Genomic DNA, 60948 nt, shown 5'->3' on the forward strand with positions numbered 1-60948 from the left:
GGTGGGGTCTCACAAGAGCAGAGTAGAGGGGAAGAATCACCTCCCTCGCCCTGCTGGCCGTGCTACTTTTGATGCAGCTCAGGATATGGTTGGCTTTCTGAGCTGCAAGTGCACATTGCCAGCTCATGTTGAGCTTCTCATCAACCAACACCCCCAGGTCCTTCTCCTCAGGGCTGCTCACAGTCCGTTCTCTGCCCAGCCTGTGTTTGGGCTTGGGATTGCCCTGGACAAGGTGCAGAACCTTGCACTTGGCCTTGTTGAACTTGATGGGGTTTGCACAGTCCCATCTCTCAAGCCTCCAAAGGTCCCTCTGGTTGGCATCTCTTCTCTCCAATGTGTAGACTGCACCACACAGCTTGGTGTCATCAGCAAACTTGCTGAGGATGTATTTAATCTCACTGTCCATGTCACTGACAAAGGTGTTAAACAGCGCCGGTCCCAATAATGACCCCTGAGGACCAACTGTCATTACTGATCTCCACTTGGACAATGAGCCATTTACCACCACTCTTTGAGTGCAACCATCCAGCCTATTCCTTACTCACAAGTGGTCCATCCATCAAATCCATGTCTCTCCAGTTTAGAGACAAGGATGTCATGCAGGACAGTGTTAAACACTTTGCACAAGTCCAGGTAGATGATGTCAGTTGCTCTTCCCTTACCCACCAATGCTGTAAAAGTTGCATCCCATTGTAGTAGTAGTAGTTCCCCATCACAGAAAGCCACCGGATTTGTCAAGCATGATCTGCCCTTAGTGAAACCATGTTGGCTGTCACCAGTCACCTCCTTATTTTCCATTCTTATTTTCCTTGGCATCGTTTCCAGGAGGAATCAATGATCTTGCCAGGCACAGTGGTGAGACTGACTGGCCTGTAGCTCCCTGGCTCTTCCTTTTTTCCCTTTTTAAAAAAGGGGGTTATGTTTCTTCTCCTCCACTCAGTGGGAACTTGACTGGGCTGCTGCGACTTCTGGCTTAGCAACTTCATCTGCCAGTTCCCTCAGGGTCTGAGGATGCATCTCATCAGGTCCCATGGACTTGTACACTGTCAGGTTCCTTAGCTGGTCTCAAATCTGATCTTCTCCTACAGTGGGCTGTTCTTCATTCTCTTGGTCCCTGCTTTTTCCTTCTGGAACTTGGGCAGTGTGGCTAGAGCACTTGTACTTGATGGTTAAAAGCGAGGCAAGAAAGTCGTTGAGTACCTCAGCCTTCTCCATATCCCGGTTAACCAGGTCACAATCCTTGCTAGTACCTCCAGGCAGAGAGGTTTTATATTTATTGGGAATTCTTCACATGACAAGTCAAAGATGTTTCCTACCACTTTATTTCTTTTGGGGAACACAAAAAAAAAAAGAGATATAACTGAGGAAAAAAAAAGTCTAGATTTTTGAATGACAATATGACGATGGAAATCCAGTTCTTGGTGTTTGCTAATACTGGATAGGTAGAATGATGCTAAGATCTGACACAGAAAATCATGCACCAAATAATCAATACAAATAAACTTGTCTCTATTGAAGTTTTCAGTGTCTCCTTATTTTATTTATTTATTTATTTTTCTTAGAATTAAAATGGCTTTTTTTTCCAGCTCAGGAGAAATGGTATAAGACTTTCAAATTTTCTACAGACTCAACATTCTTGCACCATCCTTTTCACTCAAATGTAGATATCAGCCCACTTCTGCTGAACATTTTTAAAAGATTTAAGTTTTTTTTTTTTTTTTTTTATGGGAAACTTTGAAAGTATCCTCCCTTTGTCTTCCTAATACGTTTTGTTTCCAGTAGACTTAATTATGCATTTAGCCAATTGTAATTTAATTTTCTGGAAAGGGTCTTCCTTTAAGCAGCAGCTTATCAGATGCAGTTTCTCTTATGTACTGGAGATTAATGTATTTTAATTTTAAGCAATTAACACCAGTAATGGTCTCTGGGTCCTGAAGGTTTGAAGTGGCTGCTCAGTTTCAGTCTTTCTCCTCTCCTATCTTCCCACACACCTCTGCCTTTCTCCCCCTAACCTGCAAGTTGTAATTTGTGGTCATTTTTAACTTTAAAATTGATCAGAATGGTGAAACCGAGGAACTTGACTGGTAATGGATGGACCAGGGAAAAGAGTATAGGGACAGCGCTGCAGGGGAAGCATTAGCAATACAAAATAAATATTGACTTTTAAATAGCTTTCCAATCAAATACACCAAATTTACACATATCTTGAGTGCTGTTGCTCTATAGCATTTTGGTTGAGAACAGTTTACGTTAATGTAAACTTTGTAGTAATGAAAGTACACATCAGATTCTATCAGCATGATGATATTCATGTGTATTGGGTTTAAGTGGCAAGGTTTTGGTAGTGGGGGCTGCAGGGGTGGCCTCTGTGAGAAGAGTCCAGCAGCTGCCCCATGTTAGATACTGTATGTAGTTAAAACTATTTAGGATTTTTTAAGTCTTTTGAGTTAAACTTGTCCAAGAAAACAAATCAGAAGCTTTGGAAAATATATACCTGTAGGCTTTCCAAATTATGCTTTCCTGCTTTCCACCATTTGCTCAGACTGGTAGCCGTGGTGCAGGCAATGACTATAAAATGATTTTTTGGGTGATGTACACCAAGATGTGGCCAAACTATTAATAATTTCCTGCAGAACGGTGTGCCCTAAAATATGTGTTATCTATTAAATAATAGCACCTGTCTTCATCACAAGATTTATAAGAGTGAGCTCTGTGCCTCGTTATAACTTACCAGAAGCAATGTGGAGTGCTGAGCTTTCAGAGGAAAATAGCCACAAGTTTCAGCAGATGCAAAGAAGCTCTTACGCTGTACTGCCACTGAGGCGGGCTCTGCACAGATCACCAGGAAAGTACCCATTTTCCTTCTGGTTCGATTACAGCTACAAAGCTAATTGTAGCTAATGTGTCTGTATCTAGCAGCATGTTTCACAAGTCTGGAAAAAGTTTTGCACTCTCTGTCTCTGGCAGTACAGTGGCAAGACATAGCTGCTGTCCTGAAGACCAGTCAATGGCTGTGTCTGTCCTGCAAAGGTGCAGTTATTTGGTGGTGACAACTAGCAAAGAATCATGGAAACGTGGAAAAATCTTTTGAAAGAGTATGGAAAGTTATATCAGGGTTTTACTTTTATAAAGTTACAAGTAATGTTTGCAAACAAATCCTGCCCCTTTAAAAAATTGATTCCATTCCCAAAATGACATTGACTTGACTTCCCACCTACCTGGTTTCTGTTAGTTATCCTTCAGGTCTTCGTAGATTCTGTTCCGCAATGCATTGTGTTTGAAAGGGGAGTTTGAAAGCTCATTGAGCATGGATGAAGCATCCCTGTTAGAGTGACATGACTATAATGAATATTCTTATTGCAAGGTAACCTTCTGGTAGGCAAGGCTGAAGTCTTAAGAAAAAATGTGGAATAGAGATTCTGAGTTGAACTATGTGACATTAATGGATGTTGGGCAAGATTGCCCAGTGGCATAAATCAGCCTATCAATACATCAAGTACTGAAAGTTAGTAGAGATACACTATTTCATATCAGGTGAGTATCAGGTCTTGAAATCTTTTACTTTCAGAAACAAAAATGCAGTCTTCTCACTGAATGACCTTTTTCTTTAGCTATGGACTTTCCATTTGTGAGTTCTTACATTTCACATTTCCTATTTGTGTTACTTTACAGTTCAAAGTGGTCATATTTTTCAGTACAAATGTATGGAACTATCATTTGAAAAAATTCTCCTAGATATTTTATGGTTGTATGTAGGTATGGCTGTATTTGTTTCTCTGATAAAGTAGAACAATTAATTAAAACACTTAAGTAGACTAAGTGATTTACAGAGAATTATGGTATAAGTTAGAGCAATGTGGTAGATCAAAATAGCTATTAATTGAAGAATGAAGCCAAGCACTATTCAGCCATGAAAAATTGCATATTGCCAATACAGTACAATAGCTATACTATCCTATTTCTAGTATTATTGGGCATGTCTACGTAGTTTCTCTGTCTTTATAAACAAGAATGATTCTTATAGGATACCATAATTTCATTCTGCTAATAATAAAGATCCTTTTCGTATAATGCAACCCCCTAAACAATAAATTTCTGTAGATGAATGAATCATACTTTATATGAAGGGTACATTTATAAATACTTCATGTGGAATTAATAGATGATCAATAAATGTTATAAGTTACATTATAGCTACATATAAAATAAGCTGAGGGTGACTGGAAGCGTGTAAGTGGATAATGCTAGAGATTTTTATATACCAAGGTCATAGGCAAGCTATAGACATATTGGCTGTTGCAGCAGTTTTGAAGATTGACCATGCTATAGTTTGATGTACATTGGTAGACCGACGAACCAGAAGAGTCTCCTCTGGTTGTCATTCTCCTGGGAACAAATGGAATGACCTGAAAGAGACCAAGGATGACTATGGCAAGGTGGGAGATGCTCAGGTAATGGATCTCTCTCCATTTAGCCTCTACTCATTTAGCCTCCATTTATCTTCTCCATTTACCCTTTATTCAACACAGATGAGGTCACATCTCAAGCACATAATAAAGGCTTGGATCTGCCCTGTATAAGAGAGATGTCAACAGACTGCTGAGGACTAGTAAAACATCTGGTGAGAGAGTTTGAGCATATGGTGTAGAAGGATAGATAAAGGGAACCGGACTTCTTTAGACTAGAGAAGAGAAGGCTCAGTTGGGATCTAAGATATTCCACTTTCTAAAACTGACTTCAGGAAAGACAGGGTCAGCACAGTGAAATGACAAGAGAAAGCTTTACCATGGATGTGGTTAAGCCCTTGAGCAGATTGTCCAAGTGATTGTGAATCAGTGCCCTTGGAGATTTTAAAAAATCAACTGGATGCATAGGAAATTAGATTGCAACGCTTTTAACAAATCCATCTAAAAGATCCTGTGGGTGTTAGGACCCTTAGTGCACCCATAAGCCTTAAGTGGCCTGACCAGCCTCATCTGGGACCCCTTGGGACACCACCTGGGGACCCACCTTGTGCTGCCTGAGCTGTGCTGTCAGTAAACCTTTGACCAGCCCTGTGCTGGTGTGCTCAGGAGGCTTCCTGAGTTGATCTTGTACCTCATCCATCACTTTGTGTTCACCTGATGGCCACACACAAGAAAGAAAAGAAATGAGAGCAACCAGCACAAACATGAAACTGGATGTTTCAGTAAAAACAGGAACATAGTGAATAGGATTAAATTTTGTAAAATATAAAATATGCAGAAATAAGTAACTGGAAATCATTTCTTCAGGAAAAAAAATATTAAAGGGAGTGTAGAATAGAAGAGATCACTAGATTTTAGAGACTATAATTGAATTAGAAGGGATGTTACAAAGAAGAAAAAAAAAAGTTATACTACCCTTGCTGACATGGTGGATAAAAAAAGAATGTTGCCTGAAGGGAGTGGTAGAAGTTTGACAGAGATCTCCTCTTAGGTTTCAGTTTAGACATAGATGCAATTCACTTAAGTATTAGTTTGTCATTCTGGTGTACATTGGAGAACAAATGGTAAAATTTAGATATTTCTGAGCCTGGTATCTGACAAGAACATGCACCAAGCAAAACCAATCACAAATGGCACTGTATTAGAGTTGTTTTGTTTTGTGATGTGACATTATTGAAAAAATAGTCATGGAAAATTACTTTCAAATGAATGATCAGAAACTAGTTCAGCTGTAATTAAGTTGCATTGTAAACAAAGGCAGCTTCTAGGGGCTCTGATGTGATGTAATCCATGTATTGTGTCCCTGAAAACAGCAAATGCAATCATTAACTCTATCCAAGTATTTCCAATGGACGCACTGACAGCATGTAAATGAAGTCTCATTAATGTCTGGAAAGCTGTGGCTAACATATATCTATATTAATAAATGGGCTCATGAGCTTCAATTGCATTCCTCCCGTCACATCATTCCCCAAAAAAGAAGCCCAGGTTTCATCTCAGAGCATCTGCTGGGAATTACCATGACTTGTGCTGTCCCCCAAACTGTGTTTTGTCTGGAGGAATGCTGGATGGCAAGGGCTAACGTTGTGCCAGGGAATAGGCTAGCGTTCTGATAGCGTGGATGATCCTGTACTTGTGCACAAGACCATGCCCTCATGCCCTGGTGCTACTTCTTTATTATTATTATTATTATTTTATTGGTATAAGCATCATCTTCTCAGTTTTCTATTCGTAGAGACACGGGCCTGAACTGCAGTACTGGAAGGTGGAAGTACTAAGACAGTCAGGAGAACAGGAAACATATTTATGAAACCTATTTATGTTTATTTTACTCTCTGTTTTTATATAAAGCTCAGGTCCTTTGGGAAGGGGATGTTAAAACAGGACTGGCAGATTGTTTCCTGTTCTACATTCCTAAAACCTATGATTTTATTTCCTAAACGTTTACGGATAAACTCTATTCAAGAAGAGCATTTCTATTTCAAATATAGATAGCTAAAATGCATTTAGGCTATGTTGTTATCTTTTCAGTACAAAAAATAATAATGCTATGGTAATTTGTCTTAGACCTTTTCTAAACTTTCATACTGTGGTGGGGATGATTACATTTGTTCCTAAATTACAGTGTGATGTGCCTACTGCTGTACTGCTTGCTCAATCACAGCTCCCCATAAGCTGTGAGAACCCAGTCAGCAAAGGAGCAAAGCAATCAAACTGAGATCAAAAGAAAGGAGGGGCTGGGTTGGAGTGGGAGTTAGGCAAGGCATACTGTAAGGCGAGTGATAAAAGAGGAAAATACAAACCATTAGCCTACCAGAGACCCGGGCTGCCAGGAAACACTAAAGTATTTAATGCCTCTAGCCACTGCCCAGAAAGATCAATGGAAACGGCCTTATTTACATCATTGGGATTTGAACTTTCCAGTGGAATTTATCTTAAGTTGTACAGAAGTCATATGTTTAGTCTAAGTTAGGTGACTAGGCCTTTTCACCTTGGGGAAGGTCAAAAAATAGGTAAGAATAATGAGGCGTTGGGATCATAGCCTGCCCCTAGTTATTAACAGGCTGCGAGCTGTGGCCAGTAGCGAAAGATTGCAGTGGAACCCATGATACAATTAGAAGGCAATATTTATAAAATTAGTAAAAGAAAGCAGGTAGCATCTGATGCAGGACTGCCCCACAGAATCACAGAATGGTTAAGGTAGGAAGGGACCTCTGGAGATCATCTAGTCCAGCCTGCTCAAGCAGGGTCACCTAGAGCAGGTTGTACAGGACCCACAGCACTCACGAACAGGCTCAGGTCAAGGGCTAAGTACGGTACATTAGAAACTTGATACTTATATAGATAATGTTCCCACACTCAGACAGAATTTTCTCCAGTGATACAAACCCTACAGGTCATTGTACAAAGTACAAAAACTGTGTTATGAAAATGAGGGGAAATTTTCTCCTATATGTAGATTATCTTGTCTCCAAATTGTTTATCCCATAATTGCTTACTGCTTGGCTTCCAGCATCTTCTATTTACATCTATTACTGGTCAGTGTTTTATTCTGTGATAAAACAGTAAGGCATTTTGATATAGAATATACATTGCTTTGTCTAATAGAAATAGCACCAATGTGAAAGCAGTAGGAGAAATTCAGGTATGTATGCTCAATGATAAAGGATGCAGTAAAATAAATTGGCATTGCTGTACTGCTTTCCCTTCTTTGTAGGTCTGCAAACTCATCCGTTACATTACTGAACATTTTTCAGGCTCACCTTCCATTGAGGTGATGCAAAAGATAAAGGAATTCTTGTCTCTGATAATATTGTAGGTATTTTAGAATCAGCTTAAATTTGCTGGAAGCCTTTTATGGGCACAGCAATATATAGAGAAAGCTACAAGTAGTATTTCAAATCTAAATACTGCAAGCCAAAGTTTCTTCTGACACTTAGGAAAGAAAAAGGGAAAAGAAAAATATAATTTTTACTTCTTATTTTTATTCTTCCCTTTGCTTAAAGTACCGTTCTTATTGCCACCAGAAATATTTTTATATACCTAAGGTTCAGATAAAGTAGGGTTAATCAGAGCTAAATGCATACGTGTGTGTATGCATGCGTATATGTATTTACATATCCCAATCTTTTGTGAACTTCTTGCCAAATGTCAGTTCAGTGGAAAGTCTTATGCGTGATACTGGGATAATTATGTTTAATAAGCAGGAAGCCACACTAGCAGCAGAACTAATTAATGTCATTTCCTATCAAATTGTGTTTGTATTACTACATATTCCCTCCACCCTCACCTGCAAGAGCACTGGCCTCTCTCACAGTCCCTATCATTTCATATTTCCTGGAAATATTCCCCCTCATGTCCCTTAAGCCTTTTTTGTCCTCAGCTTCCTCCCGTGGGCAAGGCAAGAGAAGGAATGCACTCTGGCTGGCCCTGAGCTGCTGGGATGCTAACTGGCTGAGCGTGCCTCTGCTGCCGGGCTGCCTGGCAGGCCAAATGAAATGGGTACTTGCCCTCTCCTATGGGTACACAATATTTACTTCTCCCTTCTTTTCATATTTGCTTCTTTTCTGAAAGCTTTTGGGAATTTCAGACTGCTGAGACTTCTGTCCCCTCGACTTTTCTTTTCTTTTTTCTTTTTTTTTTTTTTTTAAACTGGCCATCTGGTTCAAAAGTTATTAAGAAAGGATTGACAGATACCTTAATTGAATAAGCCTCATTTCCTTTCAAATTCAGGCTAACAGCTTGTTCTGCTGTGGGCAGCATTTCACAGAGAAAGCCAAAGACAGATCAGTAGGACCATGCTTGTGCTGTGCCAGGCTGTTAGTTCTGCTTCAAGCCAATGGCAACTAAAGCTCCTAATTCACCTAAACTGCTTAACATGGAGTAAATAACTATTTTTACCATACTGTGGCTCCCTCTATTCCAAGAAATAGATGAATTGCCTTTGGTTAAAATGTGGAAGCCATACTAGTTTATAATTACCTACCTACCTACCTACCTACACGTTCTAGTTTCATTCTGACAATTCCTCCTTATCTCTAACTCCAATATATAACAATCTCAACAACAAGAGATGTTTTTTCAGTCAGTAACTATATGTATTAGTGCGAACATTTAACAGTCTAACAGGGGCACAACAGTCCCAGTTTTTTCTTGCCTTTATCAGAATAGTGTTTTAAGGATGAAAGCCATATATGTATACGCACCCCCTCACATCCTATTCTGAGGTCTTTATGCATCCTCAAAATAAGGTTTTGCATAAATCTTATACAATCTTTCAGCACAACAGAGAAGTTTGCCTAGTCAGCACATTATTGTATACTTTTTATTAAAATGAAGTTTTTCTTGTGTAGAAACCAGCCAGTGCTCTTTGCCAGTAGCACGATAATGTTCCTTTCAGGATAAAATTCATGTCACTGAACCCGCCTAAGTTCTGATTCAAAATCTAAATATTCCCAGAGCTGTCATAACTAATAGGCAGAAAACGCTTAGCTCTGAGATTTCCAGTAAACTTCACGTATATAAGATCTTCACCTCCCAGCAGTTGAACATCACATGCTGTTATAAGTGTGGTTTTAATGTTCCTTCAAAACAAGTTTACCTTCGTATTGTTACCTTAGCACTGAAAAAAATCAGTGTAGGCAAGCATGTGAAAATCACTGGTGACTGGAAAATGTCCACAGTGACCCAGAGGAGAGCCTAGAAGTCAATCTATATCCAATGGCATGTAAACTTTGTAAGAATATTATTTAGAAGCATAGAAATCTCTGTTCTGTCTGAGAGAAAACTAGATTTCGATGTGATTCATTTATATGAATTACATTGCTTCTTAGTCATAATTTCTCTTTATGCCTATGCGTATTTCCTTAGGTTTTAGTAGAATCCTGTTTTTACCTTAGGGATGGAAGGGAATGAATGAACAGGAGGTGCCGTGCAGTGAGCACCTCCTGCATGACTTTGTGGACAGCCTGGTAAGGAGATGCAGACTTGGGTGAAGGAGAGGGGGAAGGGGAAGGACGGGGAGAAGGGGAAGGAGGGGATCTGATTTTGATTTAGGAGATTTGTACAGAGTGAAGCTGAGGTACTGAGCTAATCTGGCCTTGGGTCCTTGGGCAGTGGAGGCCAGTCAAGTTTAGCAACAGTATCGATTGACCTTTCTGTGCTATGATCTAACAGGACTGAGATGCCAGCAGCTAAATTAGAAATAGCAGAAATAACCAAGGAGCTGCACTTCAGAGCAGGGCTTGAACTAGTCCTAGGACTTGGACTAGAGGAGACTGGTGAAGGAAGGGTATTTCTTCATTCAGCTGAGCCTGCTTACTCCCGAGAGTGGCGTTACAGGTGAGCAGAGGTTGTACGGTGGGCAGGAAAAACAACTTAAAGTTACAGGGTTAATCAAACCCTTGGTTTGCTGGTCAGATACTCGGCTTGGATACTTTGATGCTTTCCAGGACAAGCTTTGGACCAGAAACACTCCAGCTGCTTTTGTTTGACACACAAACTGCTCCATGCTTACTTCCATGCAGTACTGCCAACGGAAATCTTGGGCAATATGGTGCACAGGCTTCTGAAAACAAACAAACAAATAAATAAATAAAAAGCACTAAAACGTCTCTGTTCTGAAATTAATAAACATAGTAAGAGAGCAGTTGGCTCTTCATTCTAATCTAATGTTTTTAAGCTGTCACTTAAAAATAAGCAGAAGTGTAGTCATTAAGGACAAATTCTCTCCATGGACATATGTGGATGACTTAACAGAGTCTGTGCTAACAGCTGAAATCCTATTGTACTATGATTTTTAAAAACAGTTTATCATACCCATAAAGCCAACATCTGGTTTGCTCTTCTACTAAAACTCTCCAGGAGCTACTATTTCAGACAATTATGGAGTTGCCGTGTGAGGTTGTTATCGGGTATTGTTTATCTTGCAGCAATGATGGCATTGCAGTTAGCGCCGTACAGCACACGTGGAAATGCACAGTTCATGGGGGTTTAAGCTAGGGTGCATCCCATAAAATGCTAACTGCTTGTCCAGGTTGCCTGGAATGGAAAATGCTCACTCTTGGCTCCAGCTGTAGTGTCTCAGCAGATTGTAGGTGGTCTGGACAGCCTTTGTCCCATCCCAGCCCTGGGGTATGGCTCACTCCCTTGATGCGCCTGCCACAGTCCCCGTAGAAGGTCCCCCAGGCAAGTGACTCTTCCCTGTAGGTACTTTGCAGACAAAGGAGCGAATCTGGGCGTTACATTTTGCAGGAAGCCCCAGTGCCACAATGCATTTGTGGGCTTTATCTCACTGAACTGCAGTCATGTGAGAGCTGAGATCGTCTAAGCAAGCTGTCTTCGCCTTTAGAGGGCTGACAGGGCACATCTACACAGCAGTTCATGTTATTTGTGCTAAGCACACATCTTAAGATGTGTATCTTTGCCCTTTGAAGATGCTTGACTCCCTCCACTGATTGGAGAGGTGCCCTGGACAACTGGTTTAAACTAGATAGCCAACATTTAGATGACAAATGTAAAGGTAAAAGCACCCTTGATGAACAGGTAAATGTCCCTTTGGAATGTTTACTGAGACATTACCGTTGATAGCTCTGGCTGCAGACTTGCATTTTAGGAAGAGATCTGCATGACAAGACAGCCAAAATGTTGGAGCTGAGGAAGATTGTCCTATGCAGAAAAGCAAGAAAGAAATCTCCTATCAGCCATTTTGTTTTCTGCAGCTAGATCTTGCTTTGAACTTCTACCAGAGAAGACATTTAAGTACAAAAAGGAACTGTCATACTTTGGTATATTTTTGTAGCTATTTACCAACATATTTTTAAAGCACACCTGTATGCAAATATATATCGCTACAGTCTGTTCCCTGTGGCATTTTTAGGTCTTAAGCATCTTAAGTTTTTCCTTTTTCTTTTTTTTTTTTTTTTTTTTCCCTTGTCCTCCTAAGACAGTGTAACACACCACTTAAGATCATCATGGAAAATAAGGAAAATAAGGTGATTGGTGATGGCTAACAAGGCTTCGCTAAGGGCAGATCTCTCTTGAGACCCCACCTGGAGGCCTGCGTTCAGCTCTGGGGCCCCCTTCACAAGAAGGACATGGACCTGTTGGAGCAAGTCCGGAGGAGGGCCACAAAGATGATAAAAGGGCTGGAGCACCTCTCCTACGAAGACAAGCCGAGGGAGGCTGAAGACAGGTTGTTCAGCCTGGAGAAAAGAAGGCTCCAGGGAGACCCTACGATTTGTGGAAATCAGACTATAACCTCGGGATGGTTATAAAGCAGATATGTTTATTGGGCGCAGTGCACATATGCTGGGCGCAAGGGGGATAACTCCACCTAGCTTGCACACCAAGGGTTACTGGCAGTGTGCTTATATTAGTGGGATAAATACATAGTCATTTCATTTCCCGTAAGTCTCTTTCATATTCATCAGGTCTCCAAAGAATCATTAACATAGGTTCCCACCCCTATTCACATGAGTACTGGAGTCCTTGGGTGGTCCTCACCCATACTCTGGTGGTCTTTTGATGAAGGCCAGAAGTCTTCCTCGCTGCTAAACTTCTGACCTTTCCTGTCTTTGGCAGACTTCAGCAGTCAAGCCAGTTCTTGCTGATTCCATTATCTATGCATATAGTCTTTTATTCCCTTATCTTTGGGTCGTTAACATACAATTGTGCTAGCCAAGACCTAGAGAATCAACATCCTTTATCTTGTTCCCTGTCTCATTATAGTGGACTTCCAGTACCTAAAGGGGGCCTGCAGGAAAGCTGGGGAGGGACCCCTTGTCAGGTGTTGTAGGGATAGGACAAGGAATAATGGTTTTAAACTAAAAGAAAGGAGATTTAGATTAGATGTTAGGAGGAAATTCACTCAGAAGGTCACCACCTGAGTGGTACTGGCACAGGTTGCCCAGAGAAGCTGTGGGTGCCCCATCCCTGGAGGTGTTCAAGGCCAGGCTGGATGGGGCTTTGGGCAGCCTGGTCTGGTGGGAGGTGTCCCTGCCCATGGCAGGGGGCTGGAACTGGGTGATCTTTTAAGGTTCCTTCCAACCCAAACTGTACTGTGATTCTATGATTGTCAAAACTAAAGTAATATCTGACTCCAGCTCAGGCAATTCCTAAAATTGTACTGTGATAGTGTGTCACTTCGTGGAAAAATGTTGCCCCCCATGTGATGTTATATTGCTGAGATACCTTCTCACATTTAGCAGATGACAGAGTGCTGAGAAGACATGAGACAGGGGGATCTAATAGAAGAAAATGCAGCAGAGTCCTCCTACAGAAAATTGCAGGCTTTTAAAGGTGACCTGCAGAGAATTTTTTAAATGTGTTTGTATCCTGTTTGCGTTTCCTTACCATGCACAAAGAAAGCTTTAAACATGTTATTTTTTCTCAAAGCCAACAACAATTTCTAAAAGGAAGTGTATTTTCAAAGGGTAAATTTCATGCCTTCTATGGAAAACATAACAGCTGTGAGAAACACATACCCAGCTCGGAAACCCTCTTTATGCCAACAGTTTGTACTTCCAGCTCTCTCATCAGTTTAACCACAACCATTCAAGTATCAGCATATGTTTGTTCAGAGGGAGAGAGTGGCCCTTATAGTTGTGTGTGTATAAAATAGGCTATTATCTTGCAGTATGAACAAGAATGAAGAGAAATAATGTTTTTCACTAAGTATCTACTTGTTTTTCACTGGGCTTAGCCTTGGGAAAGACCATTACTTAAACAAGTTCATGTCCAAGGCTGTGCCTGTCCAAGGCTATGCCTGCATATCCTTTTAAGAATAAAATTACATCCAAATTAACCCCTCTATCACCTCCTATTTCTTTTCAAAGTCTTCACTGAGGAGGTTTTTCTTCCCTGGATCTTGGACAGCTACATCATCAGAGGAATATTATTGTTTGGAGTTCATTTTATTGTTGAGATTACTGTGTAATCTTCTGATCCAAGAAGCAACAAATATCACAAAAGCTGAAAATACACTGCCTTTTCTGCTCCCTGGGGCACCTGTCCAAAATGGCTTTGCCTCTGGAGATAAGAATTAAGTAACAGATACAGTGATTTATTTTCTTCTGTACTAAAACTAAGGCCTGGCAATTCAGATACAGAGGTTGGAGGCTTGTTTCTCTATTCTGTCAGTTTTGCACAGGAATAACTGATACAGTGGAGTAAAGAAGCAGGCCCAATATATGCTCTATGTGCCTGTCTAGTGCCTGCCTAGTGCCAGGACATTTATGATGAAAGGAGTTCTGAGGAATCCCTGTAGAGCTGAAATAAAACAGCAACTATTTAATGCTGAAGATTATGATAATGTTAGAGATTAATGTCAGAGCTTATGCTTCAAATACTTACACACTGGGACAAGGATATTTTAAAAATTTATTTTGTCAGTGGTTAGCTGTAGAGCATCCCAGTGAGACTGTTTTTATCCACCCTTATCTTCACATCCTGCCCTGCCCTGCTGCTGAAAGCTCAGCAAACCTCACCCATCTCCTGTCGTAGTATCCCGGGCACGCATCCATGGCGCACACATTGCACACATCTAGTTCTCTCCTCTCTCATCTCAGGAATAAATCTCTTCCTCCTTGGAGATATTTAAAAGCCACCTGGATGTGGGTGGCCCTGCTTGAGCAGGGGTTGGGCCAGATGGCCTCCAGAGGTCCCTTCCAACCTCAGCCATTCTGTGGTTCTGTGAATGGATGACCTTGGTTGTAGCTCTGCACTGCCAAGTGCATCCATCCTCTGTGACGAACCTCAGACTCACGAACCTCAGGGTCTCAAGCTTGGCTACTGCACAGGTTTTCCATATGTGGTATCAAGTATCAGCTAGGGATGGGGCAAAGAAAAGCCACACCACTCGTACACTGAACTGTCACTGTAGGCACAACTGATGGAGACGGCTTTGTGCCATGTCATTTTAACTATACTGGAAGAAAGCAATTTTTTGGCATTTGCTGTCCTCCCGCTAGAGGCCTCTGTTAGCGTATCTAAGCTGACACAGGCTTTACAGTGGTGACGGGCAACAAAACGATGCACTGCAGGACAAGTGATTCTAAATTTATCCAATAATCAAAGGCATCAAAGTCATATGATGACGATACCTGTACAATACCCACACTCCTGCTCTTTTGCCCAGCTTTACACTGCTCTGCCTATCCTTCCTCCTGTCCCCAGGGCTGTTACGGGTGTTGTAGTGCCTCTGGCTCTGGGCTTCTGGGCTACCTGCACAGCAGTGGTGGAAGTGGAGGGGTTGCAGGGCTGGGAGCTCCTCCCCTCTTTCCCTTTACCCTTTTTTTTCCCCCTTTTCCCTTTTCCCTCTCCTATCAGTAGATTTCTGGGGCCCAAAGGCAGAGAATTGTATTTGTACACCCCACAAAGTTATGTTGTTAAGAATAAGCATATCCTAGTAGATTTTTTGAAAGTATGCACTTAGACATAAACGGAAATCTAGCACTTTTAAAATAAATGAAATGGAAATCCCAAAGCCCTGAATTCCATTTGTTTGATCTGGGTTTATTTCTCCTCATTTATAAAGTGATCGTGTACATAGTTTTGTCATTTCACTGCTAGTTAAAGGTGTTGTACACAGTTTTGTCATTTCACTGCTAGTTAAAGGTGTCAGAATAAGGAAGTTGAAGAATGAAAAACCATGATGATTCATAGAACAAATGCAATGAAAGTTTCAAAAATGCAGGTACCGTGTACCTTCAGCACAGGTGTCCTGGTAATATTTTGAGTAAGGAAATGTTTCAGCCTTTTGGTTCTGAGCAGCTGAAGAACCACCACCACACACTGTTGACTTGGCCAAACGTGCTGCATTTGCCATGCAAGAATTAATTCAGAAGGACTTGTAATTGGATCAGAACTGATTTTCTGCCAAACACCCAACCATTATTAATGCATTCCAGTCATTAACATCAGTGTGGGTATGTCCTGGATTTCTGGTGCCTGGGATATTTTCCAGCTCACATGACTGGTTTCTGAGTCATGGGAAAAAGTGAAGTTGCGTGAGTTGCTGTATTCAATGCATGGTCTTTTCTTTAAATTTCTGATGCATCTAAGGATGCCATGTCTTTTCATCTTTCACAGAGGTACATGCTTTTGCTTTTCATGTATTTTGTGCCAAAACTCATCAGTCAGATTTTAGCATCCTCTTATACTTCACTCTTCTCAGAGTGCGGATCTCATAAGCAAGTTAGAATTTCTGTCAACATCTACACAAAAGACAAAAGTAGGGAAATTACATCTCTGTATTTCTCCCTAGGACAGACCAGTATAAATGAAATAAAACAAACATTTTCTGGAAAAGGATTCTCTGTCCTTTTCTGGCCTGAAGTTTCAGCAAAGTTCTTGCCTTTTATAAGATAAAAGTGGATCTGAGTTGTGAGGAAATCACATTATTAGTCATCAGATCCATCTATGTATAGATTTCCATAGATTCTCTAAAATTTTTATCCACCCAGCTTCCTAAAGAGGCTAGGCTGTCTCTGTATTTAAGCCATAAAGAATGTATAATCTTCGAGAAAAAATCTGAAAGCATCCTCCTACCATGACATTTTTTTATAGAAAGCTGACTACTGTGTGGCTGATTTTGTGTTGAAAAACAAACAGGAAAAAAGTATTTTTTAAATTGGTTAAAATTCTGTCTTTTGGTTTGAGTAATTTGAATAGTGAAACTCCTTTTGAAAACGTGTTACTTGTTTAGTATCTTTAAGAAGATCAACCTGCAAGTTGTTCTGTAAACAAAGTAAGTCATTGCCCTACTAAATGAGCTTCATTATGCTAAGGTGGGTGGCCATTTTATTCTCATTATCATTTATTATTTGATACTTTTCTACACAAGGAAGAGAACAATATATTTAGAAAGCTCTTTTTACATATTTTTTACCTTGTTCAGCTGCAGGAAACTGGATGTCATATATAAGGATTTTTTTTTTTGTTGGTGGTGGTTATGGGGAGAGTGCCCAAGCATTTTCAATGTTGGATACATAAAGTCACTTTTATATTTCAGGTTAAGACAGGAACCCCTCCGACAAGCTTTGTCAATGATTTGCTATAGGTCAACAATTTCTTCTATATTCATCTAATGCAAAATTGTTAGCACTACTGTGCATCCATGCATCCCATGAGGATGTGACATACAGCCGCTGCTTACAGTGTTGGCACCAGTGGCAGATATTTTGATATCTGAGGCAAGTTTATTGAATTTATAAGGGAATGTGGCCTTCATGACAGTACTAGTGTAGCCCCAGAGTACCAGCTCAGCATACTGCATCATTGTCGCCCTTCTCCTTGGAACCAGGGCATAAACACTTGGTGCCACGGTGCAAATAGAGCCTGTCTCCTACCAGCCCTTCTGAGCAACATAAACTCTTTGGTAAGCCACAAGTAGCTTGGAAACTGTTGGCCTCTTTTACCATGATTATTTAATGACTGGAAAACTATGAAAGATCAGTGTTTTCTTCACGAGCTGCTGACTTCCTAAACTAATCATCTAGGTGCAAGTTCTCCTCCTGGATCATGCCAGGTTAAGTTGATCTTTTAATAACTGAAAGAAACCAAAAGCATCCTACCTTGATACTTCAGCCTCAAGGCTAATGTGGCCTCAGTAGTGATCATAGTCTCCTCAGAAGAAAGACTGAAAGTAGGGGTCCCCATAGAGTTTTATTCTGTAGTTTACAGGGACTGTAAATCTATTAATCAAGCCTAATGATTCTCCAAAATATATTCACTTCAATGCTAATGGCTAGAAAACCCCATAACCGAGACAGATTTTATGATATTTTGCCTACTTCTATTGCACTTTTAGTGGCTGGAAAGCTTCCATATAAGTTAATCTCCTGTCTCTCCTTCGGGAAACAAGGTCAAGTTTAGCATCAGTTTAATATATAGCACTGCATCTATCGAGACTTCTGGATCTTGCAGTTGCAGGGGACAGTTTCAATGTGTGCAATCCTTTGCTATTATTAAATAGCAAAATTGCCTTAAAGACAATAAAAGTTATTATGATTTTTATACCTCCTTTTTGTGTCTCCCAGTTAAATCCAATCTCTCATTGGTTTCTGTGCCTTGGAGGTAAGATTTCTTTGGTGTCCTCTCTCTGTACTCACTGCTCCCACAGTCCTGCTGCCCCTTGTTTCTCTTATTCCTCAGCTGTTTCTCTGCTGCTCCACCTCAGTTATCTGGATTCTTTCGGTCAGCCTGAAAACATGGTTGTACATTCCTCCCTGAGCTTTTCCAACACCCAGATAAACATTTGAACACTTGTTCCCTGCTAGCATTTATTTTTCTATTATCTATTGTTGGTATCCATGAGGTCCCCTTCGCTAACGTTCTTTCCTAGACAAGCCAGAGGGCTTCTTTCAATTCAGATCCCCCTACATGCTGCCTTCAGGACCACTGGCACTTCACATCTTCTGCTCCACCTTATCATTTGGTGAGCTTGCATTCCTGGCTTTCTACTTTTACATCAAACACTGCTTTCTTCAGCACCACTTCTGGCAGATCCTCCCACTGCCTCTCCACTATCTGTTGGCACCCTTCAGGTTTTCATCCTCAGTCCTCCTCCTTTCCTCTTTATAGTATCTATTTTGACTAACTCATCCTCCCAAACAGTTTCTGTTTCTTACAACATTATTCCTCCTATTGTGATTTTTTTCCACTGAAATACCTTTTTTGATGCTACCTTGCTATTTCAAACTCTTCAGATGGGACTTTCTTAGCTGTCCCTGGTATAGTCTTTTCTCCCATTTTTGTTTATTCAGAATTGTACTGTTCTCCTTGTCTTGCAGCCTTAAGGTCAACTCTGATTTCTCATTCTCCCCTTGCTTCTCCATCTACACACTTATTAAATCAAATAATTTTATTCCGTATGACATTAGCAAGTCTATCCATGGCAATTCATCTTCATTGCTTTGATACTTGTCCACCTTTGTCCTCATTTCTAAGCATCCTTTTGCTATTTTCTAAAACAAATTAGCTAAGCTCATCTTCATGCTCTGTTTTTTAACCATGTCTCCCTCCAATCTTACTCGTTTCACCCGCTTCCTGAGTCTTACTACATAATACTTTTGAACGCCTTGGGTAACCTGCCCCTCTGAGAACCTCTTTGAATTTACCTCCAGCCCCCTATTTTTTTCATCCCAGGGTCCTCACTTCATATTCTTTTCTCTCCAGGCTTCTTGCTATTTTGGTAGGAGGAAATATTATTGGTTCTGTTTTTTTTTATCCTATTTCTAACATTAATAAGCTGATTGATGACTTTATTGCTGTTGTGATGCTCAGACCTAACACCAGTACATGCATAGTGGAGAAACTACAGATATACACAGTGGGGTGAGACTTCTGAACTGAACTTACGTCCCTTTCATTCAATACTGATTTATTGACATTGTTCTCCAGAAATTTCATATCAGTGCTAGTAATCTGTGATTGGTAGTACCCTTTTGTCTCACGAGCCCAATGAGATGGAGAGCAAAAAGGTAAAAGGGGCAGAGCTTTTCTCTGTTTCCTATATGGATCAAGTTAGGTGAAGGAACAGTCTCATTCTGTTATGAGAAAAAGTAAGCACTCCCCTGCAGAAGCCAGCTGGGAACATTAAAATAGTGCAACGGGAACACATAGCCAGCATTTTAGCCCTGAAATAAGCAGTGTGGCAAGTGTTGTCTTTGTCTTTTTATGTACTGTTTTATAAGACTGTCCTTCATTTTATCTTACAGCAATAATGTTCATGGCACTCAAACAAAAATGGCTTTTGCAGTTATTAAAATGCTGAGGTGTTTACTCTCAAATTCTTTGTTGCAGCATTTTGTTTCTCTTGGGCACCAATCTTTAAAGAGACGCGTCAACAAAATTCCGTGGTACTGACTTAATTCTGTCACTTTTTAATTCTAATTGCTCAGGTTGGTGCAATATCCTCCTGCAGACAAAGTCTCTGCTGCATTTTTAAGGGCTGTGAACGAGCATCTTTGGTAAGCATCCTGCTGGCAGCCTCAGAGCATGATGTTCAGGTTATTACCCCAGAATATGCGCCTTGCAGACTACCTGGTATTGTTTTACCCCTCTTGAATTGCAGATACTGCCACCAGAGGATAATGCAACAGTTCCTGGATTTGTTGATATTGGCCAACCAGACTCATTTGTGGTGATAAGTTTTGTGGACTAGACACAAGTACACATTAAACCAGATGACACAGATGACATCAGACTCACTTCTTGCAGGACATCAAGTAACCAACAGATAATAATTTCCAATAACGATTAATCTGCTCTGGAATTTAATAGGGGAACTAAAGTGGAAGAACACCAGTATGTGAGATCTCTAGTTGCGTCTTTTGTCCACCCTTGATTGCAGCAATTTTTCCCTACCTTTAGATGTTTCCAGAATCTTATTGAATATGCATACGAGACCGTGATATACACAGCAAGATGGCATATCGTAAATGGACTTTTGGCTAAATTACTATATTCAATCACTGTTGAAATCACTGAAAGAAAAACAGAACTCAGTAGTGCAATATTAGCAAAAGGCCTCCCACCCCTGCAATAAATGAAATACTTTTCTCTCACCTTTGCTGGGAAAATACCTTCTATTTTGGTGGATTTACACTGGAACTTTAAATGGCTGTTTCCTGTTCTGTGCCTAGTACAACCCAGCAGGATTACAGCCTAGCAAAAACACTTACAGTAAAAAAAAAAAAAGTGATTGAAATTTACTGGAGAGCAGACAATGGAAATTGTTAACATGCAAGTGTGAAAAGTTCACCCAATTTTTAAATTTATAATACGCACAAATGTTAATTACAGTTTTAAACGCCTGAAGTCTGCAAATTTTCAGAGCACAAAGGAAACTATAGTAACCTGTTAGACACTTGTCCTTAGCTTAGACTTTTCTTTGGCACCCGAGATAAGTGAGTGCTAATAGAAAGGCTGACAGCGTAAGTGCATTTCTGATGCAAAACACCAAGTACAGGATGAACAGTCGGACCTTTAAGAGAAGAATGGGGCTTCTTTGTTGTGGAAATGAAGCTGTGATAATGTTCCCAGACTATAAACTGGCCGTCTGGAATGGCAAAAACCATAGGAGCTTTTTCAAATTCTTTATCAATGTCAGCAGATTTTTTTTCCTTCCTGTTGGGGTTTTAGCTACAAAAAATGTGAAAATTTATGTGAACAGTTTGTTACTGTATATAGTTCTTAGCAACGGGGCTGGAGAAAAGAAAGGCCAAAATTTAATTGTCCGTTCACGAGTAGATTAACACCATTAATGAGAGAATATTCTGTGGTCTGCTTCCAGAGGTCTGTTCCTGAGGTGTTCTGTTTCCAGAAATTAAAACGCATTTAAAATGAGTTACGTTCTGCAAAAATTGATCATCGGGCAAGAATACTCCATAATCTTATATGACTATCCACTTATATCTGTTTTACTCGTAGAATGAAAGGGGTGGAACAGCACCGTCCATCTAAGGATCATGGTAATTTAATGCGCTGTTATTGTTATTATCTCTATTGTGTTTGTATTTCCAGCAGTACCTAGATGTCCTGAGTGACCTCAGTGAGCCTGTGGTTCATTTTACACAGCTGGGAAACCAGCCCTGGCCATTATTCAGAAGTGGAGGGTCATGCTGATGCACCACGGGTTTCTAGGAAGGTGTTCGGAAGACCCTTCCTTCACCTGGTGTATATAAAATCCCTCAGTCTGTGGTCTGGGTTGGCATATAGCGGCCACCACCTTCTTGGCTATGGTTAGAATTGTAAAACTGTGTGTTAATGCTAATGCATGCTGATGGTCTTGGCCACATGCAGCAGACTCTCGGTGTTTGGAGTTTATCAGTTATACCAGATTCAACAAGACCACAAGTCTCCAGAACTTACCAATTTTGGGAGTGCTGGCTTTTCCCCTTGCTGTTTTCTAGTAACTTCAATCTTAATGCATAAGTCCATGTGGTGTAGTCCAGCATGGGGCTAGCTGTGTAGTCCACACCTGGGGCTATCTCAACCATCAGTAGCATCTTCATGAGGTCAGCACACACCCCGGTGTCGCTCAGAGAAGCCTGGTGACTAGGCCTGTATGAATGGTTAATGAGGTATCATTTACAGCCAGCACAGACACCTCTATCCTGCACTTTTGCTTGCATGATATACACAGAATCAAATAGAGCATCTGCCCTGGGGACCACAGAATTGTAGCCAGTGCATAATAAAGACAAATAGCAAAATGGATATAGAAAAAGACCAACATGCACTGAAGGTCTCCTAACCCGGCCTGGAACATGACCCTGCAGATCATGCTGCACTGAATCAAACCTCCTGGTTTTCTTAATGTTCTGATTATTGCATTTTTTGTTCCTTAAAAAGTAAAACAGACAGACCCACAAGACAGTTAAATAATCAAGAAGTCAATGACAGATCTGGGCAAACAGCCCAGAAATGCCTCATGACCAGTTGCCTGCCCTAACCATTAAAAAATCTTTATTCTTTTTCATTTATTTTTGCTGAAATGACAACTATTCTTAAACTCAACAGAACAGAAGCTTCATTGCTAAAAACTTCTGACTCAGTTCTGCCGAGGCAAGGCACAGCCTCTCCACAGAAGGTATGGATTTGGCCTTTCTCCTTCCCTTTGATGAATTCTTTTTCCACAAAAGCATACCTCTACCCCATGAAAAAGGAAATGTGAACTGCGGATTTTTCAGCACTAATTATCCAGCCAATCTTACCAGGTGTACTGAGCTACTATACATCCCTACATTGTTCAAAGATAAGACAAAATCCCTTATGGGTCAATAAGATGGAAATGCAACTAATTTGCAGTTGCCTAATATTGCCAATTGAAGGGCAAACTAGCATTTCTCCATGCATTTTTGCACTGTAGATGGCCAAGAACTGATCAAAAAGGTATTTTACCAGGAATTTTATGCTAGCTTTGCAGATACAATAGTCCAAAAGAACAAAAATATGCAGAAGAGACTGAAAAGCAGTTATTCCATTCTCTAGCAATACACAAAATATTCTCTGAATCCATTGCATGGGGACTGTGTACTGTATAGAGACTAAAATGAACAATATAGCAAATCGCCTGTTTACCCATCCCTGCCCGTCACTAGTTATATTCGTACTCGTGTCTGAATTTGTAACATTTTTGACCTAGTCATCAAGCGAGGAAGATGCAAAGAAGATGCAATGCAATTTCCACTTGCTGACCTTTCAGTCCCTTAACATACCAAATGTTTAACAAAACCTACTGAATACTTTCTTGTCTTCTTTGAAAGTTTCATGCTCTCAATGTGACATGGTTGGATGGTTAATATAGATGCTGCATGGTGTGCTGATTGACAGGACCCATTGCAATCCCAATAGCTTTCTGCGATTTAAAAAAACAAAACCAAAACTAATGCAAACAAACAGATACAACAAAAACAACAAATACAAAAATCCACCAAAAGTTCAGAAGCACATATTTTTGGTTCTGGATTGGTGAACCATCCCAATTTGCTCTTTGAAGGACTGGACAATGTTGGGGCTGGTTTCAGCAGGGGGAGGAGGGTTGTGTAAGGTCCATCCCAAGTCACCAAGCAGCCCCATCCCCAAAGACCCAGGGCTCAAATCCATTAATATTTCTCTTTAATCTATCAAGTGTATTATGCAGAGGCAAGATGAGACTGGAGGGACTCTACTCTGGAAATGCTTTTTTCCAGATGTTTCCAGAGCCATATTCTGGTGTGGTACAAAAGCTGTCCAGGGCAAGCTGTAAAGGAACAGGGCTGGGTGCAGGAAGCAAACTGGCTGCAGTAGTGCTGCATTTTGCATCAGCAATCTTGAGTAAAATTAATCCACGTGGAGCTCTGCTGTAATGTAGCTATATGGCTTCTCTTACCCATGTTTTTTACTTAAAAATATTTCAGGTGTCTGTCTGTCACTGCAGCGAGCAGCATTGAAGTATGCTCTGAAACCACATGATGTCTATGCAGGCTGTTTCATTTAATGTAAGGGAGTCACTGGATTTCTTGAGCTATGGCATCCTGAGTGACTGTGTGGTTAGTTCAATCTATAATTTAAATTTTGTCTATGCACAGCCTCCTACTAGCAAAAATAATTGTCAGGTGATGTTTTGACTTCCAGGTAGCTAATAAGGAAATCTCAACCCTAGTCAGTAGATACAGAGAGAAAAATGGAGAGAGTACAGCAAGCCACCGACACTAAATCCAGTCATTTTGACAATCAGCTTACTCATTTATGCTAATTGATGAGCTTATGTTAGTACTTGTGAGCTAGGCAGAGGGCAGGGAGAATGAAAAGCTACTGCCTAGGCACAGAAGAGGGGTTGGATTAGAATGGAAGCAACTGGTGAAGGAGCTCCTGTGCTAGCCAGATTTACAGATCTTCTTTACAGATTTCAACCATTCAGACCAAACATCTTGGGAACTGGCCTAGCTCAAGCTTAGACCATGCACCTAACCTGAGCTATGGTCGTATAAATGGCATGGGATAAGGGAAGTGGGAGGGAATACCTTAATGCAGTGGGATGAAATAACCGTTCAAATTAAGACAATGTGCTAAATCTAATCACAATTTAGGAGTTTTTGTGTGAGCAGGAATGTGCTTCGTTACTGAACAGTATGTCTTATTGGTGTGTTTTCTCCCAAATGTATGGATTTCCCTACCACTTTAAAAAAGCTCTTTTGTTGAAACAGTGGGCAGAATAGTGATTCTGTGAGGAGGACCACAAGGATGATCAAGGGGCTGGAGCACTTCTCCTATGAAGGAAGGTTGAGACAGGTGGGGTTGTTCATCCTGGAGAAGAGAAGGCTCCGGGGAGACCTTACAGCGGCCTTCCAGTACCTAAAGGGGGCCTGCAGGAAAGCTGGGGAGGGACTCTGTCACGGAGTGTAGTGATAGGACAAGGGGTAATGACATTAAACTAAAAGAGGGAAGGTTTAGATTAGACATGAGGAAGAAATTCTGTACTCTGAGGGTGGTGAGGCACTGGCACAGGCTGCCCAGTGAAGCTGTGGATGCCCCATTCCTGGAGGTGCCCAAGGCCAGGCTGGATGGGGCTTTGGGCAGCCTGGTCTGGTGGGAGGTGTCCCTGCCCATGGCAGGGGGGTTGGAACTGGGTGATCTTTAAGGTCCCTTCTCATCCAAACCACTCTGTGATTCTATGATTCCGTAAAATAATAATAAAGACAATAACAAGCTTTTTGTATTTTAACTGTATTAGCCTTGGAGGACAGGAAAGTGAGAGACCTCTCTCTTGATGACAAGGAGATGTCAGACAGGTTCAGCTATCTCACGGAATTTCACCCTCAGTCTGTGTTAGATTGTTCAAGTTTCTGTCACTGCATTGGTTTTCAGTCCTGGCAGGTGCTGAGATCAGTGTGTGCTAACCATAGGGCAGTAATGTCAGTCATGAACTGTGAGTTCACATCTTGCTTCTTGAAATGAATCTTATCCTGACTTTTATAGATAGGCATGTAGTGCATTTGGCATGTTAATTTAGCAATTTATCAATGTGGAATAATTTCTGTTACTGAGCTGTTCAGGGAAACTCTTTCCAACAAAGGAATATTAGGGTTTTCTTCAGCAATTCTGCATTGGCAGAAATTATAAACTGCCCAGTAGTAGTGTGGGCTGGCCCCAAACCAGCAGGTGAAGACCGAAGGAGGAGTGTCAGGGTTGGGAGGCTCAGGTAAGTTCATTTTTGCACTGGAACAGCCAAGAATCAAAGGTGCAGATTCACTAAGAAATAAGAGCTAAGGTTGACTTCCAGTTTAACTTTTATTTTCCCTGGACAAAGGGTGATTTCTGCAGTGAAAAACCACTCAGAGCTTTAACTCTTCCTGACAGTATGCATGCTATGCTTGATATTGATAAGCTGGGGAGGGTGGGGGGACTTAGGGATGTAGGGAAGGCTGAAGCCACTGTGTGTACAAATTACTTGTATATTTTATAGATAAGATGAAACAGACACATACATTTTGTGGATAATACATATAAGTTTAGAGTCTTGTCATTTACCCAAAGTGCATTTTTTAAATGGGAGCAGTACAAAGTTGTATTTCCTCACTTCTATATGTAAACAGGAGTATGCTAAAAAAAGCATCTAAAATATTAGCTCAAGCTCCTGCAAAGCTAATAACCTTTTCCCCCGTAATTCTCAGAAACAGTTGAACTGGCTGTAAGAAAACCTAAAAATCAAAACAAAAACATAACTATCTAGGGTAAAGAAGGAAAATGTAGTCTAAATGGTTTTATTTGGCAAAATGTAAGCTACCGAAAACAAGAAATTCGTGTGAAAACATCAGACAGCTTGAATTATTAGGATTACCTATCATGGTCCATTTCTTCATTTAATAGGGTTAAAATGGAAATTGGTGTTGACTATAATCAAGTCGGTGTTGACTATAACCAATATGGTTTTATTTTGCATTTATAGGAAACATCTAGGAATGCTGGAACTTATTCATGTGTTATGCTTCTTAACTTTTTTACCTCATCCCCAAAGTCTTTGAGACTCTCAGTAGTCAGCAACTTTCATCTTTGCAACAGAAATAGGAGAAAGTCTCACACAGGGAAAGAACGCATGGGAAGATAAATACTTGCCAAGCTTTATATAGGAGTGGGATACTGAATCCCTGCCTACACCTAAACCAACCTGAATTTGCTAGGAAATTAAAGGCGTGTAATAATCCCTAGGAAATGTCCAGCATTTTTGGTGACATTTAATTATCTTTTAACAGCTTTGCATAATAGGCAAAATATAATAGCTATTGCTAATAAGAAAACATTAAAGAAAATAGACAATGATATGAGAAATACGTGTTTAGGGAAAAAAGTTTCACAGAGGTTGAATAATTCATTTTAAAAGGATTTAGGATTTGTAGGGATGGCTGGAGGTGATTTTAACTAAAACAATATCATTTAAACTTAAATTCTCTTTCTAAATGGTGGTCATACAAACATTTAAATTAAAATAGCCATTTTGTAAGTAGAGAAGCAGTCTTCTGGATCTGCATGTTTATGCCTCTCACTGTGCCTGTAGATGCTGTGTATTTGGAAGGCATATGCCATTAAATCTTACACTGCAGGGCATATAAAATGAATGTACAGGGTGCAGTCCAGCAAGATGCTAGGTGCTGTGTCTTTATTCAACACCACACTCCCACAGCTGCCTCAAGGCATACACCAACAGTCTTGTGGGACGTGTTCATAGTTAGAAAGTGTGCTGAAGTGATTTGGTGGGCTTGGTTCAGAGAGATCAACACTTTACAAGATTAAGGCTGGATTAATTCATACCCTTGCATTTGATGGTATATTTCAGCTTGTGTATTGCTCACTTTTTGATCCTAATTATTTTTGCTTCCTTTTCAAATTCTTTGAGTAGCTAATAAATACATATCCAGTAGTTTCCTCTTCAGTGAAGGATTGTTTTGGCTGCCCTGTAGCTCATAAGGAGGCTATATCACTCGAAAACTGTATGAGAAGTGCCTTTTTTTCTGATGAGTTCTGTGGCAATTACCTTTATGTTCCCACTCAAATTTATCTATCTGTCCTAAAAGACTCATGTAGTAATTTAGGCTGATGGTTGTCTTCTCCTAATAAAAATCTTTTTCATTGTGTCTTTAGCTGGAGGTGCACTCCCAGAGTCGTCATCTTGCCAGAATCCTCCTGAATTTAAACACAGAAATGCAGAGACTGAGAAATGAAAATGATCTGTCAGCAGCTTTTGAATCCAAAGCACTGAACGTTGCCATGAGCCCAGAATAATAAACTGTGTTTCAAGGCATAGATCCTGAAGATGAAATATATATTCCAGAAATGGTTCTGACAACAGCATTATGGATAAGCTGCACAAGCTTCTTGATCCAATTTGGTAGCAGAATACACGGCATTGTTTGAAAATTACAGAAATGTTTTAGAGAGGTTGTAGGGGAAAATGATGTTTGTATTAGTTTAACTTGTCTTTTGGTGAGAAGAAGTTGCCTTTTTTAAAGGAAAGTATCTACAAAGTATGTATGTATAGGAAACAGTATTTTTTTAATTCTCAAGTTATTCTTCAAATATTTAATTTTGTACAATTTTTAGTTCTTAATGTTGCATTTAAATTTCTCTACCCATTTCACCAGTCCTTTCATGATACCTGTCCCTTCAGGTATTAATTCATTTAAATGTTCTTTCCTGAAAAATGAGAATTTTTAACTGTGCCTTGGATTTAATGCTTTGTAAGTTGCCTTTTTAAATAAACAAATAAATAAATTAGTAGCATGCAGCTTTTTAACTTTCATTCCTAGATTCAAGCAGCTAAAGGACCTGAGGATGATTCATAAACACAGAGAAGTGTAGGTAATAAAATCAGTGCATATAAAATGTATGTAACTCTAAAATTTAACTTTTAGCCATAAAAACTAATATCTACAGGCAGAGGAGAAACTCACTTATTAACCCTCTTCTTACATTCAGGACTTTTAAAAAGGTTTGTGGAATAGACAAATTTTATAATCATTTTGGTAAATGTGCCAAGGACAGACCATATGGCATTCTCCAGGAATAAAATCTATTATAAACTCTGTATTCTCTGCTCAGTGATTTTCTCAGAGGGGACAATAAGGATGGGCAGGCAGTTTGACTCTTGGGATATTTTCACGCTCCCAAACTCCTGGGCTCCTCTTGCAGATCTCTGCATTTTTGTAGAGGTACAAGAAAAACTGCACCTTGTGATCCAGTACTTCCATTGTGTGTTATCCCTGATAACGTGCCTTCATCTTATTGGGAATAACCATTCCTGAAACAGGGCATTTCCCAGCGTGTGGAGCAGGACACCCAGCTACACTTCCCGTGGCTAGAGAAAGCTGTGAATGTGTTTGGAGGACATTCATCCCAACCTGTCCCTGATCTCTCAGTGAACCTTTTTTCTGCTCAGGCTTTGGGGTAAGATGGAAGGTGGAGGATGGTATGCTTAAAGCATTGTTATGGGCAAAAGGGAAACACATGTAAAGCCAACAATTTCTTGTTAGTGTGACTGAAATCCTACCAGTCAGATCCAAGATCACATCTACTCATTGCAGAAAAAGAAATAAGATAAAGAAATGAATACTTTTATGCAGAAGTCTAAGTTATGTTAACAAAAACATATTATTTTTTTTACAAACATCTTTCCAAATTTCTATCCCTTTTCCTTTTGTTATTCCCACCCTTCCCTTTGGGCTTCAGGCTGGCGGGGAGGAGGTATGGCAACACAAGTGCCTCCTGGGAGGAGCATGGCTCTAATGGTTTCTTCTTCCTCGTTCTAGGATCTGCATAGGTGTAATTTTGGTGTTTGCTAACACATCTACATCTTGCTCTTCTTTAGTTTAATTAAATTCTCTGAGTCCATAATGCAACCAAATTTACTCCAAAAGTGATGTATTTTATATATGTTTGATGCATTCTCTTTGTTCTTCTCATTGCTCCTAAAGCTGTTTTTGTTCAGATCCAGGTCTGCATTTATTTAACTTAACTGTCTGTGGGTGAGTTTTTTATAGCTGCTGAGCCTCTAGCATCAGCCTGTGCCCCAACCCTTCTCATCCCCTGCCTGTCTCCACATCACAGCACCCTCTTTCCCTACTTCTCAGGATCTCTGCTGTCATACCAGGCCTGTATTTCTCTGAACTACATCATTATGTTAGCCATAAATATCTCATTCTACCCGGCTTGTTGCAACTATCTGTATAAAACTGCCATACAATTAAAACAAATTAGCCATAGCCATCCTATCAGAAGAAAGCAATGCAAAACCAAGAAATTGAAGTAAAAGCAAAGCTCCAGGCATGGTGAGGCAGCCTGACAAGCCTCTGTCCTGAGCTCTGCAAACTGGCTGCAAGTCCTGTTACCCATTGCTAGCATTGGCGATGCTCTATTTGTGGAACAGCAGACCCTGCTCTGGGGCTCTTACTCATTACCTCCCATCAATGGGAGCTCTGTGCCTGCTGGTTTTGCCTTTTCTCTTTCTCCTCTCTGTGGGGTGGCTGGAGGAAGCAGACAAGAAAAAAAAATCATATTCTTCAACACTTCTACATTTTCTTTCTAAGTGACTGTGAGTTTTATTTCAGTCTGGCAATGGCAACCTTGATGGGAAAAGCTAACAAGCAATTTACTGAAATGGGTAAGTATTTGAGGCCAATTTGTTTCTGACTGATGGCAACACTAGTCTACCATTGACTTCAAAGAAAGCTGGATGATTATTACACAGTGGCAGTAATATTGCATCTCCTATATTCTGCAATTAAAGTAGTAGAAGTGTTGCACTGATCTCTGTAATTGCTGCACTGTGTAATGCAGTTTTTGTCTTTGTAAAAGGTTTTGTCTTCATATAAGGTTGAAGGCATACAAGAGTCTCTTCCATAAAATGACTGTTGATTCTAACTTCATACAAAAATCAGCATCAAAAAAAGGAGAGCAGGGAGAATGTGTTTCTTTATATAGGAGAAACTTTAAAGAAAATGCTTTCAATACCTTTTATAATCCAGATGGTTGAACACTTAGAGCGACAGGCTGTTTAGAAATGCAGATTTCATAGCAATAAAAATGGTGATGATTGGATGGCAAAACTATTAGGATAAAGAAAACCCATTATTATAGTCTGTGTGGTTGAAATCCAGTGTCTTCAGGGAGGATGGCACCGGTGCAAGATCCATTTTTAGTTAAGAATTTTAATATGGCAGACTTCTGAATTTCACTAGGCAGTTTCAAATGGTGTATTCATCTAGGTCTCAGTCCTTGGATAGGCTTTGTAATACGTTGATGTCAACACTGTAGACTATGGTTTCATGGCAGTGTGGCTGGTTACATTCAGCATTACAGCATTTGGGTGAGGTGGAATTGCCCTTTGCTGCCCAAATATATTTTCTGTAGATAAGAAAAATAGTTAATTGGATATTTTTGAAACTGCTGTGTACATACTGTGCTAAATAATGTAGTGTTTACATATCTTTAATAATTCTACATCCTAAATAGCATATTCACATATCATAAACGTTTACATAGCATAAAGGATGCTATGTAAATAAGATTTTCCATTGCAAAATAAAAAAATGTGTGTTCTAAGCAAGCAGGGAGTCTGATCATCAGCTTTGTACACACTGTAAATAGTTGCATTTAATGATCAGTGATTTTTGCTACCATCAACTTTAAAGGGACTCATGCATTTTTTGAAAGCAATCTAACTGGCCTGCAAAATGAATATGAATTCATGTAATTCATTTTTTTTGGTTTTCATTGCTAGTCTTTCCCTCCACATGAGCAATAATGCCATGGTTTCAGGATGATCAGTGTTACACATGCAGTATCAAAGTAGTAGAGAAGTCATTAACAAGTGCTCGAGCCATCAGAGTTTAATAACTAGATAATTGCAGATTTTTCAGTCCAGGCAGTTCTGCCTTGCAGAGGCTGTGGCTGCTGACATGCCCTCCTGTTTCTAAACACTATTAATACCTAACAGCAGGAGTCCTCTGCAGCCTGAGATAAGGATTTAAACCTATCCTGGCTGGCAAACCAGAATTTACCAGCCCCTGGAGGAAAGCTAGTTTCAGTCTCAACAAGCCCTTGAGCAGCCTCTGGCAGCAAAGGCTCCCTCGTCCCACTGCAGGAGGCTTTAGCACTGGTTGGGTGTCCCAGGTCCACCTGGCCCCTGCTGGCAGTGTCCCCACCGCAGCCCTCAGCAGCGTCACCTAGCGGGGCTTGCTTCCAGCCCGGCTCAAAACCTCCCAACGACACGAGTTCAACAAACAGAAGTATTCTCAGTTGTGCCCAGATCAGGGTTGTTCCTGGCATTGATAGGTGTGATTTTTCCATGCTCGTCGCACGCCAGATATGCTTGTAAAACTTTGTAGTAGAGACCTGGCCAGAATCCTTGAAATCCTCACTCGCAGGCTTGGCAAAGTAAGCCTTCTAACTTTGTTTGAGCCAAGGCAGCTATACTCTTCCCAATTAATAGTCCAGACCTTGTTCTTTCAGTGACCAAAAAAGTTGCTCCTGTGGAGTTGGCTTATCTCTCTAGTCACCACTTCATACCCTGCTTGAAATATTACCACGGCACATATGTCCTCACTGCTGGATGCTGACATCCGTCTTGTACTTTTGGAAAGGCAAATCGAATTCTGTGCACACACTTCTGACATGTTGAAAGCTCTGGCTGCCTGTGTCCACAGGGCTTACTTGCACATGTATGAAGTGCAGGGTTTGCTGGCAATAAATATAATATTACATTAATATAACATTTCCAAACCCTCTATGTAGAACCAGTGCTGAAGTTATGCCTCTCTGGTCTTGTATTGGCATTTCCTTAGCTGGTGGTATGTTAGCATAAGACTTGTATTTACCCAAGGTGATGCTTAATTTTGTCCTAGTGTTAAGGTGATAAAGTACTTAAATACATTGGATGACATTTTCCTAACACCATTTAATGTTTTCATGTTATGTTGCCATTTTTACAAAGAGAAAGAGTGGCTGACAGTGCCATCAGAGCATGGCAGAGATGTGCATGGGTGTTGGACTGGCATCAGTAGAAAAGAGAGACAGATATGAAAAAGAATGGGTACTGTGGTTAATACTTTTTTTTTTTTTTTCATGCTTCACATGGGCATTTCTGGAAGAGTTCTGGTGTGATATGGTGAGGTGAAGTCCTTTGGCAGAGATGAGCTAAACAGCAGTAGCTTCAGAACTTCTGCACGAAAATATTAGGTAGGGATGACTGACTACAATTTTCCCAGCCAAATTGCAGTGATACTTCTCTTAGCAGTCCCTTGTTCATTTGAACAGGACATCTTACCACACATTAAGATGTCAAATTTACCCATCATCTGGGAGGTGCACAAATAAATCACTGGCACTTCCAGAACTTGGTTATCGCTTGAGAAATCTCTATTTTTTTTTTGAATTCAGGTTTGAAAAGTGTCATATAGGCGTCATGGTTTGGTGCACTCTGCTGAAATCCTCTAAAGCTACACAGCAGGGCTTCTACACAAAGCAAGCACCACACAAAGAAAACACAAGTACAAGATATCCACAAAAGAAATCCAGGCCTGGGATGAAAGCAGGCCAAAGAAATAGTGGGGCTCACATCATCTCAATTGTGTTGTAAAGATCAGCTGCTAAAACCTTCTGTCCATGGAAAGTGAAGATGGGCATCTTCGCGCTGGTATGTCCCAATGTTTTCAGTGCTAGTTTTGCTCAGTTTTTAAAGTCGTAATGTGAGGGGACAGGTAATTGGCAATAAGTGTATTGAACCTCTTTAACTTGATGAAATATACTGAGGGGGGGGATTAATTTATTCACTATATTAAATAACACCTTACGTGCAGCTCTCTCTCCTTTCTGACCAGGAACATGATGACGTCTTGGTGGCTCACTGTTTTTTTAATACTTATATGAAACCTTTTGGCAAAGTCACAGCAGCCTCTCTGTTTTTCTGCCGTGTTTTTCACAGTTAAGCAGACAGCAACATGTGCTTAACAAAAACAGAGAACTTTATTAGGCTTTGAGGCATGTGCAAGAGACAGCTTTAGAAAAATACTTTCAAGAGACATGCTAATCATCTGCAAGAAGTAAATATGTTATAGGCCTAGTAAGTAACAAACAGGCAAGGCCTTCAGGAGATGTGCAGGCTCTGAAACAATCTGCAGAATAACTCTACATAAAAGACAATAAAGCAATCTCCAAGGCAGTTGCTGCATCTACTTGTCACAGCTCAGCACCACACTTGGTAACCGAGGCCAAATGATGTAGCTTTTTGACATCTTCTTCTCATGTTAGCTTGCCTAGCAGAAATGAGATGATCTCTGTCCCATGCTCCAGTGGATGCTACAAGCAGCTTGGCTGTGCCGAGGTTCCTGCTCCCAGAGGAAGGGCTGTGTTCCTCTCTGGTCCTGGCCAACACAGACCTCTAAGCCTGAAGCCCTGCACTTGTCAAGGGCAGCCTGGTACCATCCTACCTTGGAAGATGCTGCCCTTCTAGTTCTGCTGATACAAAATTCAGCATGCAAAAACTCTGCCACCCACTCCTAGGTTCTAACCAGAACTAGATCAGAAAAATGCAGTCTTGTGAATTTTAGTTGGAGTTTTGATTAAATCTGCAAGGATCGATTATGCCAGCAGCTATTCCAGCAGATCTGAGGGGCTGTATCCTCTGGGAGGGTGAGTGGTGATGGACAGCCAGGCAGGGGTGGTGGTGTGTCCTCCTCGTGCCAAACAGTGTGTTTGTCCTTGTCTAATGCTGAGTTAAATGGCTCTTACCCTAAAAGAGGGAAAGCTATCTAAAAGCTTCATTATTGCACATATTTGTAAGTTTGGGCTATGGCAACACCTTGAGGAACAAGAACAAAACTAAATATTTAGGTTCTTCAGTCAAAGAATATGCTTGGTTCTTTCTCTCTTCTTTGAAGGAGGTTTTGAATTACATGAAAATCTAAGTTGCTGCATTGGAGCAGAGATGTCGAATCTTCATATTATAAAACCACTGATTCTATGTACATTGTGAGAGTCGGTAGCTGTTGTCCTTGTGGGGTGGATGTAGCGCTGACCCCATTTAGTCTGACAATCTGTGAGCAGAGCTGTATGCAGCTAAACCACGGAGCACTCCCTCGGGGGGAGGACTCTGCAGTGGAGCACTTCAGCTGCTTCTGGGCGGGTTGGAGCCCTTCGGAGCCGAACCTGCCTGTGACAGGGTTTATGTGCCTGCACTGGTGCCGCGGGGCTGGACCTCTGGGCTTCTTCCATTAAACAGGAACATATGGAAGTACAGAATGCAATTCCGGCTCCATCTGCCAGTCTGCTAGACATGTTTTCATACTGTGACGTATGATGCATAGTGTCAATAATGGTTTTTTGCCCTCCGTGCTCAGTTTAAAAAGAATAAATCCCAACACAAACCCACTTTTACATGATATCCAATGCACAATGCCATCTTTCAGCTACATCCATTTTGAACTCTTCCCCTTCCATTTAGTTCTAAAAGTGGAAAAGCTGACTGACTTTCTGGTTAATAGGATCTTCATTGCTAGAAGGAAGGATGCGACAGCATCTTGAGATATGGCGGTTCCAAAATGCTGCAAATCTTCTGGTTTGAGTTATGTGGAGAAGAAGCATCACTGTGTTGTCAGGCCATTGGTATAAAGGACAGTGTGGCACAGTGGAGAGGAACTACTGAAAATTCAGCAACAATCCTGAAACTAGGCACCCGTGTGTGTCATGGTCCAGAGAGCAGCAGAAAGCGTTCGGTACTTACAGCTCTCGTCTAACATTTATCTGTTTGGCACCATCCTGCAAATCCATAGGGATCCAGCAGAAAAAATGGAATTACAGCAAGACTGAAGAAAAGTTGCAAACCAGAATAAATAAGAACCAAGTGTTGGCAACACCTTGAGGCCCTCGGTTATTAAAATAGATTTCAGCAAGTGCCTTGGAATGACCTAGCTGTTTGTCTGGACTTTCTAAGACAGGTTATTCGAGGGCACGCACGGCCTCCATCGGCACTGGGCTCTGCACCAGCCGTGTGCTCCTCTGGGCTGCAGCCCTTTATCAAACCTCACAGCAAAGCTCTGCCTCTTCCATATCTTTATATCAACTTTTACGTACATTCCACTCCTAAAAAAAGCGCTTTCACCAAAAAAAAACCCCAAACCACGAACACTAACATTATGACATCACATCACCACATATAGCATCGTGGTTACATCCAACCGCAAGGGAAAGAATCTTTTCGAGGGCATTTTGCTCGTGTAAAGTTAAAACCCGTTGACTTTCTTACTGGCAAAACTACATTTGTTTGTGGCTTTTATTCCTGGCTGGTGTTGCTGGAGCTGGGTCCTTAAACAGCTGCAGCCTGTGGTGGCCCTTTTGTAACAGCTCGCTGCTTTTCTCTTTCCACGGACAAAATCCCCAAACTATGTCTTTTTCCTTATTGCTGACATAATGGTGCATCCTCCCAAGAATAATAAAAGCAGACTGGGAACACAATAGCTGGCCTTTTGTCTAAATATTTTGTAAATACCACACGAGTATTTTAGGATTAACGACCTATTCACATTTGGCGGTCGGGGACGTTGTCTGAGTCTCTGTCTTTTCACTTTGTTTTGTTTTTGTATTAATTGGTGTCAACGTGCCGGTGCTAATTGGTGTCAACGTTCCTTAAAACCAAACTGGTGTCAATTTGGTGTCGATGTTCCTTATATCATTAATCTGATAACAGGTCCTACTGCTTTGCTCTTAGCCTTAAATTGATTAGTGGGCTCCACAGATTTCATGAACTGTGAACATGTATTTTTAACCCATTAAAATAAACAAATTTATTTTATTTTAATAACTTTCTTTCTTTCTTTCTTTCTTTCTTTCTTTTCTTTCTTTCTTTCTTTCTTTCTTTCTTTCTTTCTTTCTTTCTTTCTTTCTTTCTTTCTTTCTTTCTTTTTCTTTCTTTTTCTCTTTCTCTTTCTTTCTCTTTCTTTCTTTTTCTTTCTTTCTTTCTTTCTTTCTTTCTTTCTTTCTTTCTTTCTTTCTTTCTTTCTTTCTTTCTTTCTTTCTTTCTTTCTTTCTTTCTTTCTTTCTTTCTTTCTTTTTCTCTTTCTCTTTCTTTCTTTCTTTGTCTTTCTTTCTTTTTCTTTCTTTCTTTCTTTCTTTTTCTTTCTTTCTTTCTTTCTTTCTTTCTTTCTTTCTTTCTTTCTTTCTTTCTTTCTTTCTTTCTTTCTTTCTTTTTCTCTTTCTCTTTCTTTCTTTCTTTGTCTTTCTTTCTTTTTCTTTCTTTCTTTCTTTCTTTCTTTCTTTCTTTCTTTCTTTCTTTCTTTCTTTCTTTCTTTCTTTCTTTCTTTCTTTCTTTCTTTCTTTCTTTCTTTCTTTCTTTCTTTCTTTCTTTCTTTCTTTCTTTCTTTCTTTCTTTCTTTCTCTTTTTCCCGTACTAATAAATTAACATTGGAAAGATCAGAAAAATCGTTTCTTTCAATCAAGTAGCAAGCTCGAAGGTCACCGCTGACTATTGGGCAAACAACATGGTTTCATGGACTTTTGAGGAGAAAGATATAGATGCAGAGCTTCATTGTGAGGATTAATGGATTGCTGTTCATTCAAGAACGGCAGGCAGTTACACACTGCAACAAGAATAACACTTGTGGAAGACAAATTGGCTGTTCAGAGGATCATTTGAGATTTCCTGTGTTCAAATCTAAAATATAGAAATACAGAAATTAAGAGGATGAGGAGCTTGCTAAATACTGTCATTTGATCACAAACAAGTGCAAATGAAGATAAAGGCAATGATAAAAGATAGACAGCTTAGGAAAAAGTACTGAGAGGGATGATAAAAAAAGCTGTTTAGGAAACATCTCCCAACAGAATGACAGTCTTGCTCATCATTGTTATTCAAGCAAAAACAACTTATGCAACAAGGTTGTTAGAGGTGAACAACAGACTAATTGGAAAATAAGATAATGGAAAATTTAGCATAATTCAGAAGAGTAATGGGGTGGCCTTAACAACTATCAAGAGAGACTAAAGAGAGTTTTTTGCTGTACCAAGAACTGCTGAAGCTCTGAGCTCTGAATGTGTGCTGGGAACTAAGAACAGGCAAACATTCCCCTGAACATATATCTTCTTTTTTTGCTGATTTTGATGTGCCAAGAAGGGTGAATGTATTAGTTCATTCTCTTTCTAAAAGAAATGGAAAAGGACTGCGTTTGTCCATATGTGTTTACCTTTCAGTCATTTAAGAGTGAGAAATACAACAAATCTAATACCTTTTTTTTTTTTTTTGATATCTCAGTATATGTACAGGTGGTGCAGAGCTCCAAACATATGCAAACACCATCTTGTGTATACCGATGTGGAATCTTTCAATAAATGCAGATGTGGCACTCCAGGGAATTGCGCACGCCAGTTTTTGGATGTCACAGCTGCCTGCAGTTAAATAATTGTGCATTGAAATAAATACATTAGCGTCTGCCTGTATTTGGAACACCACACCTGAATGCAACACAAGGCAGCCAAATATATCCACTAAGTATGAAAGGTTGCTTGATGAAAACAGATGTCCCACTGTTTGGCTCCAGACGTCTGGCTACATTAAGCAGCGATGGGGGGCTGTGCATGTGATTTTTGCCTGTGAACTTTATCACTACGGAGAGGTCAGGTGTTGGCAGTCTTGGCATGAGCAGGAGGACCATCAGACCAGTTGCTAGATTTGTGTTTCAGCCGAGGCCTTCAGCTGGGGTACAGTTCCATAATAAGCAACAGAGCCCAGACGTTTGTGCTGGCTGAGGAGCCTGCCCATCCAATCCTTTCTGATAAGTGTTTATGAGGAGGGGAATTGCTTTCAACACATTATTTGTAAAAAAAGTCTGAAGTGAAGAGATGTATTTAATTTCCACAGGAAAAAGTAAAAAGAAAAATAATTCTTTGGTCTAGATTCAAAATATGCAGAAAGCACTAGAAGAAAAGCAGTGGTGACCTTTTATTCAATAGACAAGCATTCACAGGGGACAGGAGAGACCAGGAGAACATGAACTCCAGCCTCTGCATCTCAGCAGAGTGCCTTGAGAAGAATAGAGGAGAAAGGCCAGGCCAGCGAGTGGCAAATATCTCCACCTTTGTCATTTACCTTTCACCACTGCTGAGGCAGAAGATACCTGGTGACAGAGGAAGGCAGTTTGGGGTGGAGTTTGGGGCTGGAAAACATCCATATTTCACAAAAATATTTTAAATTAGTTCTTTCCTTATTCTCTTCTATTGGGCTTACTCCAGATTCTATAAAAAGTCACTGGAGTAGGGACTGGAATTTCAGTGTTCTGTTTTTGATGAAAATGCTTGGCATTGACTTTTTTTTTTTTTTTCAGCAGTGAATAAACAAATTTTCTTCTTCTTATTAACCCTGTTCCCCCCCATCAGTAGATATTGTAGCCTGTATATCCTATGCCTATATTTTCATAGTGCAAAACTGCAAGTCAAAACACACCATAAATGATTATTTTAGGCATCATTTTGTCAAGCCCCAATCATTAAATCACTGAGGCTGGAAAGGACCTCAGGAAGTCTCTAGCCCAGTCTCCTGCTTGAAGTAAAGTCATCAAAGAATACAGGCAAGGCTGCTCTGGACTTTCTCTACTTATACTTGAAGACCTCCAAGGATGGAGATACCACAACTTCCTGGGTAACATTTTCCAATGATGACTGTTCTTGCAATGAAAAGGTTTTCCCTTATGACTAGTCAAAACCTCCCCTATTTCAATTTATGACCATCATCTCTCGTATTCCTGCCTGGCACCTCTGTAAGGCCTGGCTCTGCCTTCTCAGTTACTTTCTCTCCAGCACTGGAAGGAAGGCTCCTGCTGGATTCTCCCAAATTTTCTCCTCCCTGTTGTCTGCTTCTTCATCCTTATGGAGTCTAGAATTATATACACTGATTTTCACAGACATTCTTTCAACTGTGTACAAGCTTTATAAACAGGTATCTTTCCTCTTCTCTTAGCAATCTAAGAAAGGTGTGGGGAGCTGGGGGTCAGCCTCTTCTCATGGGTAACTAGTGATAGAACTAGAGGGAATGGCCTCGAGTTGTGCCAGGGGAGGTTCAGGTTGGACATGAGGAGACATTTCTTCTCAGAAAGAGCAGTCAGGCATTGGGACGGGTTGCCCAGGGAGGTGGTGGAGTCACCGTCCCTGGGGGTGTTCAAGGAAAGGTTGGACGTGGTGCTTGGGGACATGGTTCAGTGGGTGACATTGGCGGTAGGGGATGGTTGGACCAGGTGATCTTGGAGGTCTTTTCCAATCTTAATGATTCTGTGATTCTATGATTTAATGTTTGAAACTCAGTGAAACACAATACCCTACCCTGCAACTAAAAAGCTTCTCAAAAGTACTTCTTACAATAAAGATTCCCACTGAGCTAGTATCATCAGTTCCCACATCAGCACAAAATCAGAGGGCTTTATGGAAATGTTGAGGTTTTCTTAAACATGCTTGCAGAAAACTATACTCAATGAGCTTAATCTGTGCTAAAGCAAAACAACACAGTAATGAATTTGCATTGAACAGAATGATACAAGGGATAGATGGTATTAGTCTCATCTACTGCAATGCGCTGCTATGAATAAAATCATTCTAAACTTTTTTTTTTCTTTTAGTTTATGGAAAGAATTTACATCAGCAATTATAGCAGCTGCCTGCTGAGAATGTGGTTTAGGTAGCCACACAGTAAGAAGAGACAATAGTCCATCTTAGAGAGCTGCATGGGGAAGGGAAGAACCAGAAATGGAAATTAGTATGAGGGAAAAAAATAATAGTAGAAAAAAGAAGAAATATAAAAGAAACTCAACAGACATACTCACAGCATTTAAACCAGGCATTTATTTATTTGTATTATTTCTCATATTTGATAATTAGCATAGCTTGTGCAATTATGGCTTTGTATATTTTCTTTCACTATATGCCATAATACTGTAAAATGATTCAAAAAGAAAATATTTCCAAGATTTCTTATCATTTTTTCAGTATTTTAATGTTGAGATATCTGTTGTACTAGGCCTGAATGTACTAGGCATGAACGCAGAAGAAAACAGTCTTTGTTTCTAAGCAATTGCAAACTAATGATGTGAAGATATAGAAGCCTCAACCCCAGACAGAATCATCCATGGAATGAAGAAATTTGCTTCCACAGAAGCCCAGGATGAAACTGTGAAAATCACTGCTGTTTTCCTGTGGTGTTTTGACAAAATGTGCAATTTTGCAAAAGCAAGCATTTTGCTCTGACCAGCAGCAGGGAAATCCACAGGGTGAGGAGAACCATTTGACGTGCAGAAATGGTGAGATATGTTTGCATATAAACTTTTAATTAAAATGGCTGCTCTTACCCTGCTGCTGCTGGAAACCATAAGGGTGACAAATTAGATCTCTTGCACCCCAAACAGTATGGGTGCTAACTGTTAAGAGATTAAGAAACAGTACTGTCTGGTAGAAGCCTGATTTATGATCTTACATAGGGATCCATGTAAATGTTCCCATTTTTTAATGCAATTGTCACAGTTCTCAGAAATACCGTGACTATGAAGCCAGTAAGTTACCCATATACTTATATACAAATTGGGGCTCTAAATTGTAGTGATAATATGAGCATAGGCCCTGGTTAGCTCTACAGCAGGTTTTGCGCTGGCAAATGCCTGCTCGGCTCATATGGCTTGGATGGGGTTTGGTAGGGAAAGGGAATCAAGATAGGAAGACAGCTGCCACAACTTGCTCCTCAGCTGCTTTGTGCTGCCCTGGGGAGCTCATGGGGCTCTCCAGAGAAAGTGTTGGCCAAGGTGGGCAAGGGTAGGATGGCCAAAGGAGGCAAGTACATCTCATCTGCTGCTGGAAGCCCCATAGGATGGAGGAAGTGCAGGAAAGTGCTCAGTGGAGAGGAGTGTCAGCTCCCCTGCCTTTGGGAATTGATATTGCACTTTCTTTAGGCTGCTATTGCACACATTTTTGCTGGTAGACAGAGCAGGAGCCAAAGAGGAAAGTGGTCAGAGGTTACAGAACACATCAGCACAGGATATGAGAAGAGACTTACTCCTGGGTAGAAGACTATTGATTTTTCAACTGCGGTGCATGTTTGAATGCTGACAGAGTCCTAGGGCTCAAATGAGATACAGGAATGAATCATTCACAGTAGACCTCAAAGATGAGAAATTTTTGGCTATGCATCGTATCTCCTCTATCATTTCTTTTCTCAATTATGTTAATGGCAGAGGGTGAAAAGTGATGTAGAGATTAAAAACTAATGGGATTTTGTCTTCAGCAATGGAAACATGGATTGTGAGGGAGCATGGAAAAATAACTCATGTTCATCCACTAAAAGACGAAGGATGTCCATACGTTGGCTAAACATGGTTTACTTGGGTATCCTACCTGCTCTTCAGTTGCCACTCTGGGGTGAAGTACCTCTCCCATTGGTCTTCTGTCTCTTCTCCTGGCCTCATGTACCATCTCAGAAATGGATGCATATGTGAATAAAGCTTAGTTCAAGGAGTGCTTCTCTGCTATAGTGCAGTCTATTTCAGGTCCATAAACAGCTGTGTTTGGTATTGCTGTGTAGTTAGCTCTTTTATTTATGTCTACAACTTCTGTGTTTTTAGATTTATTTAAGTGAACTCTCTGGAGTTCACTTTAAGTTTCACGAGCAATAGTAAGTGAAAATTGAAATCACTAGCAAAAAACACTTCCATTTTTCAGTTCATCACATGTTTGTGGGTAGGGTCTATCTTGGAAATGGATTGGTGCAGCTGGTCTGCTTGGGAAAAAGACTTAAGTATTGGAACAAGCTACTGATGAAATCATCTTGAAAAAAGAGGCTTTATGTCTCCAGAAACTATTAATCTGTGTTTTAAGCTAATCTTTTTCTCAGAGGCCTAATACATTTGGGGAATTGTGTATCTGGTGGAACTGAGATGGGAATTGGAAATCTTCCTGTTTTCTCTCAAGTTTAAATTATGTCTAAAGAATTATGCACAAACTGGAAATGGTTAGATTCAGTGACTCATATGAAATAATTAGGGGTCTTCTTCTGACCTACTAGAGGACAAAATCCACACCACAATGTCAATGGTAGCAATGGGAGTCCAACAGGGGAAAAAGACTTCTTAGTCACATTGCCAGAAGAATGCTTTAGCCAGAGAGAAATGATTTCAGCGTAGTGACTGAACAGTAAATGGCCATTAAAGCTGTTTTATGGACAGGCATTTTCAATTCCTTTGACAGGACCTAAATACTGTCATTAAAAAAAAAAAAAAAAAAAACCTTTAAGAAAATCAGTTTTGGAGAATATGGCAAGATTTTAAAAGATTTGTATTTCCAGAAGTGTAATTTCATCTGATTTTGGATCAGGATCTTACTGTGTTGGGATTATGTTCTTAAAAACTAATTTCTGCACCTCAGGAGCTACAAGGTATGCCTCTGTAAAGAGGCAGAGTCAGAAGGGAGAACAGGAGCTCTTCTGACCCCAGGTGTGAGCCATTCTTGTACCTTCCTGGGAGCAGTGCTGGAAGTCCCCCAGAAGACCTGAGGGTCATTCACTTCTGCTGATGGGAGTGTAATTGGTACTTAATTATGTCATGGTTCTAGTCTTCTTTAATTAACTTAGATTATTTAATGTATTGAAAGTGTTCTGAAAATGTAAATCACAATGGGTCCAACCCACAGAGAAGCACCTTTTGCCAGGAACTAAGTATCACATAGTAAGAAATATAAATATAATTATTCTTAACACCTTTTTTTTTTTTTTTTGGTTCCAACATGTGTATTTGGGGATGGATGTCAGTGTCCTATGGAAATATATATTGATCTCCAGAGTAAGTTCTCTGATGCATTGGCTGGCTATGGAAAACATGGTATTGTATTTCTTCTTTTAGGCTGTGCCTGTGTGAAGTATGTCTGTCATTACATGTCTGAAAATAGAAGAAAGTTAAAAATGGTGATTTTTAGGCTTTTGACAGCATTATGGTTTGGAGTGAGAACGTTATGCAATGGAGTGAGATTACTGGTTTGAGATGTGCAGCACTATAACTGATGTGCTATTGATTTTATACACATATATATGCGTGTAGGTGTGAGTATATATATATATGGATGGCTGTATATCTCATGGCACTGAATAGCTTCTGTACGTGGCCTTACAAGGAAGGAACTCATGAAAGAGTGCTTCTGAAAACAGGTGGGCAGGGCAATTCCCCTCAGAGCTGGAAGAGTGTTGGCTGTGTTACCCTGTGAGTTTGCTTCCAGCCTGTCACTGGGCTCCTGTTTTGGGTCTTGGATGCCAGCATAAAGCTATCTCAACAATACTTGGTCCAAATGAAATTCCAGATAAGAGAATTTATTTCAGTGGTGTCAGAGGAACTCATTTATTGGGTCAGTGTCATATACACTGTCTCAAAGTCTTTGAGAGTAATGAGCAGAGCTGACTGAATGAGTACACAGAATTACTTTGTGTAGTCTTAGTATCTAGAATAAAAAATCATCCTGAATTTTGGAAGTTCTGCTCCATTCTGTCAGAGCAGTACATCTGTGTGAAAAATGTGACTGAATCTCATTTGAAATCAGGGAGAGTTTGGAATTCAATCATCACTTTAGCTATTATCTCTATATCACCGTACATTTGGCATAGTGGTACAGTTTTTAAACTCTTTTCCTAGATTCCTGCCTCAAAGAAGTACCACTCGTAAAGAGCTGCAGTGTGCTCCCTGTTGTAAAGGATCAGCATAAGCTGATATAAGCAGATATAAGCTGTTGATGCAATCAGTGATGTTGAGCTGATGCTAGCCTCCCAGTGCAGGCCAACCTGAGTGTATACCGCCTTGAGTATATAACTTTGTGGACAACACAATTGTAACTACATGAATGTTCTTGCTTTGAGGCTGAAGGTTATTGGAAGCCAGTGAGGAGGAGAAGGAACAAGAGTCAATCTCTTGAGCATCACAAGAGGTTGTGTTGATGCTACTTCTACTGCATGGGCCAGAACTGACTGACAGATCTCCCAAAACAATTGCACTGCAATGAGCACTACACATTTAGGAACTTTTCTGTACACACTGAATCTGTGAAATGAGACCACACTGGGCAATGAGAGGGATGGGATTGGGAGCAGAGCAAATGGTTAAGTTTGTCTGAGTTAGAGAACCCTTTGGTTCAGACTGGATCACAAATGAGGAAGGTCAACCTGGCTCTGAGCTGATGGTCATCAGAAAGTTTGCTCATCCTAGAGGCCCCCAGCATAGACCAGAGCTCTGCATTAACTTTGCATCAAGTCCAAAACTGGTTATGATAAAGAAGGCACTGCATCTTTCTGACTGACCAGTCCTACCAAGATTCATGAGGTCTCATAGCAGACAGCCTACCCTATCACTTGACAGTCGTGGCTGTTGACAGGCCTGGGACCAGAGGGCTGTAATATTATTTTCACTTCAGCAGAACCATGAAATTTACTCACAATTTATAATTATGCTAAAATACTTCTGTTATTTATTTATATTTTTTTACGTTAGTTATTAACCAAGAATATTTTTCACTAGAGGTTTATTTTGCTAAAAAGCTTTGAAATTACTTGCATCAGTGAACTATAATATAGGTAAAGCTCCATACAAATTACTTGATAGGGAATTCAAAAATAATAAGACAGCAAAGCTTGGAGAATTTATTCACTTTTTGGTTGGATTTGAGACCCCTCAGGTGACTTAGCTGATTTTCCAGGAAATGAGGATTTTAAAACCAGGCCAACAAGAAACAGAGCACACCCTCAATCTAAACCAAAAGCCATGCCTGAAAGTTTAACACACAAAGTTTCAGCATGTTCTCAGCCATGACTGACTGAGGTTTTTATTATTCTGAACTGCTCAGGGGTCTCTTTTAATTAATATCAAACACTACAGTACAGAAGGAAATACATTAAAAAGGAAATATTAATTTTTCCCGCAGCTGTTATTGCTAGATGTGCCATATTTTTGACTAGTAATTATTAATAGAACTCTGCACTGTAATTCTGGTGCTGCTCTATTACATATTATAAGAGGCAAGAATAGTCTGGAAATGAGAGCTCAGTCCTGAGCTGTGAGATTATTCATTAATCTCTTCCACAGTATGACCTTAGAAGACTCCCTCAATTTCCCCATCCCTCCGTTAAGTTAATAACCACTTGCTTCCCATGGCCAGTATGAGGTTTAATTAATAACTCAGATTTATGTTAGATCTGCACTTCCCTTTTCTTTTTTTTTTTTTTTTTTTTTTTTTTTTTGTGCTGTAGACTCAAGTTCTCAACTCACATAATTTGTTGCCTGAGAAGTCAGGTTACAGCAGCAGAGAAATCTCCCCAGTTCCTGCAGGCACAGGAACACTAGGACTGGTCTCCAAGTCAAACAGGGCCAGGACCAGCGAATTTGGCCTTCTGCAGAGAAAGGTCTCCTTTACTGAAAGCCAGAAAAGGGGGAATGCTGCCTGACAGCTGTCCTGGTAGCTGAGCACCCTGTCAGAGCAGGTACGTGGAGATGGATGCTTTTCACCCTGTGAAACCTCAGCAAAGGATATTGCAAAATATCACTGAAAGATACAGTTATATAGAAAGATGCAGGTATATAGAATGTGTCAAAGAGTGAGATGTAAAGTGTGGAAAAGAAAGGAGAAAGGTGAAAATGTCTTTTTCATTTATGGGTAGGTGATCACCAGCTTCATGAAATGTGTGCACAGAAGCAGTGTCTGCAGGTGATATTTCGTCAATTCATTGTGCCTTGAGCACCCCCAAAAATCTGAATATTTGCCCCTGAAAGTAGCGCTATCCTAAAACAGTAGCTGTAAGTCTTTTTAAAAGATGGAAAGTGAGGATCATTTTCTGTGATCTGCTATCTGGTTTTGAGGACAGAACTGCACAGAAGACTGTAGTTATGGCCAGAATCCAAGCACTTCATTACTTTGTGCCATTGCCTGAGTAGGAGGCAATTAAAATGCAGCCACTTGTGCTGCTCCACTGCAGTGTAGCCATTAAGCTTCAGCTTGCACGTTAGGGTCCTATTCAGCAAGGAGAATATTTGTGCTTGTTGGGCAAAAAGACACCACAGGACCATAGATGGTCCTGAATGCCCAGTGTGACACTTCGGAAAATCTGGGTGTGATGAATTTATGAGGTCTGGTGAATTTATGAAGGTTTTGTATCTACAAATACCATAAACCTGCTTTCTACTAAAAGCAGCTTATTACTATTAGACTGTTAATATAATAGCAGAGCCTTCGTGGTGCAGCCACCAGTAAAGTTGCCCTCCAAAAAGAAAGAAAATTGCAAGCAGAGTTTTGCTATAAAATCTAATTTTGCAAGCAGATTTTTTTTTTTTTTTTTTTTTGCTAGCACACCAGTGTTAGCTGGGAACCACAGCTTCCAATGCCCTTGACTAAAAGAAAACCCTACAAGCTGAGATGTGTGGGCTCGGTGAATGTGGAATCAGCGGTTTCCTAACAGGGTCTATATCTCCAGATTTAGCTTGGAAAGATTGACATAAAAAACAGAGAGTCTTAACCTGAATAATCTGTGATTCAAGTGAAAGCACTGTAGAACTGTGGGAGAGATGCAGCACAGGAAAACAGCAGGTCTCAAAAAAAACCCAGCAGGTCTCAAAAGTTTGCTTGCTTGAGATAACATTAAAGCTATGGAAAAATCCTAGTAGAAAAGAAAGAATGAAGAAACATGCTGCAAAAACTTTCTGTTACATGCCCAGAATTTGGAAGGATGAGAGAACAGATGTGGTTTGGTCTAAGCAAGGTAAAGGAAAGCTGGAAAAGGTCTGAGAAGAGGTGACATGAACAGAAGATGCCTGAGCTAATGAAAAGGGACTTCCAAAGGAAAATTCCCACAAATGCTCAAGACAGGTGAAGATGCTATAGTGCGGGTGTGCACAAAGGCCCTTCAGGTGGAGGAAAGCTTTGGGTAGTGGAGTTAAAGTAGTGGGGTATTTTGAGGTAGTGGTTGTGAGACAAATACTTCAGGCTTTCCCTTCCCCTGCAGAAGGCAGCAGACCAACAGGATCTACGTGGTAGAGCTCCAAGCCTGCAGCTGGTGCTTACCGTCTTAGGAGAACATCGTAATCCTTGTGCTTTGTGTGTCCACAAGGAAGAGGTCAGTCAGGACTCTAACATCCAGCTTTTAAGGTCCTTTATCTTGTATCTGGAGTACAGAAGTATCGGAAATGTACTGGACTGGGGTCTTTGTCTGACTTTGAACTTTCAAAACTTCATAGTCCTGAGACCAATCTGTAATGGGCCAGTTGCTCTCTGGGTTTATGACTTTCTTTATTGGATGGGAATGGGAGTTTTTCAGATAATCTGATCTATAATTTATTGTACTCAAATGATCAAGCGAAAAGCATTAATTTTTACAGTGTGCTCCTTATTTTAAATTCTTTATCCATTTCCTCCTAGAGCTCCCCTGCCAAATGTATAAACTGTTAGAGATAATGTTTTATTTGCAGGCTTTATCTGTATCTGCAACAGAAAGAGAAAAATAAAGAACTGTACAGACATTATAGTTGCAGGAAGAACAACTCTAACATTAAAAAAAAATCTTTCACTTAGCAGGAGGGAAAAATAAAAGATGCTACAGGCATTTAAAAGCAGAAGTCAAATTTCGACACTTCTTAAAACCTTGAAGGACTTTTTAAAAATATCTGCCCACTCCTTTACTGCATGCAAAGAGAGGTGTTCAGGATCAACGAGCCAAACGTTCAGGAGTCTATTCACTCTTACATCAGCCTAAACAGAAGAAGTATATGACATCTGGGCTCTGGACAGCCAAACTTCAGGTCTACCATTGATTGTTCAAGGGGCCAGTGCTGTATTCAGCACAGGAGATTTACATGGCACAAAGCAGTAGCCATCCCCCTCCCAGTACAACACAAGCAGAAAATGCCCGTGGTGATACTTAGTTGGCTATTAAATTCAATTTAATTTTCATCGTGCTGCATATTTGTGAGTTGGCCGTGCCTGGGGACGGGAAAGACACTGTGAGCATCGAGCAGTTTGTACGGCACAGCAGAGGAAGCTGGAGCAGGCTGCACATGGGGGGCTTCAGCGGTGCCTGCTCTGCACTGCCCAGCACTAAGCAGTGAGCTGTCTCCTGAGGGGAACAGCCATCTCCTCAGCCGTGCTGGGCTGTAAACATCTGGAGCATTTCGAGACGTGCCTTCAGGAAAACACAAAGACAGAAGCCAAGTTTCAGGCAGCTCGAATGTAGGCATTGAGAAGCGGGGCTGAGGATAGTGCCAAGGGACTGAGATGCAGAGGAAAGCTACAGGCTGCAGTCATGGTGGTGCCGGTGGGGATGGCTGCACATCTCTGCCTTCACTGGGAGGCGATTCCAGCCCGGGGCAAAGAGGGAAGACAGTGGGGTCTGTGATCCTGGAGCAGCCCACAGGGTGGGCCGAGCAGCGCTGCCGTGTGCTCTGCTCTGCACGCAGCAGCTGTGCCCTCTATAGCTGGATGCGCAGCATCCTGTCATATTTCTATCTCTAAATTAATTCAATTAAATGGGCGTAATGTTGTACAAATTGATGTATAGCTCTATTTCTGTTTCTGTTCTCAGTCCAAGTAAAACATGTCATTACGTTTCAGGGAAGGTTTTGACTTTAAGAACCTCTAGAAGGCATAATTGTAATGATTTCCAGCTATTACACCCTTGCCTTTCTCTGGAGCCATACAGAAACCCTTGCTTCGGGAAGGCTTTCTGTGTCATCCAGTTTGGCTGATGTATGAGCACATGCAGGAATCCAACACCAGTGCAGGCACAGGAGGCCTGGGGATGTCTGGGGACACGAGGAAGGTGACAAGTGCGACAAGCACCTGTCACAGTGAATATATCTCCACCAGGGATGCTTCCTGAATCTCAGGGGCCCTACTTAAAAATGAAGACATTTTGGAGAATTCAGTCTGGATCTGCCTCCTCACCAAGGCAAGGCAAATTTTGCCATTTCCCCATGATAAATCTGTACTATCTCATATTAGACAAAACTCCATCACTCAGCCCAAGAGGAAGGACATGATTTTTGACTTCACACTGGCTGAATTTAAGTCCTTTTGTCTTCAGAAAAAATATTTGTGAAGATTTCTCTATGTTACAGACCTCAAGTTAGCAGTCCATACTACACTGAGCAGTACCAAACTTTTTCAGGTGTTGTTAAGTGTGACTCTCTGTAAGAATAACTGCTACATTGGGACTATCAGATTTTAAGAAATTTGAGAAATCCATCTGTTTTTGGAGTCTTGAAGACAAACTTAGGGGTGTTCACAAGGTCTCATGCATGTTCTCATGCCTATCTAGTGCCTGTGTTGCTCAGTGCCATCATTGCAGAATCTCCAGGGACTCAGGAGGCAGCCTTCTCTTGGAAAATTTCCCTGAACTGTTTGCAAATTTGTAGCTGATCTGCCAAATTTTGTGAACTTCAGAAGAAATCATTCATGCAGCATGCTAAGCCCAGAAGAGGCTGGAAATCCTGCAAGTCATCAGGCTTACATGAAAATCCTCCCCAAAATCACTAAGATGTTTGCCGCTGCTCTCATATTTCAGGGGTTTGAAAACAAATCCATCCTGTCTTTAGAAATAGCAATGCAAATCTGTTTACTGCCAAGCTAAGAAAATATCTTCTAACTTCCCACCTGCCCCAGCCTTCAGAGCCTGGTGGAAGCCTTGTTCAACTAAGTTAAGACTGTAAATGTTGTGTAAAGGAATATTATGTTTAGCTGAAAAATAGTGGAAGTGAAAAGAGAAGGTTAAAAAAAATCTCATATATACTTGCATCATCCTACACTAATTCATCTAATGTGTGTCTGTCAAAACTGTCTTTCTCAGCTGTCAGTCTAAACATATCACTCATCTCCATGGATATTAACTTCCTCTGCACACTCCGTTATATTCCACTTCTTTTCCTTTCATCGGAGCAGCACAGTTTTTCCCTGTCTTCTCCCTCCTATTCTACAGATATTCTTTGTCAGTAATGACATGCTGGTCTTGCTCTTCAATTCCCTAGCTGCCATCACTCCTTTTTGTCCATTTTGATGGAGAAAGACCTCAGAACTCCAGGTCACAAAGTCATTGGTTTGCCTTATTTAGTGTTTCATAACACTAAAGGATAAAATTATACATAAATAAATGTCAGGGGAAATGTTTTTATGTCTATGCTCAGAGATATGTCTGCATCTAAATAGAACAAAAATAGAACAAATCTTTCTCACCCCAAAAGCTTCTCTAAAGCTTCATTTTTTATGATTTTTTTCAGTGTTTTTTTTTTTTTTTTAATCTTTGTTTGGATATAAACCATTTGAGGAAGAAACAGCTTGTATGATACAAAGCAGAGACTGTTATTGGGGTGGGAGAGAGAATTAATAAAAAATGGGATAATAATAGAAGTGTGTAGAAATGAAATAGCAATACCTGAAAAAACCTTTGCTCCACCAAAAGGATGCTTTTTGTTCCACACACAGCAGTTGTTAGTTTTGGATAAGCAGAAAAACCTATCTGAGGCTGAAGAGCAAAACCAGAATATTTTTCTTTACAGAGTACCCATGAACTAATTTGGAATGAAATCCTTTGCAGCTATATCTCTCTATAACAATCTGTGTGAAATATTCTACTGAAAATCATTTCAGTCTAAATTGTGAGTGTGCCTGGAAATCATATTGATTTTCCTAAAGAAAGAATGCTAGATATAAGTATGATTGAATCCCTGCCTTCTTCCCTTTGCAATTAGAAATCCAGCAAGACCACGCTTTGCTGGGGATGGTTATGGTTAGGAGGATTATGCAGCTCTGTTTCATTTGCAGTATACAATGGGAACACAGTAACTTTAGTGTTTTTGCTCCCACTGCCTGCAATTTATGGCATCTCTGGCAATGCAGCTCCCCCTGGGTTAAGTGGTTCAGCTGAGTTAATAAATGCTGTCTTCACTTCATGCAAACAGTGCAGTGAAATTTACTTCCCCAAAGCATGTCAGGTGTGATCAACACCCATCTGCTGCTTCTAATGGCCTTGTTTAAACAAATGAAACCAGCCTCAGAAAAAAAACATTTTCCATGGTAGGCCTGTTGTCACATACAGAAGACCTGGACAGTGGAAGGAGGCAGCCAAGGTGCAGGGCTGCTCTGCACACCGCAGCGGTGCTCCTGTCTCCATGGGCCTGGGCTGACACAAAGCCGTGACAAGCTGCTGCTCCTTGCACTCTTGGTTAAAGGACCTTAAATCTCTCTTCCTCTGCAAACCTCCAAACGAAACGTCATGCCTGGGTTTCACCACCAGTTTAGATATTACCCCCAGAAGGGAAATTCAAGAATCAGAGTTTTTGGCTATCCGTAGCCCTTTTCCGCAACCCCCCCCCCCGACTGTGTGTCAGTAAATAGCTCAAACTAGCAAAGACCATCCCACTGGCATTATAACAACCCTGATGCCCTATTTGTTTCCTTCCCAAGGTCTCAGATGGAGCTGTGGGATCTGCTCCGTTCTGTTTCTCTAGGATCATCTCACCACAACGAGGAGATGCTGGACATCAAACAAAGAGGAACGCCATCGTCCCTCCAACTCCTTCCCCAAGGTGAGCTATGGGGGCGGTGGCCTATCAGCCCAGCCATGCCCACACTCCAGGGACGTCTTGGAGATGCTGGAGATAAGGTTTTTCCCCTCAGACTCTCAGTGATGGCTCCTGCCCTCTGAAGCCACACAGTCTACCAGCCCCATGGTAGTGCTGCGCTGGACTCAGGCAGCAATGGGCAAGCTCTGCATGGCTGCAAACCTGAGAAATGGGAGCAGGGAAGGCTGGGATCCATCTGTTGCCTCCAGGCATCATTCTTAGGAAATGAGGTATTTACCAGAGCCCACTAAAGTCGTCCTCTTTGGCAATCAATGAACTCCACCAGGACCACTGTTTTCCTCAGGGCTGACTTTGTGCCGTGCACTTTCCTGGGATGGTTTTGGGGAGATGAAGCAGAGATGTTGGGTTCATTTCTGGTCCTTTTTCCTTCTCCCCACACTCTCTGCTGCCGGTTTGGTTTGTTTAATATTGAGTTCAAGCTTAGTTAAATGAGCAAAAAACCCTCCCTGGTCAGTGGGACAGCTCTGAAACAAGTGGAAATGCATGTCTCCGAGTTCTCACCTCTGAAAGATGATGTAATTATTTATCTCTGGGGCTGAAGCCTCATTTGTTCGTTTGTTTTATTTTGTGCTGACTGTCATGCCAGCTTCCAGCGAGGGGAGGAGGAAGGGTCGGAGAGCAACCTGTCTCCTTAGCAGCAAGGAACAAGGTGTTCGTTCGGTGAATCTTGTTGATTGCAATCTACTGGATGGCTTCAGCATGCTTCACTTGTAATTACCTACCGTACATTTTCTTGGGATTAGTGACTTGTCAGCAATTTGGGAGCTGGCACTGGGAATTTTAAATAATAACAGCATTTATCTTCCGCACAGACACATTGCAGTTAGGCTGATAAAGATATGTGAGGAGTTGCAACAGGTTTCTCTAGGCCTGGAAGTGAAGGGTGGGATAAGAATTTATTTATTTACTTTTAAAAATTGTATAGTTATCAGAATAATTTCATCTAATAATAATATTCCTAGTATAAGTAGACATGAGAACTGAGTGGCCTTATATTATAAAATTAGTTTTCTCTCCTGCCAGCCTTTGCATGGGCAGTTCATGTCCTCAGCTGCCAACCAAACCCCTTCTCCCCTCAGACACAGCAGCTCCGATGTGAAGGGGAGCAATTTCAGCACTTCAGTAGCTGCCGAAGTTAATTTCTATTCAAGGCATAATTTACACCCACTCCCTCAGCAGGCTCTAAAGGACTCTTAAATCTCACAGAGAGGGGTTTCACCAGGAGGGAGATGAATTCAAATTAGAAACAAGGCGCCCCTCATCCTCCTGCCAGAGCATAAATAATATCGGTGATGGGGCGTAGCTGTTGCTGCAAGGCTGGAGGAAGCGATGGGCCTTTCCCACGTGAATCTTCCAGCTCGTTATGGGACACCTCCTGGAAGTTAGCCTGCCGGGCTCAGAGCAAGGCACTGTGAAATGGCACCCAAGGGGTCGGGATGGAAAATCTAATGCTGTGGGTCACCCGGCCTTAGCATCTCTGAGGCTTTGCTGCTAGAGTTTTACTTGACTGGTGTATATGTAAATGAGGATTTAAATATATATAATAATTCCTACAGCTTTTAGTGTGCGTATGTATGAGATTGTGGGGACCAGCCTCAGCAAAGATGACCAGGATGGGTGTGGAGCTCTCTGATCTGGTGCACATCTACATCCGAATACTGAGCAGTGCTTTTGGACCAGATCCTCAGCCATGTACGTTGGGACACTTTTGTTGAAGACGTGCTGCTTTATCCCAGCTGTGGGATGGGAAACAAAATCGTCGTGAACTGCTGATAGGGAAAGATTTCAATTTCTGTGAAGTCTTAAGTCTGCAAATGAAAAACAGAACACAGTTGGAAGGTTTTTTTTTTTTTTAAGCTGCATAAAACCTGCCTCCAAATTCTAGCCAGAAATGATTTCTATCAGGTTGCAGTCCTTGTAGCTGGTCAACATTTAAAATTGTGGGAGAGGAGACCCCTGTCAGGATGAGAGCAGACCAAATCTGTGTATATACAGACTGGAGAGGGCAGAAAACAAAGCAAAAGGCCTTCAAATCTCAGTTGCATGTTAAACTTTTATTTTCTTAGCATTTCAGTAACTTTTTAAAATACCCTGACACTTCCACAAAACATGTATTTAAGTAGTTTCTCATTTCAGAATGGATATCAATGCATGGATTTTTATTTTTATTTTTATTTTTATTTTTTTTAATTGACAAATGGTTGCAATTAAACTGTTGATCAAAGAATCGCAAAGGAAAAATACTGCCTCTCTCGTTTAAAACCCTGCTAGAACACCAGGTTGGTTGAAAACAAAGATTGCTGTCATCCAAACAAGGGAATTAAAGCACCACTCGGTCTTGTTTATTTGTGCTGTGGCAGCACCTAGAGGCTCCTGACAGAGATGTCGCCGTGCTGTAGCACCAAGCATTGTCTGCAAACGCGTGCACATAAATATAACTTAATGGCCACTGTCACCAGGGCCTAAATTTTATAAACGCTTGCATCCCACAAGATGACCTTTCTTAGGACCTCCCTGAAGAGAAAGTTGCCTGAAATTGTTATTAGTCTATTTCGTTGGTAATAAATGGTTATTAAATGGTTATTGTTATTTGAGATTAATTTCTGGTAAGTGTTAGGGAACTGAAACAATTACAGGATTAATATAAGCGGCAGCCAGTACGTGGCTTGAACTGGTGGATAATTAATAATTCATAATGAAATCAACTGTAGGCATATATTTTTCTGCCAGAAGGCAAGCACAGAAAGCTGACTGACTACTTTGTGTTTGACAGGACATGAGCGATTCCCTGTCAGAGGCAGTACCCAAACCTGAGCTCCTTTGTTCAATTGCAGCTCAGACATCCCGACCAGTTCTTTTCTGAGTGAAGCCAAAGTGCTTCCAATGTCTGCATTTGGTTTAACTTTGTCCATCTTCCTCTTGGTGATCTCTAGGGGAAGAAACATGGCTCTATATAGGCCGTTAAATGTGGCAGATACGGAAGAGAAATCTCTAAGCTGTGTGAGAGCAAGCTCCATTTTTTCTAACTTTAAATTCAGGACCGAGGGATATGGCTTTGTCAAGGTTAACTTAGCCTTGCACAGTGATTCGGATGGATTGGGATGTAAATCTTCAGGAGCTCGCAAAGCACTGAGCACAAACACCGAGGCAGTAAAATAGTCGATATGAAGCAGTGCCAGTATTTGTAACCCTGTCTCCTCCTGCCCTCTCTTCTGCGATGTGATCACCGACCAAGCGTGGGGAGGGCCATCGCACGGATGCTGTCTCTGTTAACTAACACTGGGGCCAACCTTTGATTTAAATGACAGTAGAAGTAGTGCTGCGTGTAAGAAGTACAAAGTATTCATGCGGTGCATATGTAATAAAAGGATTTATGGTGTTTTCCCTCTGGCTGCTATTAGTAAGAAAATAAAAGGAAGATTGCCTAAATACAAAAGAGAAATTTAATCTCCAGCTAACCGTAGTGATATATGGTGGGGTGAAATACAATCTGCCTGTGCTTTCTCTGACAATGCTTTCTACCATTTGTTTTAGAGAAAGACATAAAGTTCTCGTAATGCATCTGGATGGTTATGAAATACTCCAGCTACTGTGGGAGAAGGAGAAGGCATTTCTCCCTGGCTTCTGTCAGCAATGCTTCTCGAGACACGAAGATTATCTCTTGCAAACATTATCCTGTCTAGGACAGCTGCAGAGCCCCTGTTCAGTCAGGTACTGGGTGCGTTAAACCCTGGAATACCTGCACTGGGCAATGGAATTACTATGGATTTTCAAAAAAAATGGGGAAAAAAATGACCCCATTTTTTGAGAATTCAGTGTGATTCTTCTCATCACCCTGAAATTTGGGATTTAATACAGGATAGATACAGGCAATCTCCATTTGGATCGCTCCAAGTGAGCTGCCTCTAGCACTGAGTATTTGCTGTCTCCCTTGTTTGCTTTTTACTTAAGAAAGTAAAATGCTCTGGCCCTCTCCTGTGCACCCATGGTGATATTCCTCTTACACATCTCACTTACATGTAAAGATAAACCTGGGAACAGCCTTTGGGCACAGCTGTGACACCTTATCCACTCAGTGGCAATGGCCCACACCATCCAGCTGGCCTGCCTGGCCCTGGTTCAAGCCCAGAGGATCGCTGAAGGGAATTTCCCAAGGGAAATGCCAGTGGCACCCCTTGCAGTTTCTAGCTCGGGTGTTGGAGACCTGGTGAGGCAGTGTCCCTGTCCCATCAGGGCTCCCAGCAGTGAGCATCCACCGAGAAGCTCCTTTGGTCTTGAACGCCCACAGGGCAGAGAAAACCTGACAGAAATGTTTGAAAAAGGTGTATCCTTTGACAGGAGAACTCAGAAGCAGGCTTAAAGAATCTCTTAATGACCTTGAAAAAGAGAGTAACAATGGAAAGTACAGATTTGGCTTAACACTGTCATGTTTAATAGGAATTTTTGCCTCCTGAAGAATATCAGGGCTGCTCCCTTGCAGGTTTAACCTCAATTAGTCCCTTAACATATGTGCATAATTAGTGTTCTTTAGCTAACAATGTATATGCAGAGACTAGATTGTTTTAATTATTATTCTAACAAAGAGCTATAACCTAAACTTGCTATTTCAAATCAGGAGAGGAAATTAGAGGTAAGCACAAAAAGTCTTTAAGCAATGATCAAAGAGAATCCTTTGTGTTTTTTCTTCTGGTGTTAATTAATACTGCTTAGTGTGGTCTGGTTTGCACTGACAAGTTCATTTTTGGGGACATTGGGGCTTGCATAAGATTAAAGGCTAATTTTAAACATACTTGGATTAAGCCAGTCATACACAGCCATTGCATAATTCAAAAGACTAGATCTAAGTAGCGAGGAATGTCCACCTTGATCTATAACATGGGAAGAGGTGCTGAGCATCTTGCAATGGGAACTCGCCTCCCCATGGGTGACTTGGTTAAATGGCACTCCCACAGCACACCAGGTAAAAGCAGGAGACGGGGATGGAAAGGTTTGTCCAGGAAAAGAAGAGGAAGAAACTTCAACCTTTTTTTTTTTTTTTTTTTATAATTCTCCCCTTTCCTTTTGCATCCCATTTCTTAGGGACTGGCAGAGGTCCTGGTCCAGACTCACAGAGCGAGGTTTGCTAGATGCTGGCAAGAGTGGCAGGGCTGATCTTCAAAGGAATAGCACAGAGGTCTTCAAAGTCTCTTTGTAGATAAGAAATTACCCAGGGAGAAAAAAGCAAAATCTATGCAAAGTTAAAATCCCATAAGAGTAACACTTCATCAGGGAGTCAGGGCCCTTTCCTAAACCCAGGCTTGCTTAAGAAGAAGGGACCAAAGGGACCGGAGTGGTTCAGAGTGAGGGGAGCAAAGACCAGGTAGAAGATGCTGCTCTGTCTGCTTTGCTTTGCTGACAGTGAGCTAATTCTGCCAGAACAAATAATGTATATTTCATTTGGTGTCTTCACTCCTTCTTTACTGTTTTCATTCAGTGAGTAGACAGCTGAAATACTGCCAATGAAGGAAAACGGATTTTATGATGAATAGTCCTACACCATGAAAAACGAGATTAGAGGAACGCCTAAACTAATTTCAGGTTATTGCATTACAATCTTCATCTCGGCCTAATTCTCGGTAGCTTTATTCCAGGTTTATGGACAGAAATTTAAAGCCAGTACATTTTATCATCTGTATCTTTCAGTCCCCTTTTTTACTGAAGCTTTGCAATGTTCTCTTTAATTTCCAGGAGAATGAATTTCACCTTTTATAACATTCAAAGACAATTATGCTGTCTTCGTGATGAATGATGTCACCCTGATCCCAGCAATAAAAGAGAATGTACTAATGCCAATAAATATATTAACTGTATCAATCATTCTCCTGATTTTTTTTTTATTTTGTTGCTCAGAAGAAATAGCATGCAACCTTGAGCTTTTAATTGGTTAACACTTCCATAAACACCATAATGGCTCTTTAAATCTTTCTTTTGTCATGAGAGTGGGGAAAACATCATGAATAAATAATTGAATACCACGGCAGAGCTCAGCACTGATCTATGGGTCATTCAGGAGGTGAACTTGATCTAAAGATTTATTCAGACTTTACAAGACAGTTCCGTTGTTTGTGCTGGAAATAGCTGCACGATACAATACATTTTCACATGCCCTTCCAATTAGAAAAATATTCTTCGATGAAATGCAATATTGTATGAAAGCAGAGAGGTACGAAAACATGGACTGCAGTCTGTGGATGTGGCTCTTCTCAGGTACAGCAATTTAATCGGAAATATCAGAAAAGCCTGATTGAAATCAGAAGATTAAATCAGAGGCACGTGCCCAGCAGGCAGAAGGATGGCACCGGGCTCGGGCGGCGATGGTTCCGCTGCTTCCGTATTGGAAACACATCCTTGAATTTTAGTCACATTTACCTTGCATATAGTATCTGACAAGCAGCAAATACCCCCGATAGCTGTGTTTTGAGGCTGAACAGCTTTCCCAAGTGGGATTTTAATTTGATAGCCAAATACGTTGCTCTAAGTGACTCTAACTGAGCCTGGACACGATGCTTCTTTGTCTGTCCACAGTGAACAAAACACTTAAACACAGAGGGCGAGTTAAAAATAAATACATAAATAAATAAAAATACGTATTTTTTTCTTCCCTCTTTTTCACAAAATGGCTGGAAAACGAGGTGGAGAACACCTTTAAAGGCCGAGCGCCAGGCGTGCGAGCCGCGCGGCGCCAAAGCGAGCCCGCCGCCGTCCAGCCGCGGGCCGCTGCTGCCACCTGGTGCCGCCGGGACGGGCACCGGCACCGGGAGATGGGCCGGAGGGCGGCACGGTGGGCAGGGGCTGAAGGTGCCGTGCGGGGCCGCTAATCGCCGCTTCGTCCCCTCCCCGCTTCGGAAATGAGAGCTTCAGTGAGCGGCTGTGATTTGCGATTTGTCAGAGCATCGTTAAGGGTGGAAGAGACCTCCGAGACCGTCTGGTCCGACCACCCCCCTACCACCACTACCACCCACTAAACCGTGTCCCTAAGCACCACGTCCGACCTTTCCTTAACTATGGCCGTGCCTCTGGTGCCAAACCTCACCGAGTTAAAACGCTTCGCCCAGCTGCCAAGACGCTTTTGGGCTCAGGGGGAGGCTGTGCATTTTGCCAGCTGGTTGTGCTCCCGAGAGGTGCATGCTGCTGCAGCGGGGACCAGCCCAGCACCACTTCCAGGTGTCACGTTGTCCTGTGCCCTCTCTCCACCAGGACATGTCCCCTTGGGGCCAGCAGCGCCAGCACGGGCCTGCAGCCTGCTCCGAGAGCCAGCGGTCCTGAGCAGCCCCTGCCCAGAGCATCACACAGCCTTTCATGTGTGCATCCTCTTGCACCGTCAGCCCAAATGCCGAGCTTGCAGGACCCTTCACCACCTGCAATCTCACCTCACATCAGGAGGGTGACCCGGTAACCCTCTCCTGTCCACCAGCAGCTCTCTGCTTTGTTGCTGCCTACAAGCTCTTGGGCTGGGAGGTTCTTCGGAGCAGGGCTCTTGGTCCCCTGCAGGTCTGCAAATGTCTGTGATGACAAAGTCTAAAACTTCAGGGCGTAATTGGCATGTGCAATAGGGCTAACTAACATATAGCTGAGGAAATACTGGGTTATCTTTTAGCGCTAAGATGGCCCCCATTTGTCAAAAGCTATCTCATTTCCTCTAGGTATGGCAAAACAGTGATAAATAACTGAAACCTGTGCTGAGTTTTTAATGGCAACAAGTGTATCTGTGGCAAGTGGCCTGTTCAGTCTTTCCTTAGACAAGATAACAGAGCCCTAATCAGCAGCAATTATCTACTGGCAAAGCCTAAAAAATATGCACAAAATAAACAGTGTGCTTGCCTAATAACTGGACTCTGAAACAAACTCACAAGTGCTTCATAGCCATCCATGGCAAGTCCAGACTCGACATCTACAAGCTGTAGCTTTTACAGTCCGCAAAGGACTTCTTGGCAGTTTTTACAATAATGGTGATAAAGGAAGAAAACCCTTTTTTTTTTTTTTTTTTCTTTCCTGGGAAGCAAAACAACACCCACGATATTGGAAAACAGCAGGAGATCGGAGAGAGCTACAAACAGGGTACAGAGTGTTCTTGCCTGTGATTCCTGGTGCAGAGGAATAAGCTGTAAAGAGATGAGAAGGATGGCAAGTCTCACAAAGCACAGGAGGGCTGAGGACATGGTTAACTATTCCTGTCTTCCCTAACAGAAAAATGGTCCTGCAAATGCAGAGAGGAAATGGATGGGAAGGCACAAAGACTAAATACACATCAAATCTGCATGCCTGTATGGTATTCAGGAGTTCGTGCAAAGCTTTAGGCAGAAAGCGCTATTTTGATGTAAAGCCTGATTAAAAAAAAAAACACTACCACCACCACCACACAAAAAATGAATAAACAAACAAATAAAAACAAACAAAAACAACCAATGGAAAGGAGAAATGGGATATATGTATATATGTATATATATATACGTATTTTTTTCCTAAGGAGAAATATGCCTCTGGATAGGTTTTGTATGCAATATCTCTTGGTTTCTTCTGGGAGCAGCCAAAGTCACATATCAGCTATCAGAAGATGTGTACGTGGGAGGTAAGCCTGGCTCTCACCTCGCCCTCCGTGCTTTAATACCAACCATTACTCACCTGCAGCGTATATAGCTTTTCCAGTCAGAGCATACAGGTGAATTAACTGTGTGTGGGCATCCTCTGCGTGCAATGCTGACACAAACAAATGTGAGAAAGGTGGCTGCTGAAAACCTTCTGTTGATGAGGCTTGCCAACCCCATCAGTCACCACCCCTGTGGGATGGGACG

At 41.1% G+C, this 60948-nt stretch overlaps 1 protein-coding gene across 1 annotated transcript; it reads left to right on the plus strand.

Moving 5' to 3' along the window:
* Positions 1–30113: 30113 nt before the first annotated feature.
* LOC308190723 (uncharacterized protein) lies at positions 30114–57905 on the plus strand (the record flags this gene model as incomplete). The annotated part of the gene is made up of 4 exons (XM_080582378.1): positions 30114–33138; positions 51939–52060; positions 55652–55828; positions 57845–57905. The coding sequence occupies exons 1-4, from the start codon at positions 33121–33123 to the stop codon at positions 57903–57905; spliced, it is 378 nt and encodes a 125-aa protein (XP_080438504.1). The 5' UTR covers positions 30114–33120.
* Between the last annotated feature and the right edge of the window lie 3043 nt (positions 57906–60948).

The sequence above is a fragment of the Anser brachyrhynchus genome, assembly GCF_964034855.1.
Source record: "Anser brachyrhynchus genome assembly, chromosome: 2".
Classification (NCBI taxonomy): Eukaryota; Metazoa; Chordata; class Aves; order Anseriformes; family Anatidae; genus Anser; species Anser brachyrhynchus.